This window comes from Gossypium hirsutum, chromosome A06 (genome assembly GCF_007990345.1).
Source record: "Gossypium hirsutum isolate 1008001.06 chromosome A06, Gossypium_hirsutum_v2.1, whole genome shotgun sequence".
Classification (NCBI taxonomy): domain Eukaryota; kingdom Viridiplantae; phylum Streptophyta; class Magnoliopsida; order Malvales; family Malvaceae; genus Gossypium; species Gossypium hirsutum.
This window is the reverse complement of record NC_053429.1, coordinates 84,607,275-84,679,363: the sequence shown is the minus strand read 5'-3', so window position 1 is coordinate 84,679,363 and position 72,089 is coordinate 84,607,275. Positions and strand designations below refer to the sequence as shown.

The window sequence follows — 72,089 nt, the reverse complement described above, 5'->3', positions numbered from 1 at the left end:
AAAGGTATGGATGATATGCGAATGAATGAAAAATATTTCAAAAAGACAAAAATCCTACACTGATTTAAAACAACGAGATATTGGGTACCAAGTAGGGGAGCAAGTGTTCTTAAAGGTTTGGGGAATAAGGGAAATTAAGGCCAAGATTTATCGGTCCATATGAAGGGGATGAAAGGATTGGTCTAGTGGTCTATCAACTTAAGCTACCACCAGAGCTTGATCGAATCCATGATGTTTTCCATGTGTCCATGTTAAGGAAATATCGTACAAAACCATCCCATGTAGTAATAGTAGATGAAATTGAGGTGCAACACGGCCTTACCTTGATTAATCGTAAATTATACATATTTTTACCCAATGTTTAATGCATTTTATGGATGATTTCTCATTAGAATTGGTGAATTCGATGCTCCTAATGCTTTAATTTCATGTTTTGTACATAGGAGAGCACTAAGAGTCAAAAGGAGCCAAAAACAAGCAAAAAAAAGGACAAAACGAACCAAATCGAGAAGATGACACGGCCTAAGCCTTACCACACGGGCAGCTCACACGCCCGTGTCATTTGAGGGTGTCGACCAAGGCTTTCACGATTCACACGGCCTAGCCATTGACCCACATGGCCGTGTGCAATTTAACGGATTGAACATGGCCTGACAATCAAGTCACACGGCCATGGCACACGGGCGTGTCCCTACCGAGCCCAAGTTGAGTCCAATTCAGAAAAGGCTAATTTTGAGGGCTTCTAGGCATTCCAAAGCCTGTAAATGCACCCTAAAGGAGGAAGAAAAAGGGGACGGAGAAGGGAGGTAAGAAATTACCCCAAAGAAGCCGATTGATCCATCTCAGAAGCTGGATTCATCATCAAGACTGAAGATCTCTCCTCAATTTCTCTTCAGGAGTTTTGGGTTTTCTTTATGTTTTGTATTATTTATTCTTCTGAGATGTTTTCTTATTTAGTTATGAACTAAATCCCCTAAATACCTAAGGGGAATGAAACCTAAGACGAATCTTGTTATTATTTTTTGAATCGTATGATAAATATTTAACTTGTTCTTAATTATGTGTTCCTAATTCTTGTTTTGATATCCCAGGATACTGATTCAAGACATGCTCTTATTCAGAGGAGGAATAGACCCTGTCTAAGAGTACTTTTATCATAATTAAGCGAAGTTGACTGCACACCTAGAAATAGGGCGACAAGATTTTACCGGATTAGGCTGAAACATAATAAGGGGATCCATAGATCGAGTTAATGCAACCCTAGAGTGTTAATTAGAGAAAAGCCTTAGTTATTCAATCTAGGGATTAGATGTTTTAGTCTTGAATAGGGATAATAACATAACTTAGGGATCTCTACGGAACAAGTTGAATGAATAAATCATCCGATTCGGAGCAAGAATAACAAGTAATGTCTAGATGGATTTTTCCTTAGGTATCGTCTTCACTCAATCGATTTTCCTGAAAGCAATTCCCCAATTCTTTTCTCTGTGTGTTCTTAGTCTAGTTAATTAGTTTAATAAACAACCCCTCTCTATTTCTAGGTTAGATAATAAAAAGATAGTTATTACTAGTACTTTTGGTTCCCTTGGGTACGTTATCTCGGTCTTGCCATTACTATACTATTGTTTGATAGGTGCATTGGCCTTTTCGTCGTGATAATAGTTAGTCTAGGTTTGATCTTCATTATAAATATTTATTACTTGTTACGAATCACGCGATCAAGTTTTTGGCACTGTTGTTGGGGAACTGAAATATTAGGAACGCTAAATTTTTATTACTTTAGCCATTTATTTTTCTTGCAATTTTATTTTATTTTATTATTTATTAATTTACTTTTTTTTCTCTCTTGGCAGGTTTTTATAGTTTATGACTAGAGGAAACCCATCGGGACCATTACTTTTTAACGAAGAAATCGATCCTACAATTCGTGAAAATCAAAGAGAAATAAAGCACAGCTTATGATACACGGAGAACGAGCGAGAAAACGATACTCGACCCCCAACCAACGAGATGGCTGAAAACCAAGGCAATCAGCTACCTCTCGCAATTGCGGCTAATCAAAATCCTTCTCCACGTACTATGTATGCTAAACCTTCTTTAACAGGAACTGAATCTAGCATAGTTAGACCTGTTGTAGCTGCAAATACTTTTGAATTAAAACCTAACACTATTCAGATGATACAGCAGTTTATTCAGTTTGATGGTTTACAGGATAAAGATCTCAACGCTCACTTAGCGAACTTTCTGGAATTTTGCGACACATTTAAAATCAATGGTGTTTTTGATGATGCCATACATCTTCGGTTGTTTCCCTTTTCACTGAGAAACAAAGCTAAATAGTGGTTGAACTCGTTACCACGAGGGTCTATCCCTACTTGGGAACAAATGACCAAGAAATTTTTACTAAAATATTTTTCGCCAGCTAAAATGGCTAAATTACGTAATGATATCTCTTCTTTTGTGCAGATAGATTTAGAAACACTTTACGATGCATGGGAGAGATACAAGGACTTACTGAGAAGGTGCCCTCACCATGGGTTACCGCTTTGGCTTCAAATACAAACATTCCACACTGCTCTGAATCCCTTGACTCGATAAATGGTTGACGCAGCTGCTGGCGTAACCATTAACAATAAAGCACCAGAAGATGCCTATGAATTTATAGAGGAGATGTCACTGAATAACTATCAGTGGTAAGTTATGAGGACAAAGCCAATGAAAAGAGCCGGTGCTTATAACATCGATTGAGTCACCATGCTCTCTAATCAGGTAGAACTTCTCAATAAAAAGATTGACGGTTTACTTGGTTCTACGCAGGTACATCCAGTAATGAGGTGTGACTCAAGTGGCGGAGGTGTGCATACAGAATACCAATCCTTTAATCCTACAACTGAAGAAGAACAAGTCAACTATATGGGTAACAATAACTTTTGATCTCAAAATAACCCATACAGTAATACTTATAATGCAGGTTGGAGGAACCACCCAAATTTCTCCTAGGGTGGTCAAGGAAATCAAAAGCCACAAAATCCTCAGGGTTTTCGATAGCCACCTTATCAATAAGAGAAGAAACCAAACCTTGAAGAGATGCTCTCTAAATTCATCTCGGTGTCAGAAATCCATTTCCAAAATACTGAGACAGCACTTAAGAATCAACAAGCATCTATCCAAGGACTCGAAACTCAGATAGGCCAGCTATCCAAACTAATCTCTGAATGAACACGAGGTAGCTTACCAAGTAATACTGAACCTAATCTAAGGGAACACTTCAATGCAATTAGTACTCAAAATAAGGAAGGATTCATTGTACCGGAGCCAGAATTACAGTAAGACAACGCAATGAACAAAGGTCAAGAAGAGGTAAACGATGATGATCCTAAACAGGTAAGTACAAATTATAAACCTCGTGTGCCATATCCTAAAGTGATGACGAAAGACAGAACAGAAGAACAATTCGGTAAGTTTGTCAAACTCTTAAAGAAATTACATATTAACTTAACCTTTATTGAAGTTCTGTCGCAGATGCCCAACTCAGCAAAATTCTTAAAGGAACTTCTGAGCAATAAAAGAAAATTAGACGCTACATCGCATGTGGAACTCAATGCAGTCTTCTCAGCTATTCTAAAGAATAAGCTATGTAACAAATTGAAAGATCCAGGGAGTTTTACAATTCCTTGCTTAATTGGTAGTCTATTTGTGAATAATGCTTTAGCTGATCTAGGGGCAAGTATAAATGTTATGCCTTATAAAATGTTTAAACGACTAGGTCTCGGTAAACCCAAACAGACTAGGATGAGCATACAATTGGCTGACAAAACAGTTAGATTTCCTAAAGATATTATTGAAGATGTACTCGTGAAAGTAGATAAGTTCATATTTCTCGTTCGTTTCGTTGTTCTAGACATAGAGGAGGATAATAACACCCCTTTGATTTTAGGAAGGCCCTTTTTAGCAACTGCTAAAACAATTATTGATGTTGGCACAGGTGAGCTTACACTTCGTGTGGGAGACGAAACGATCACCCTTTAAGCACGTAATTCTGGCATCACATCGAACATTGAAGGTAATAGTCCACACCAATCTTCTAAAACTGACAATATGACTTTGCAGAAGTTAAGCTTCAAAGAAGTTCATGAGACATGTTCCAAGGATGAAAGAGGACACATTCATGAAGAACGAAGACTACAGATAGAGGAGCTAGACGAATGGCGAGCACACAAACCAATAATACATGATAAACTGAAACTACGCTAAAAAAGCCCGATACCTCTCCTAATCAACTTAAGGTTGGTGATAAAGTCTTACAAGATGCCGCAGATCCCTACATTGTCACTACCACACAGAATGAGGAAATCCCTCTTACGGTACTCAGTATTTTTCCATTCGGTACAGTGGAGGTCAGTCACCCAAGGTTCAGCACTTTTGAGGTAAACAACACCCATTTAAAACGTTATTTTGATGAGATTGATAGCAGGAATGAGGAGTACGAGCTCCTCGAACCACCCTGACCATTCACTAGAGAGGTAAGTCGAGCTTAGACTAAATAATCACTTACCGGGAGGCAACTCGAGAACTAACATATTATGATTTCTTTATTTTTAATTTCTAACACTTTGAGTCATTAACTTTATCTTTGAATTGCAAAGTTTTGCAACGCACACGGCCAGGCATACGGGCGTGCGATACGGCCGTGTGAAAGTAGGACATGATTTACCCAAAACACGGGATGCGATAAATCCCCACGGCCGTGCGACATGGCCGTGGGTGAACTTGATAGGTGAACACGAGTGTGGGAATGGAAAAACACGGGTGTGCCAGGGGCAAGGCTCGATTTTGTTTCTTCGACACGGGCGTGAGACACGCCCGTGCCTTTAAGCCGTGGACAACAATACACGGGCGTGGTACCCTAACACATGGGCGTGGGAGAAGCGAACAAAGCTAGGCATGGCCATGTGACATGGCCGTGTGCCACACACGAACAAGACACACGAGCGTGGGATAGTAGCCAGGCATGACCTAAATCGCAAAATTTGAAAAATACGAGCTCACCCCCAGAGTACACGGGCGTGGCCCCAGGCCGTGTGACCCTCCCCTATATAAGCAAATCACTGTTCATTTTCTTCTTCCTTTCAAAACCCTAGCTGAAATGTCCCCTTCTCCACTCCCTAATCCCTATTCCGGCCACCATTCCCCAGGTTCTCATTTCCCTAACCCCCAAACCATCCTAAAATCCACTTCCCCTACATTAATCCTCACTTTTCCATCTCTTTTCCCTCTATTTTCTTTCCACACAACTGTACCCCCTGCCATGCCCGTGCGCAGCCTCCAATTTCATTTTTAAAGCTCAATCTCTCTCCCTTAGTGCCTTCAGTATCATCTTCAAGAGGAAAGAAAACCGTCATACCAACGTCGAAGAAGAGGAACGGAGCGTCATCTTCCGCCGATCCACACCTCATCGCGAACCATCAAGTGATGAAGATGTTTAGAAATATTTATTTTATTAATTCAAACTACTTTTTATTTTTTATTTTTTATTTTATTTTTTTTAGAAGATTTAAAATTTTATTATAAATTTCGGTTATTTCTTTTCGAGTACTTATTCTTTCTACTATCCCCTAAAAAGTTCCTGATTTTATCACAGTTATATAGAGCTCTTAAGCTCATCCTTACATAGGAATTAAAACTTCACCAGGAAAGGTTCTCCACGACTGCCATGTCCTACTCGACCACGACCATAACTACCACTAGATATAATATTCTTTTGGCGCAGGACTTATGGCATAATCATATAGGAAGTTTCACTTCTCTCCCTATCTTATTTTTATACTCTAATATCTATCTTTGTACATTGATGGCAATGTACATCTTAAGTGTGGGGGGTATTTATTTCATTATCAAAAAAATCCTTGAATAATCATCTTATTCTCTTGAAAAACCTCTCATATCATATTTAGGATAAATTTTAATTAATTCATGATTTTGATTGATATATCTTGAATTAAAACATAGGGATTTATGCATTGACTATTTAAAATTTAAGACAATAGAGAATCAAGCATGGTGAGTTGATTTTTGAGAATTCAAAATCTTAGGCTGTTTCCTCAAGTCTAGGTGTTACTTTGAATTGGAATTCACGAGTCTAAACAACAAAAAGCCATAATTTTTTTGAGATTTTTGGGCCTTTTGAGAATTTATTCATCATTTCATGCTCACTTTTATTATTGCTTTGAGTGCGTTAGTATTGAATTGTTATTCTAGAACTTGCTTGATTATGCATGTCGAGACCACACCATTTGATTTCATATATCAAAATGATTAAGGCACTTAGGATTAACCCACTCATGCCATGAAAAGCTACCTCCAAGATTAACCCCTAGTAAACCCCCTTGAGCCTAACAAACCATTTCTTGTATTACACTTAATATTAACCTTTAACCCATTATTGTTGAAATCCCCTAAATCAATCCCTATTTTTGTCGAGATTTGAGTTGAATGGATTGCCTAGCTATGTTTTGTTCTTGATATTTAGTCTATATTATTTAACTTGTTCTTTAAAAAAAACACACACACACACACATGCACAACTATGTATGCATATCTGTAATTTCATATTCTGAGAGAAGCTCTGTTGTACACAAGTAAAGATTAACTCTTTTTCTAGTTAAGGCAACTTTTCAAGTCAATCTCGATTCTAACCCTTTCTTTCAGCTTCTGACCACACCCCCTAACCAAGCCTTATTACAACCCTCTAAAGACCTTTTGATTGATGTATCATCTTAAATTATAGTGGTGGAGATTTGATTTTCATGCCAGCCTATGGTAATGACTTTTCATTATTGACTATTGAGTGCGTCATTTATTATCCCTAAACATCTCGAGTGATTTCAGTGAATCTTTAGTAAGGATGTGAAACACTGTGATATTCTGAATCAAAGGTAATTACTTAGATACGGAGAGACACCTATGTTTGCATGATTAAATACTCAACTTGGAATGTTTGAAACTCTTACGTTCTTTTAGTTGAATTCTCAATGTATGATTACCTATGGATTATTTTGAGATATTATCGATAAGAATTATAAGTTGGGGAGAATTTATTTTGATTATGAGTTGAGGATTTTGCTTGAGGACAAGCAAATTCTTAAGTGTGGGGGTATTTGATAAACCGTAAATTATACATATTTTTACCCCATGTTTAATGAATTTTATGGATGATTTCTCATTAGAATTGGTGAATTCGATGCTCCTAATGTTTTAATTTCATGTTTCGTACGCAGTAGAGCACCAAAAGTCAAAAGGAGCCAAAAACGAGCAAAAAAGGGACGAAACAGACCAAATCGAGAAGATGACACGACCTAAGCCTTGCAACATGGGCAGCTCACACACTCGTGCCTTTCGAGGGTGTCGACCAAGGCTTTCACAATTTACACGGTCTGGCCATTGACCCACACGGTCGTGTGCAATTCAATGGATCGAACACGGCCTGGCAATCAAGTCACACGGGCGTGTCCCTGTCGAGCCCAAGTTGAGTCCAATTCAAAAAAGGCTAATTTGAGGGCTTCTAGGCATTCCAAAGCCTATAAATACACCCTAGAGGAGGAAGAAAAAGGGGACGAAGAAGGGAGGTAAGAAATTACCCCAAGGAAGCTGATTGATCCATCTCAGAAGTCGGATTCATCATCAAGACTGAAGATCTCTCCTCAATTTCCCTTCTGGAGTTTTGGGTTTTCTTTACGTTTTGTATTCTGTATTCTTCTGAGATGTTTTCTTATTTAGTTATGAACTAAATCCCCTAAATACCTAAGGGGAATGAAACCTAAGACGAATCTTGTTATTATTTTCTGAATCGTATGATAAATATTTAACTTGTTCTTAATTATGTGTTCCTAATTCTTGTTTTGATATCCCAGGATACTGATTCAAGACATGCTCTTATTCAGAGGAGGAATAGAGCCTGTCTAAGAGTACTTTTGTCATAATTAAGCGGAGTGGATTGCACGCCTAGAAATAGGGTGACAAGATTTTGCCGGTTTAGGGTGAAACCTAATAAGGAGATCCTTAGATCGAGTTAATGCACCCCTAGAGTGTTAATTAGAGAAAAGTCTCGGTTATTCAATCTAGGGATTAGACGTTAGCAGTCTTGAATAGGGATAATAACATAACTTAGGGATTTCTACGGAACAAGTTGAATGAATAAATCGTCCGATTCGGAGCCAGAATAACAAGTAAAGTCTAGATGGATTTTTCCTTAGGCATTGTCTTCATTAAATCGATTTTCCCAAAAGCAATTCCCCAATTCTTGTCTCTGTGCGTTCTTAGTCTAGTTAATGAGTTTAATAAACAACTCCTCTCTATTTCTAGGTTAGATAATAAAAAGATAGTTATTACTAGGACTTTTGGTTCCCTTGGGTACGATATTCCCGTCTTGCCATTACTATACTATTGTTCAATAGGTGTGCTTGCCTTTTCGTCGTGATAATAGTTAGTCTTGGTTTGATCTTCATTATAAATATTTATTACTTGTTACAAATCACGCGATCATACCTGTGATAAAGAATCAATTGAACTTATAGCTCACGTGAAGAAAGTCTTGCGAAATAAGAGAATTTCTTTAGCTAAAGTGTTGTGATTAAACCACAAAACAATATCCTCATTTATTCTGACAGAGGTCATTTCCAGGACAAACTTTCTTAATAAGGGGAGAGTTGTAACATCTCAAAATAGCGCTTAGGAGTTTGAGGCCTAGCGAGCTGGGGTTCACTAGTAGGCTTGGCGAGCTAGGGTAGCCAGTGGACTTTGCGACTTTCAATAATTGGTTTGATCCTAGTGAACTGAGGTCGCAAGTGGGCCTGGCAAGTTATAATCATTATTTTTGTAATGCCGCTTACCCGTGTTCTACGCTGGAATGGGGTACGAGACATATCAATGGTCATATACAGAATGAGCTATCAAATATTGAAGGCCAACATTTTAGGCCAAATTAATTATGACATAAAACAAAATAACCAAGTCCTCTATACATGCCATAATCCAAAATATTGTTTTCAAAATACCAACAATTATTGATAGTGTGGATGGATCTCCGACGATCTCCGAATCTGGAGCTGGCTTGGTGATACGATAAGACAAAGGAAATAAAAAAGAGTAAGTATAATACATAGTAAGTAAGTACGTAAATAATAAAGGATTTATCAACATATTACAATCATAATAGTATATATACACATGTTCAGGTCAAGCTATTTTCTTGAGTCATAGCAACTAAATTATTTATATCTGGAGGTACAGAACTCCAAATTAAGATCCTCTAATTTTCCCAGAAACTATACTCATATATCTTCTTACCATAAAATGTTTATAATTTTTTTCTAGCCAATAACTACACTTTATTATTTAAAGTCACCCCTATTTTACTGTCCAACAGTTCTGACCCCTCTACACTAAAAATTAATTATCTCTTCGTACAAGATTTGGATAATGTTCCAGTTTATTTCTTTTTAAAATAGACTCATTAAGGATTTTAAAAATACAAATTATAACCAATAATTATATTTTTAAAATTTTTAATGATTTTTCCAAGTCAAAACATGAGATTCTGAAATCATTCAGACCCCATCTCACAAAAATTTAAATATCTCATAATATGAAATTCATTTGCTTACACTGTTTCCTTTATATGAAAATAGACTCAATAAGATTTAATTTCATATCTTACTCAATCTCTAATTCAATTTCCACCATTTTTGGTGATTTGTCAAATTTAAACAACTGCTGCTGTCCAAAACTATTTTATTACAAATTTCACTCTTACATAATTTCACTTACTCCATTCAATCTTACCGAAAGTTCGCTCAACTATCAAGCACATTGCTCATAAATTTACACAAACATATATCTGCACTTATTCATCACATGGTCATGTTCACATGTATTTTCACTTCGTCGATTTCTCGTTGAACTCGTTGGAATAATAACAGATACACGGTTGCCTGCACATATTACCACCCTTGTAACCGAAGCTATCTGGTACCCATAGTATCCTGCACTTAGTACTACACATGTGACCAACAATCTAGTACACGTAGTAGCGTGCACTTAGTACTACACATGTGACCTAACCATCTGATTCACATAGTAGCTTGCACTTAGTACTACACACGTGATTGAAGTTCTCGGGTACATATAGTAGCCTGCACTTAGTAATACACATGCGACCTAACTATCTGGTACACGTAGTAGCCTACACTTAGTACTACACACGTGACCTAAAACCATCTTAAACATATAGTAGCCTGCACATAGTACTACACATGTGTTCTTACAGTGTATCATTCGTATCATTTCTATTCTGAAGGTTCAACCAGGAAATTCCTCACTTTTCAACATTTAACAAATTCATTCATAGTCTATTTCGATTCGTAATTTGCATCAAATGACCATTCTATAGGCAGAAACATCTCATATAATAATGAAATATAATAACATAAAAAGAATCGATATATTATTTACATATAAAGTTACCTCGGTGCAAAATATAGTAATTTTGCAATTTAGTCCAATATCTTTTCCTTTCCCCAATCAAGGTCGATTCCATGTCTTTCTTCATCTATAATAACACATTTGGCTTATTAATGGATCACATTATTCAAATTAGCCCAAAAACATCCTATGGCAAAATTTGCGATTTTACCCCTAAAGTTTCACAAAATTTTGATTTTCCCCCTAGGCTTGGAAAATAATTTTTACTAAATTTCCTTGTATTTTAGGCCTAGCCAAACAATTTTCATAATTATGGAAGTCTCCAATTTTCACTAAATCACACACTTATACACATTTTACAACTTTTACTAACTAGTCCTTTTATGCAATGTCATCAAAAATCACTTAGTAAAAGTTGTTTATCACACTCCAAACATTCATATTCATCCATAAAACATCAAAATACGTGCATGTCATCCAAGGGTAAATTTTAAAATATAAACCCTAGCTCAAAATATTAGTAGAAATAGGTAAACCGAGCTGCGAGGATCTCAAAAATGTAAAGAACATTAAAAATGGGGCTAGGATACACTTAGTATTGAGCTTGAAAGTTGGCAAAACCCTAGCTATGGTGTTTATGAGAGTTTCGGCCAAGCTTGGTGAAGATGATACCAATTTTGGCTTTGTTTTCCCATTTTATTATTTTTTTACCAAATGACTAAATTGCCCTTCATTAAAAACTATGGTGTTATATCCTCCTTTAGGTATTTTTGTCCAATCTAGTATAATGGTCTAATTAATATACAAGGACCTCCACTTTAAAAACCCATTACTCACAAGTACTTAGTACCTTTGTGAACTAGAATACACATTTTTCAACTTTTGCAATCTAGTCCTAAATATCAAATTGGACCCTCTATCGATAAAATTTCTAAACGAAATTTTCGCACAATCATGCAATCATGCCATAGACCTTAGAATGATAGAAAATAATTTTTTTTACTTCAGATTTGTTGTTTCAAAACCACTATTCTGTTTAGGCCCTAAATCGAGTTGTTACCGTTTTGGGTTGAGAGTCAACAGTAAGGGTAGCCAAATGGAAATTATACCAAAGTTAGGAAGTCAACTTGTTCTCCTCTTCACAACACCATTCATACACGTAACTCTTTCCTACTTTTATTGTGACTAGGGCATCCTAAGAACATCAAAACACTTAGTGCCTATAAATTAAGCCTTTTTCATTAAAAATTCCATATTCTTTTGAACAACAAAACTCTTTCAAATTTCTTCATCAATTATCTTGTTGTCAAGTTTCTACGAAAAAAGAACCCAAGGCCTAACTTTTAGGACTTCAAAATCGTCTACAAGCAAAGACAAGGGAAAAGTAAAGCTTTTTTAAAGCTTTCAACAAATTGGTGAATGTTCAAGGATCACCACATGTATGTGTGAACCATAGTGCTAACCAGGAGCTTAGGGTTTTATCCTATGTTCCAAGAGTAAGTATTCTTTATATTCCTATTTTGTTATTGTGATTATATAAGTGTTTTTATGAATAGTGATGTGCGAGCTAATTATGAACAGGGTTTTGCGAGCTCATCATAACCCATGAGCTCTATGCTTAAGTAAATGTTTTGACTATAATCTTCTGAAACCGTTGGATATAATGGCATGTCATATGATTTTGAGTACTCATTTTTGTGTTTTGTGTTTTGGGTGAAAGGCCCTGGGACAGGTTAGGAGGAATAAGGGAATGTCAAGCTAAGCTCTATTCAATAGGATATGTTGGTGTGTTTGGAGACTGCTTAGCTTTATTCTACACTTATGGGACATGTTATGTAACACCATAACCACTTTTGTCGCTGGATTAGGGTGACAGAGTATCACTAAACATTTCAGAAAATTTAGTAACAATAGCATCCAATTCACTAGAATAATTAACAATATTTTTTAAATAATTCAGATTGAAGTAAACATACACTTATGGACCCTAAATCGGCCCTATAAGGCCTTAAAAGTAGTTTAAGAATAATCAGGGACCATTTCGAGGAAAATCAAAAGTTTAGGAAATTAAAATGAAAATTTTTCAAAATAGGGGTCACACGGCCGTGTGGCCAGGCCGAATGGTGCAGGAGCACGCCTGTGTGGCCAACCTGTGGTGGACCATGTACCTTTCGAGATAATTCTACATGGTCGTGTAGCAAGCCATGTGCTAACCCGTGTACAATGTTGGGTCACACGTCGTGTCGCAAGCCGTGTCTTAAACCATGTGGATACTACACTTAAATATGCTAAGGGCACATAGCCTGTGTCCTAGGCTGTTTGTACCCAAAATTGATCGAAATTATGCTCATTTTTCATCCAAAAACTTAGGTACCTAAAACATATTCATAGATATCGCTTACAAGCCATCAACACCTTCAATAACATTCAAATCATGTATACACAATCAACCTAAGTGCCTAACCAATGTGCTAGCATTGACACCGCAATATATTTCATAGCATTTCATTTCCATAGTTGTATATATAAGTCACAAATTACACATCAAAATCTACATCCATTTCATTTCATGTTCATCCATTTACTATAGCTTGAGACTAACATGCATACCACATTAGTTACTCATACCACAACATCAAAACACATCACATACTCATTACAAAATACTTATGTACCATTTCAAACATGACTAAATGTTCCTATTACAAGCCATATAAGCCAAGATGTATTCAAAATTTACCAATTGATCTTCGGATAGTGTGATTTCTTCATGTTGATCCGATCTCCCAATCTATAAACATATCTATAAGAAATAAAACAATTAATACGAGTAAGCTTTTGTAAAACTTAGTAAGTCTTTCGATTGAATGGTAAAGCTTATCAAATCAAAAATAAATAACAATTCAAATAAAGATTAGTGAAGATAGTTCCTATCAATCACAACTTTCAATAAACGAATATTGATCAAAATATTATTTCAGTATTTACTTTCAAGTCATCAGTATAGTGAGATCTTATTCAATATAATCAGTGGATAATGCTCGTTTAAGCAAACATTTAGTATAATTAGTGGATATCACTCATTTGAGCATACATTCAATAGAATCAGTAGGTATGGCTCGAGCGAGCATACATTCAGTAGAATCAGTAGGTATGACTCAATTGAGCATACATTCAATAAAATCAGTAGGTGTGGCGTGATAGAGCATACTTTCAGTAGAATTAGTAGGTATGGCTCAATTGAGCAGATTTCAGTAGAATAAGTAGGTATGGCTCGATTGAGCATACTTTAACTAGAATCAGTAGGTATGGCACGATTGAGCATACTTTAAGTAGAATCAGTAGGTATGGCTCAATAGAGCATACTTTTAGTAGAATCGGTAGGTATGGCTCGATAGAGCATACTTTTAGTAGAGTCAATAGGTATGGCTCGATTGAGCATACTTTCAGTAGAATCACTAGGTATGGCTCGATAGAGCATACTTTTAGTATAATTAGTAGGTATGGCTCGATTAAGCATACTTTTAGTAGAATCAGTAGGTATGGCTCAATTAAGCATGGCTCAGTTGAGCATACTTTCAATAGAAACAATAAGTATGGCTCGAGTGAGCATACTTTCAGTAGAATCAGTAGGTATGGCTCAATTAAGCATGGCTCAGTTGAGCATACTTTCAATAGAAACAATAAGTATGGCTCGAGTGAGCATACTTTCAGTAGAATCAGTAGGTATGGCTTGAGAGAGCATACTTTCAGTAGAATTATTAGGTATGGCTCGATAGAGAATACTTTCAGTAGAATCAGTAGATATGGCTCGAGTGAGCTTACTTTCAGTAGAATCAGTAGGTATGACTCGATTGAGCATACTTTCAGTAGAATCAATAAGTATCGCTCGATTGAGCATACTTTCAGTTGAATTAGTAGGCATGGCTCAATTCAGCATACCTTTAATAGATTCAATAGGTATAGCTCAATAAAGAATACTTTCGGTAGAATTAGTAGGTATGGCTCGATTGAGCATATTTTCAGTAGAATCAATAGGTATGGCTCGATAGAGCATACTTTCAGTAGAATCAGTATCCCATTTTTCTTCAATATCATACTACTATACAATATAACATTTAATAAAATTATATCAACATAGAATATAAAAATCTTTAGAGGTATAAATAATAGTACGAACTTGCAGGATTGATTTGCAATAACGACTCAAAGTATCTTAATCAATGATCGAGGTTATTTCAACTCATTATTTCCATTTTCAATTACAGACATCAATATAATCCAACATTTTGCAATTAAGTTCATATAATACATTCATAAATGTACTAAAATTAAACTGAATGAACTTACCTGACCAAATTGCAACAATGACAAAGGTACAGGGACTATTCAGTAATTTTCTCTTTCCTTGATTTTCCACTCGTTGTTGATCTAAAATAATACCTTCATTCAATTAAGTAATTCCAATAATAAAATTAACTTATTTTATGCAAATAAGTTATTTTAGGTCGTTTACAAAATTGCCCCCAATATTTCACTTTTATGCAATTTAGTCCTTAAGCTCTAACTTGCAATTTAACCTATATTAAATAAAACCCAACCTTGTTGAATCATGAAGAACCATATTACAGCCCATTTTTATAGTTAATTTACATTAATTCCTTGAAATTTTATCACTTTAACAATTTAATCTTTAAACATTACAATCATCAAAAACTACTTTACAAAATAGTTCTATCTAGCAACCGAACTCAATAATCTTTCATGAAATTTCAAGAATAACTCAAATTCATTAGCGGCATAATCCCAAATATTTTAAATTTTTCCAAATTAGTCCTCGGATTAGCTAGATTAAGCTAATACGAGCTCAAAAACATAAAAATCACTAAAAATGGCGAGGTTTACTCTCCAATGAAAATTTCAGACTTAGCCAAAAGCTTCCTCACTTCTCCCATGGCTATTCGAGTTGCACCAAGAATAAGAAAAGGAAAAAAATGATAATATTATCTTTTAACCTTTTTAATTTAACTTACCATTTAATTGTTTACCAAATTAACCTTTAATTAATGGCTTATAAAATTATTAAACATGCCCATAAATGTTCATAATATAAATATATGGCATAATTACCATCTAAGGAAGGTTTACGTGCACAATTGGTCCGTCAATCAGTTCACATTATTAGTTAATTAAGGTTTATTTCAATTAACCCTAAACTAATTAGGACTAAATGAGAAAATAGCCCAAAATTTAGTGGATTAATCATATCCACCACTGCTTGGACTTTTTAACCATGGTTTATGTAACACCCCTTACCCGTATCCAAAGTCGGGACAGGGTTCGAGGCGTTACCGAACTTAAACATTCACAAACATGCAAAACATGGCAATTAAATTTCATCCAAATTAAAAATTTTCAAACACATGTAGATCGCCCCTTATACAGGCCTTCGAGGCCTAAAACATACATCGGGATGGTTCGGGACTAAACCGAGGACTTTTTCATGAAACAAGGTCACACGCCCGTGTGGACACAGGGACACACTCATGTGTCTTCAATACGCCCATGTCCTTAGGCCATGTATCTCTCTGTTTATGACGTCAACAAAACAAATTGATCCACACGGCCAAGCCACACGCCCGTGTGCTAGGCTGTGTCCTCCACACGACTGAGGCACATGGCATGTCTCTGCTCGTGTAGCCAACACTTAGGCTATTTTCCAAGCCTAATTGATCGTGATTTTCGTGATGACAGGTTTTAAATATTTATAAAGAATCATTCTTGAAACTAACTATTATCACGATGTAGGCAAGTGTACCCATCGAACAGTAGTATAGTTTTAGCAAGATCGGATTGTCGAACCCAAAGGAACTAAAAGTACTAGTAATGACTGTCTTTCTATTATCTAGCCTAAGAATAAGGGGGTTTTGTTTTAACTAACTAATTTTCTAACCAAGAATTCACAGAAAATAGAATTGGGGAATGACTTTTAGAAAAATGATTGAATTAAGGCAATACTTAAGGAAGAATCCACCTAGACTTCACTTGTTATTCTGACTTCGAATCGGACGATTTATTCATTTAACTTGTTCCGTAGAGATCCCTAAGTTATGCTATTATTCCTATTCAAGACTAATAACGTCTAATCCCTAGATTGAATAATTAAGGCTTTTCTCTAATTAACACCCTAGGTTTGCATTAACTCGATCTATGGATCCCCTTATTAGGTTTCACCCTAATTCGACAAAATCTTGTCACCCTATCTCTAGGCGCGCAATCAACTCCGTTTAATTATGAAAAATGCACTCTTAGACAGGGTCTATTCCTCCTCTGAATAAGATCTTATCTTGAATCAGTATCCTGTGATATCAAAACAAGAATTAAGAACACATAATTAAGAACAAGTTAAATATTTATCATACAATTCAGAAAATAATAACGAGATTCATCTTAGGTTTCATTCCCTTTAGGTATTTAGGAGATTTAGTTCATAACTAAAAAGGAAAACATCTCAGAAGAATAATATATACAAAACATAAAGAAAACCCAAAACTCCTGAAGGGAAATTGAGGGGAGATTTCAGTCTTGATAGTGAATCCGACTTCTAAGATGGATCAATCGGCTTCCCTTGAGCAGTTCCCTACCTCATTTTCTTTGTGTCCTCCTATTTCTTCCTCCTCTTGGTTGTGTTTATAGGCTTTGGATTGCTTGAAAGCCCTCAAAATTAGCCTTTTCCGAATTAGACTTAACTTGGGCTCGGTAGGGACACACCCGTGTGACACGCCTGTATCCAATTATTTCAAACTATGCTTGAACCTGTTAGAATGGCATGGGCGTGTGTTCTATCCATTTGAGTCGTGCTTCGATTCTGCCAAATTGACACGACCGTCTGGTCTGCCCGTGTGAGGAAGTCTAGGCCGTGTTGATTTTGTACTTTGGCCCATTTTCTTTGTTTTTGGCCCGTTTTTTGTTCCTTTCGCTCTCCCATGCTCGCCGAAGTATAAAACATGAAACTAAAGCATTAAGAGCATCGAATTCACCAATTATAAGGAAAAATATTCATAAAATGTGTTAAGCATGGGGTAAAAATATGGATAAATTACGGTTTATCAAATACCCCCACACTTAAGCATTTGCTTGCCCTCAAGAAAAATTCTCAACTCATAATCATAATAAATTCTTCTCAACTTTTAATCTCTATCGAAATGTCTAAAAATAATCCATAAGTAGTCATACATTTAGAATTCAAATGAAAGAGCATTAAAGTTTCAAACATTCCAAGTTGAGGATTTTATCCTGAAAACATAGGTGTCTTCCCTCATCTAAGTAATTACCTTTGATTCAAAATGTCACAGAGTTTCAAATCCTCACTAAATATTCACTCAAACCACTCAAAGTGTTTAAGGACAATGAAAGTAGCACTCATTAGTCAATATGAAAAGTTATTACCATAGGCTTGCATGAAAATCACATCTTCACCACTATAAATTGAGATGGTACATCAATCAAAAGGTCTTTAGAGGGTTGTAACATAGCTTTGGTTAGGGGGTGTGGTCACAAGCTGAAAGAAACGGTTAGAATCGAGATTGAATTGAAAAATCACTTAACTAGAAAAAGATTTAATCATCACTTGCATACACCAGAGCTTTTCTCAGAATATGGAATTTAACTTCTTTGGCTCAAAAGATTACTACTACTAATATGTATACATGTTTTTTTAAGCACAAGTTAAATAACATAGACTAACTATTAAGAACAAGACATAGCTGAGCAACTATTTCAATTCAAATCTTGACAAAAATAGGGATCAAATTTAATTTAGGGGATTTCAACAATAATAGGTTAAGGGTTAATATTAAAGATAATACAAGAAATGGCTTGTTAACTTAACAGGGTTTACTAAGGGTTAATCATGGAGGTAGGCTTTTCATGGCATGAGTGGGTTAATGTAATATCCCGAATTAGGGCCTAATCGGAATAGTGGTTTCGTGACCACAAATCCGAGATAGAAATAATTATTTTATAATTATTTTGAGGTTTATGATATGATTGCATGATTGTGTGAAAATTTCGTAATGAAATTCTATGCCTAAAGTGCTTAAATTGAAAGTAGGGACTAAATCGAATAAGTTGCAAAACTTGCATTCTAGAAGTTTTTAGTATGAAATTGTTTTGGAATATTAATGAGGAGGTCTTAAATAGCAATTTGACCAATTTTAAGTTCATGGACAAAATTAGGACATGGAAGGAATTTTTGGAAAGTTTAGTAGTAAGGGTATTTTGGTCATTTAGTTATTAAAATGAATTAAAAACAAAATTAAAAGCCAATTTTTTTCCATCTTCTTCATTAGGCCGAAATTTCAAGGGTTCTCCATATCTAGGGTTTGTTTCAAGCTTCCAAGCTCCATAGTAAGTGATTCCAAGCCCCGTTTTTTAATGATTTTTACGTTTTTGAGATCCCGGTAGCTCGATTAAGCTTATGCTAACAATAATTCAACTTAGGGTTCATATTTGGAAAAATACCCATAGGTGAAATTTGTGTATTTTGATGTTTTATGATAGAATATGGGGTTTTAAATTATGTTAGACAACTTGTGCTACTCGGTTTTGAGTAAAAACGAGTAAAAGGGCTTAATCGGTAAAAATACCTAATAGTCATAAGTACATGTTAGAGTGAGAATTTGATGTTGCCATAGAAGGGAAAAGTGATCAGCATGTTGTAAAACATAAGAATAAGGAATAAAGTTTAATCCCAAGCCTAGGGGCAAAAATGTAAATATGCAAAAGTTTAGGGGTAAAATTGTAATTTTGCCAAAATTTGAGTTAAGGATTAATTTGATAATGTGAGTATTAAATAAGCTAAATGTGTTATTTTAGATCAAGAAAGACGTGGAATCGACCTCAATCGAGGAAAAGAAAAGATTGTGGACTAAATTGCAAAATCTTTGTATTTTGGTACCAAGGTAAGTTCATCTGTAAATAATGTAGCATAATGGTTATTTTTAAGTTATTGATGTTAATTATATGTTATGCTAAATTTTATTATGAAATGTATGCTTTGTGGTTAATTTCAAATAATATGTAAATTATGTGAACTACTTGTTAAATATAATTGTTACCGAGTATTGATTTCGGCATTCTACGGAAAACGGCAAGGATAAGTGTTCGAGGAAAAAGCCCGTTTGAACCTTAGGAATAGATTAGGATACAAGTGACATGTCACTAGGATGGTTGAGCATCCGAACTCGTTGAGTTGAGTCCGAGTTCACTTATGGATGCGAATGTCCGAACTCGTTGAGTTGAGTCCGAGTTCGTGAGATGTAACTAGGCATCCGAACTCGTTGAGTTGAGTCCGAGTTCACTCATGGATGCGAACGCCCGAGCTCGTTGAGTTGAGTCCGAGTTCGCTTATGGGCGGGTTACATGATTGCTTGATTGAATATGTGGCACTTATATGCAAATTATCCATGTATCTGAATTATATTCCGATGTGTTCAACGGGTAAAGTTCTACTCAATGGAGGAATATTCGAGATGTAAAGAGAAGTATTGGTGAGTGATGTGAAATGGATATTTTGGACAGGTATGTATTTAACCCTCGGGTTGAGTATTGATACAACCACTATAAGGTAATAAGATGATGAAAAATGATCAGAAATGTGATATGTGTTTTAGTGATGTATGCTAATGTTGATTGGTATAACTGTTTGTTATGTTACTTATTATTTGCATATGAACTTACTAAGCATTTATGCTTACTCCCTCCTTCTTACTTATTGTAGTTTTGGACAAGCCAGCTCAGGAGTCGGGATAGGTCGAAGGCTCAGTCACACTATCCGGAAGACTTTTGGTAAATGGCTTGTAAATTTAAGTATGGCATGTATAGCAATATACCTATTTTGTGTAAATGATCTTATGGTATGGTTGTGGAATGGTTGAGGAAATGCTTGATAATGATAAATTATGAAAATGGTTAGTGTATATTATGTTTGATGTTAAGGAAAACTATTAAGATACTTAGTGCATAAAAACTCATAAAAAGGATGAAATTTGCCATAAACAGAATACTACAGCAACACTGATGCGAGTTTGAAAATTTATTAAAAATCATAGAAATTGAATTTAGTGATGGAATACATATCAAATTTAAGCTTATTATGTCTAGTTTCACATGAAACAAATGAAATAGGTAAAGGAATTATATGTTAGAAGATATTTGAATTTTAGTGAAACAGGGTCATAGCAGTTTTTGAATCCCCTGTTCTAACTTTAGAAATTCATTATAAATTATAAAGATATAATTAGGTGGTATATTTTATATCTTCAGAATCCTTATGGAGTCTAGTTTTAGTAGAAACAAATCCCATAGTCATATGAATTTTTTACAGAGAGAAATGTTGTTCGTAGTAAACAGAGGTCAGATGAGTCGAGTCCTGAAACAGGGGTAAGTTTAACTAATAAACTGTACTAATTTACCCAACCAAAAATTCTAGAAAAAATTTAGTAGATAGTTATATGAGTCTAGATTCAGGGAAAATTTACGGATCTTGATTTCAAGTTTCGTAACTCGAGATATGATTTTTATTGTGACTATGACGCAAGTAGCTTAAAAGCTGTGAATGTAGAAACAATAATCCAAAGTTCTAAAAATGTTAAACTAAGCTTAGTAACACCTCATACTCGACTCCGGCGATGGTCTCGGGCGTGGGGGCGTTATAGTTAATCCTAAGTGCCTTTCTCATTTTGACATATCAAATCAAATAGTGTGGTCTTGACATGCATAATCAAGCAAGTTCTAGAATAATAGTTCAATACTGACGAACTCAAAGCAATAATAAAAGTGAGCATGAAAGAATTAATAGATGCTCAAAAGGCTCAAAAATCTCACAAGAATTATGGCTTTTTAATGTTTAAAATTTCTGAATTCCAACTCAAAGTAATACCTAATCTTTGGGGAAACAATCTAAAATTTTAAATTCTTAAAAATCAACTTATCATGCTTGATTCTCTAATGTCTTAACGTTTAAACAATCAATGCATAAATGCCTAATTTTTAATTCAAGATATATCAATCAAAATCATAAGTCAATCAAAATTTATCCTAAATATGATATGAGAGCTTTTCAAGAGAACAAGGCAGTCATTCAGGGATTTTTCTAATAATGAAATAAATACCCCCTACACTTAAGATGTACATTGTCCTCAATGTACAAAGATAGATATAGAGAAAAGAATGTGAAAATAAGATAGGGAGAGAAGTGAAACTTCCTGAGTGATGAATGAATTTCCTTGAACTGGAGTTTCAGAGAATAATCGGTGTGAGGGTGGAGGAGGATGCTCCGAAGGTGGTAGAGGTTCATTAGTCCATAAGTCCTGCGCCAAAAGAATATTATATCTAAAGTTGGTTATGGTCGTGGTCGAGTAGGACATGAAAGTCGTGAAGAACCTTTCCTAGTGGAGTTTCGAGTTCCTGAGTAATAGTGAGCTTTAGAGCTTTTTATAACTGTGATAGTATCAGGAACTCTTTTAGAAAGTATATAAGGAAGAATGATTACTCGGTAGAAAATAGCCAGAATTCAAAATTGTTAAATAAAAATTATAAATCCTAATAAAAATATGATAAAAGAAAAATAAAAAGTAGTCTTAAAATAAAAGAAAAGTAAAAACATAAAATAATAAATAAAAGTTTTTAAACATCTTCATCGCTAGATGGTTCACGAGGTAGGGGTGGCGATGAGATGTGGAGGTCCTGATAGATCTGCTGTAGAGTAGAATCAATGTTGTCAAATCGTTGAAAACACTGCTGCCCGAATTGAGTGTGGCGCTCAGAAATGTCAGCATATGAAGCCGCTGCATGAACTGGATGAGAGGGTGGTAGTGGCTGAGACGGTGGGTCCTCATGCTGTGGAGGGACATCATCAGTAATGTCCTCGGGGGCCTCTTCCTCGGTAGATTGGACGAGACGATATTGAGGAGGGTAGGTTCCTCAGCACTTTTCGATCATCCTCATGCTTGAGATGCCTTGTGGAGACATCTGGCCAATGAGGGTCAAGGATGATTCTTGGGCCACAGTGTTGAGGAGCCCGAAGTGTCGAGCCAACCGAGTAACATAGGGGCCAATGGAGATGACCCCCTTCCTATGCCACTTCTTCTGGTGTTGAGTGGTGAGGGCAATAAAATAGGCAAGGTCGATGACGTGTCCGTGCGACATACACCATAGAAAGTAGGCGTCGTGAGTGTTGACGACGCCAGTGCTCTCTCGCCTTCCCGTTATCGTGTGAGACAAAATGGCGTGTAGGTACCTCAGGGATGGAGGGAGAACCGATGCCTTAGAGTGGCTAGGATTGTAGGAGGCAGCGCTAGGGGCCAAGGCATCCCAGCACTTCGAGGGAGGACGATGGATGTGGCGGTTGAGAGCATCTAAGTCATTCTACTCCTTAAACTCCTCCGTATATAAGCCCAATGCAGTACCGAATTCTGGGACGCTTAGCTGGCGGACTAATCTACCCAAGTGAAATTGGACCGTGCTGGGATCATCGTAGTTCGTCATTACGATCTGAAGATGAAACATTGAGAATAGTTCCATCGTGAGTATGAGATATGTTGGCTCGATGATCCCAAAGAAAAGCTCCCAAGGGCCGGTGGTTAGGGGGGCCCGAATTGCATCAGCCAACTAAACTTGTTCTACTACAGCCCAGTCGATGCAGCGGCCCATAATTAAAGGTCAAGCCCAGAGTAGTTGGAAAAGCTCTTCTTGGGGCTCGATGGGGGAACCTTAGGAAAGGGTGACGAATTTTCGCGGTAGGATTCGAGGAAGATAACGTTCCCTTCCTTTTCTTTGAAGCAAGGATAGCGACCTTTTTACCACCTGCAATTGGAATCATCAATTTGTCTTGATGAGTAGACAAGGTAAAATGCGACTAATTTCGAGGAGGAAAATCCATAAATATGTTCAGCCACAACTACTAAGTTTAACTAAAACAGTAAGTTCAATTGCATACTTTTGTGGCATGAGTGTGGTGATATAAGTAAAAATGGCAAAGAATGGAATGCAACATACTATATGAATGAACAGAAATGTCAACACAAGAGCCATGAATATTTCAACTATCTTAACCATGAATATTCACTTCTAACTAATCAAATGGAGTAGGGAAATCATGAACCATGAATATTCACTTCTAACTAATCAAATGGAATAGGGAAATCATGTAATGAGTAAGAATTTGAACATGAAAAAGATAATAACTTGTTCTATAAATGAAATTTGAGTGATAGAAAGATGAAAATAACATGAAAAATACAGATTACTATATTAATCTTAATAATAAACATATAAAATCATATAATGGATGTCCATTAATGTCCATTAACACTTAAAATGGTATAATTATCATTCAAGGCCAATATATTTAAAAGCCAAAGCTAGTAGAATACAACTTTTGCATTTTACGCGATTTAGTCTTTTTTCTCAAATTGAGCAATTAAACAATAAAATTAGCTCACGAAATTTTCACACATATTAAATAACACGTTGTAAACACATAAAATAATATCAAAACAATTTTCCAATATCAAATTTGTGGTTCTGAAACCACTGTTCCAATTTAGTTAAAACCGAGCTATTACAACGATCATTGGAATACTTCCAAGTATTTCGTTGTACAAACTATATCACAATTTGACTCATACACTTATAGACACCATCAGTTTTAATTCTTATATTTTTTGTGTTATATTTAAACTATAAATGATAATGCGTTAGGCGGTTAGTAATACTGCTTACTATACTTGACTCAGTTCCTGTTAAAGTAGGTTTAGCATAATCATACATAGTATGAGGAGCAGGATTTTGATTTGCTAGTTCAACGGGTATCGAAGGAGGTAGCTGATTGTCTTGGTTTTCAGCCATCTCCTCGATTGGGGTTTGAATATCGTTCTCTTGCTCGTTCTCTATGTATCTTAAGCTTCACCTTATTTCTCTTTGGTTTCTGCGAACTATGCGATCGATTTCTTCATCAAAAAGTAGTGGTCTTGACGGGTTTATTCTAGTCATAAACTATAAAAACTTGTCAAGATAAAGAAAAGGTAAATTAATAAATAATAATAATAAAATAGAATTAACTTGCAGGAAAAATAAATGGCTAAAGTAATAAAAATTGAGTGTTCCTAATTCTTAGTTCCCCGGTAACGACGATGAAAACTTGATCGTGATTTTCGTGATGAAAGGCTTTAAATATTTATAAAGAATCATTCTTGAAACTAACTATTATCACGATGTAGGCAAGTGTACCTATCGAACAGTAGTATAGTTTTAGCAAGACCAGATTGTCAAACCCAAAAGAACTAAAAGTACTAGTAATGACTGTCTTTTTATTATCTAGCCTAAGAATAAGGGGGTTTTATTTTAACTAACAAATTATCTAACTAAGAATTCACAGAAAATAAAATTGGGGAATTACTTTTGGAAAAACGATTGAATAAGACAATACCTAAGGAAGAATCCACCTAGACTTCACTTGTTATTCTGACTCCGAATCAGACGATTTATTCATTTAACTTGTTCCGTAGATTATGCTATTATTCCTATTCAAGACTAATAACGTCTAATCCCTAGATTGAATAATTGAGAAATTTCTCTAATTAACACCCTAAGGTTGCATTAACTAGATCTATGGATCCCTTTATTAGGTTTCACCCTAATTCGGCAAAATCTTGTCACCCTATCTCTAGGCACGCAATCAACTCCGCTTAATTATGACAAACGTACTCTTAGATAGGGTCTATTCCTCCTCTGAATAAGAGCTTATCTTGAATCAGTATCCTAGGATATCAAAACAAGAATTAAGAACACATAATTAAGAACAAGTTAAATATTTATCATACAATTCAGAAAATAATAACAAGATTTGTCTTAGGTTTCATTCCCCTTAGGTATTTAGGGGATTTAGTTCATAACTAAAAAGGAAAACATCTCAGAGGAATAATGAATACAAAAATAAAGAAACCTCAAAACTCCTGAAGGGAAATTAAGGGGTGATCTTCAGTCTTGATGGTGAATCCGGCTTCTGAGATGGATAAATCGGCTTCCCTTAAGCAGTTCCCTGCCTCTTTTTCTTCGTGTCCCCCTTTTTCGTCCTCCTCTCGGGTGTATTTATAGGCTTTGGAATCCCTAAAAGCCCTCAAAATTAGCCTTGTCCGAATTAGACTCAACTTGGGCTAGGCAGGGACACACCTGTGTGACACGCCCGTGTGCGATTATTTCAGACCATGCTTGAACCTGTTAGAATGGCACAAGCATGTGTTCTACCCATGTGAGTCGTGCTTTGATTCTGCCAAATTGACACAGCCTTGTGGTCTTCCCTTGTGAGGAAGTCCAGGCCGTGTTGATTTCGTACTTTGGCCCATTTTCTCTGTTTTTGGCCCGTTTCTTGTTCCTTTCGCTCTCATATGCTCGCCTAAGTATAAAACATGAAATTAAAGCATTAAGAGCATCGAATTAACCAACTCTAAGAAAAAATCATCTATAAAATGTGTTAAGCATGGGGTAAAAATTTGTATAAATTACAGTTTAAAACTTATGTTGTCCTTAATTCTCTCTCATACTTATACACATTATAGACACACCTTATAACATCAATTTAATGGTTAATCATCATTTAGTAAAATTTCGTTAAAGCATTTACATGATGTCATACATGTGTTTATTACCATACTCATGTTACACCAAATTAGACATTCCAATTCACATTCTACAAATTTCCATGTTCAATCATTATCAACTTACTACCATGCCACACATTTATTCCATGGCCACGAGCACCTCAAATGGTCTTAAAGCATTCATCACGTACATGTGTTATACTAATCATTCATAACAACCAATTATAAACACATCACAAACATTAACACATAGCAAGAATAATTAGGCTTACAAGCCATAACCATTTAAGTCACATCTCATGGCTATATACAATAAATCAATATAAGCCGATACATTTGGCTAATCATAACAACATCTAACATAAAAACTAGTCCTTATACATGCCACTCACTTGAAAGTATTTAATACACATATGACAATACTCCGGAGTTGTCGGCTTGATAGTGTGATGCTGCCTCCGACGGTCTCCAACCTCTAGCTGACCTGAGAACACTAAGGAAATGGAGAGGAGGGAGTAAGCTTAAAGCTTAGTAAGTCCATATGAAAATAATAAGCAAATTATCAACATGATTCCATGAAAATGTTATCATAATTACACTTTTCCTGATTTTCTGGTCATGCTTAAAGCTTAGTAAGTCCATATGAAAATAATAAGCAAATTATCAACATGATTCCATGAAAATGTTATCATAATTACACTTTTGCTGATATTTTGGTCATGCTGTTTTCTTGAGCCATAGTTACTAATTTATTTATATCCGGAGCTACGAAACTCTAAATTAAGATCCATTAATTTTATATGAAACTAGAGTCATATGTGTTCTTACATAAATTTTTTAGAATTTTTGGTCTATCCAATAAGTACAGTTTATTCATTAAATATACCCCTGTTTCACTGTTTGACAATTCTGACCTCTCTTCACTAAAAATTATTTATATCATTGTACGAGACTGCAAATTGCGAACCATTAATTTTACTAGAAACTAAACTCATTAAGGATTTTAGCTTGCAAATTATGACCCATAATTATGTTTGTAAAATTTTCAATGATTTTCGAAAATCAGAATAGGGGATTCCAAAATCATTTTGACCCTGTCTCACAAAAATCCAATTACCATAGAATATGAAATTCTTTTGCCTTCACCGTTTATTTTATGAGAAAATAGACTCATTAAGATTTAATTTCATATCTTATTCAACCTCTAACTCAATTTCTACCATTTTTGGTGATTTTTCAAATTCACACAACTGCTGCTGTCCAAAATTGTTTCATTACAAAATTTCACTTACTCCATTCTATCTTACCAAAAGATTCGCTCAACTATCGAGCACATTGCTTACAATTTTTCGCATAGATATACTTGCACTTTTTCATCACATAGTCATGTACATATGTATTTTCACTTAGTAAATTACCCGTTGAACTCATTGGAATAATAACATATACCCGGTGGCCTGTGCATATACCACCCTTGTAACTAAAGCTCTTTGGTACACATAGTAGCCGAACTTAGTACTACACATGCGACCTATCAATCTGGTACATGTAATAGCCTGCACTTAGTACTACACACATGACTTAACAATCTGATACACATAGGAGCCTGCACTTACTACTACACACGTGACTTAACAATCTGATACACATAGTAGCCTGCACTTAGTACTACACACGTGATCGAAGTTAACGGGTACACATAGCAGCCTGCACTTAGTACTACAAATGCGACCTATCAATCTGGTACACGTAGTAGCCTGCACTTAGTACTACACACGTGATCGAAATGGATCATTTGTATCTCTTCTATTCTGAAGGTTTAATCAGGAAATTCTTCACTTTTCAACATTTTACTAACTTGTTCATAGTCAATTCCGATTCGTAGTTTACATTAATTAATCATTCTATAGGCAGCCACATCTCATATAATAACAAAAGATAATAACATAAAAAGAATCGAAATATTATTTACATACAAATGTACTCATTTCAAAGAAACATCATATTCCATCAAACTTCCAAACCTTTACTGGACGTACTCGAATTGTGGCTTCATTCACATAGCAATATCTCATAATCACATGGAATTGCAACATTTTCATCATAATAGCAACACATCAAGAACATGTTATATCATCAAATAATCACATAATATCAAATTATTCACATATATATACTTACAACTCATGTAATACCGAAGCATTAGCATTCAAATCCAATATTGCATTCTTAAAATCACATGAACTTACCTCGGGCTCGAGTACGACTATATATTCTAATTTAGTCCAAAATCTCATTCATTTCCAATCTATGGCCGAATCTCATTTTCCTTGATCCATAATACCACATTTAGCTTACTAATTAGTCACATTATTCATATGGGTCCAAAAGTCATACTTTTACAAATTTGCATTTTAACCCCTAAACTTTCTCATATTTGCACTTTGGTCCCTAGGCTCGTAAAATGATTTTTATTCAATTACCCTAAATTTGAAGCCTAGGCGAATCAATTTCATAACTGTAGCAGCCCTTAATTTCCACTAAATCACACTTTTATGACAAATTCTGTAACTTTTACAAAACAGTCCTTTTTGACAATTTCACTGAAAATCACTTAGTAAAAGTCGTTTATTACACACTGAGCATTCATATTCTACCATTAGACATAAAAACACATGCATGTCATCCATGGGTAAATTTTTAAACACAAAACCTAGCTAAAAATATGGGTAGAAATGTGTAGATCTTGTCACGAGGATTTCAAAAACGTAAAAATCATTAAAAAACGAAGCTAGAACGGACTTACAATCGTGCTTGGAAACTTGAAAAACCCTAGCTATGTCTTCTTCATGCAAGTTTCGACCATGACAATACTTTGGAGTTATTGGCTTGATAGTGTGATGCTGCCTCTGACGGTCTCCAACCCCGAGTTGACCTGAGGACACTAAGGAAATGGAGAGGAAGGAATAAACTTAAAGCTTAGTAAGTCCATATGAAAATAATAAGCTAATTATCAACATGATTACATGAAAATGTTATCATAATTACACTTTTGCTGATTTTCTAGTCATGCTATTTTCTCGAGTCATAGTTACTAATTTATTTATATCCGGAGTTACGAAACTCCAAATTAAGATCCGTTAATTTTCTATGAAACTAGACTCGTATATCTTCTTACCTTAAAATTTTCAAAACTTTGGTCTAGCCAATAAGTATAGTTTATCATTAAATATACCCTTGTTTCACTGTCTGACAGTTCTGACCTCTCTTCACTAAAAAATATTTATCTCATGGTATGGGACTCCAAATTGAGAACCGCTAATTTTCCCAGAAACTAGACTCATTAAGGATTTTATGAAAATTATGAACCATAATTATTTTTTTACAATTTTCAATGATTTTCCCAAATTAGAACAGGGGATTCCAAAATCGTTCTGACCCTGTCTCACAAAAATCCAATTATCACAGAATATGAAATTCTTTTGCCTTCACCGGTTCTTTTATGAGAAAATAGACTCATTACGATTTAATTTCATATCTTATTAAACTCTAATTCAATTTCTACTATTTTTGGTGATTTTTCAAAGTCACACAACTGCTGCTTTCCAAAATTGTTTTATTACAAAATTTCACTTTTACATAATTTCACTTACTCCATTCTATCTTACCAAAAGATTCGCTCAACTATCGAGCAAATTATTCACAACTTTTCACATAGATATACTTTCACTTATTCATCACATAGTCATGTACATATGTATTTTTACTTAGTAAATTACCCGTTGAACTCATTGGCATAATAACATATACCCGGTGGCCTGTGCATATACCACCCTTGTAAATGAAGCTCTCTGGTACTCATAGTAGCCTGCAATTAGTACTACACATGCGTCCTATCAATCTAGTACACACAGTAGCCTGCACTTAGTACTACACACGTGACTTAACCATCTGATACATGTAATAGCCTGCACTTAGTACTACACACGTGATCAAAGTTAACGGGTACGCATAGTAGCCTGCACTTAGTACTAAACATGCAACCTATCAATTTGGTACACGTAGTAGCCTGCACTTAGTACTACACATGTGATTGAAGTTAACGGGTACACATAGTAGCCTGCACTTAGTACTACACATGTGACCTATCAATTTGGTACACGTAGTAGTCTGCACTTAGTACTACACACGTGACTCACAACGGATCATTTGTATCTCTTCTATTTTGAAGGTTCAATCAGGAAATTCTTCACTTTTCAACATTTTACTAACTTGTTCTTAGTCAATTCCGATTTGTAGTTTACATTAATTGATTATTTTATAGGCAGCCACATCTCATATAATAACAAACGATAATAACATAAAAAAATCAAAATATTATTTACATACAAACGTACTCATTTCAAAGAAACTTCATATTCTATCAAACCTCCAAACCTTTACTGGACGTATTCGAATTGTGGCTTCATTCACATAGCAATATCTCATAATCACATGGCATTACAACATTTTCATCATAATAGCAAAATATCAAGAACATGTTATATCATCAAAATAATCACATAATATCAAATTATTCACATATATATACTTACAACTCCTGTAATACCGAAGCATTAGCATTCAAATACAATATTGCATTATTAAAATCACATGAACTTACCTCGAGTTCGAGTACGACTATATATTCTGATTTAGTTCATAATCTCATTCATTTCCAATCTATGGCCGAATCTCATTTTCCTTGATCCATAATACCACATTTAGCTTACTAATTAGTCATATTATTCATATGGGTCCAAAAATCATACTTTTACAAATTTACATTTTGACCCCTAAACTTTGACATATTTGCACTTTGCCCCCTAGGCTCATAAAATGATTTTTATTCAATTTCCTTGCATTTTAAGCCTAGCCAAATCATTTTCATAACTGTAGCAGCCCCTAATTTCCACTAAATCACACTTTTATGACAAATTCTGTAACTTTTACAAAATAGTCCTATTGACAATTTCACCGAAAATCACTTAGTAAAAGTCATTTATTACACGCCGATCATTCATATTCTACCATTAGACATAAAAACACATGCATGTCATCCATGGGTAAATTTTTAAACCCAAACCCTAGCTCAAAATATGGGTAGAAATGAGTAGATCTTGTTACGATGATTTCAAAAACGTAAAAATTATTAAAAACGGGGCTAGAATGGACTTACAATCGACTTGAAAAACCCTAGCTATGTCTTCTCCATGCAATTTCAGGCATGGGGCAGAAGATGGACAAAAATTGGCTTTTAATTTTGTTTTTATTCATTTTAATTACTAGATTACCAAAATGCCCCTAACTTAAAAATATTTTATTTCACCAATTTCATGTCTATTTTTGTCCAACAAATTATCCAATGGTCGAATTACCATTTAAGGGCCTCCAATTTAAAATTTCATAACAATTAGACACCACTAACATGTAAAACTCAACTTTTTCACTTTTTACAATTTAGTCCTTTTGACCAAATTGGGTGCTCAAATGTCAAAATTTTTGAACGAAATTTTCACGAATCACCCCGTGAAATTGTATACCATAAAAATATAATAAAAAAAGTTTATTGTCTCGAATTTGTGGTCCCGAAATCACTGTTCCAGCTAGGCTCTAATTCGGGATGTTACAGTTTAATTACAATTTTGGTCGCTTTACTATTTTAATTCAAAATCAATTAACTTTTACCTCTTTTACAATTTAGTGCTTTTATTGTAATTAAGCAATAATTCATAAAAGTTATTGGACCAAACTTAAATTAACATATAATACAACTCTGTAAATATTTAATAAAATTATTTATGACTTTAAATTATGGAAATGAGGTCCTAATACCTCATCCTCAGTAACCACTTACCTTTTGAACCGAACCACTTAAATTCATCAAATCAAAATTCATTATTAAAATTATTATTAACTTGTATAATTTGAATAGTAACTATACAAATTTACTCGTCGAATTTGTGGTCTGAAACCACTGTTTCCGAGACCACTGAAAAATGGGTTCTTACATATTAAGACTAAGTTCGCCAAAGTTCTTGCATATCTTCTAAAACCGTTGGATATAATGGCCCTAGGACAAGTTAGGAGGAATAAGGGAATGTCGAACTAAGCTCTAATCAATGGAATATGTTGGTGTGTTTGGAGAGTGTTTAGCTTTATGCTGGACATGTTAAGACTAACTTATATAAAGTTCACCAAAGTTGTTGCGTAGTTACAAGGTTGTTCAATTGTGTAAAGTGCGAACCCTAACTATTTCCAAGTTACTACTTGTGAAACCATAATTATTTTTTACACACGAACTAGGAGACACCCTGTAAAACGTGTTTGTAGAATCTAAACACATAGGTTCATTTGTGAAACTTACCTTGTTCCGCGGGGTGTATTGTTCTACATGCCTTACTATTTGTATGTTCATAATTCTTTTTATCAAATATTTATGTCTTCAAGGAATGAGAAGTTAAGTTTTTGCAAGTGATGTAAGTTCACATGTTATTATTGTTGAGTACCATGAAGCAAGCAATATGAGTTCGTGAACTTGTATTTTCTTAAATTTAAACATATTTTTGGTGGTGTGTTGGAGGTTTGGTTGGTGTTTAGCCAGAGAGTCTCTTAGGTGGATAATGTGGCGTTCTGTAGCTCAGTTTCAGCAATAAAACTAGATATAAGGTTTACGCATACCATTATTATTTGATTAGATCAAGGGAGATCTATCTAGATTCGTTATCGTTAGAGTGTGGGGTGGAAATCTAGTTACAAGGCTTATTTTTAGGTGTGAGTTTAATAAAAAAAAGATGTGTATGATTATTTATTAAATGTTATTTAGTTATGATTAATATTCATTATCTACTCCAAAATGTGTTTACTCAAATACACTAAGTATTCTTGGTGATGGATAAATCCTTTAATAGGATTGTTTCCAAGTAAGTGACTCTGATTTGTTAAATCTATGATGCCACAAATATATATGCATGTATGCTGTATTATGATTTGTTGATATTCATATAATATATGTTATTGAAGCATGCTGCAAATCTGTTATTGATATTGATGTTATGATAAACCATGCACACCATCATTGAAATTATAGTCACATGTTATAAATGTGGTTTCTGATATTGATAATTCTAAAAGCATCCTCAAATTTTCTTACTATATTATTTTATTTTCGATTGCTGATAATTCATGCCTCTATTTCTGACACCAAACGCATGATAAAACCATGCCTACTAATTTTGCCTCTAATTAATTGTCTTGATCATGCTTAATGTGTTGTTTTGAAATAGGGACTAAATTGTAAAAATGTGAAATGTTAGGGGCTAAAGTGTAAAATGCCCATTAATGTATTTTTGGGTGAAATTGAATGAATATGTGATTAAATAAGTTAAATTTGAATTTATTTAGATTAAGAAAGAGAGAAATCGGATTTGGATTGGGGGAAGTCGAAAGTTGTTGAATAGTTGTTTCGATCCGTTTGTTTCCGTACGAGGTAAATTCATATGCAAATAAATGTTTTTAAATTTAAATGCATATTTATATATGTTTCCAAATTGAATTGAGCATTGGAGGACTTGTTTCGAGCATGAATTGATTGAGTTACGATGTTGAAAGCCCCATATGAACCTTAGGAATAGTATAGGATGCTGATGTCAAGACATTAGGACTTTTGAGGTGTGATTTCATGTAAGACCATGTCTGGGACATTGGCATTGATATGAGATTACATGTAAGACACTGTCTAAGATAGAGACATCGATATGTGATAACATGTAAGACCATATCTAGGATATGGCATTGTATGTGATATATGTGTTTTAGAGTATCCTTAACGATTTCGAATGGCTCAACGGGCAATGTCAAAATGAGATTGAATGTGAATTTGAGCTAAATGATTCAGGTACGTATGAAGTTTATATGTTCATTGAAAAAAGTAAGGTAAGCTTAACATGGTAATATGGATTATATGAGAAAAGTGATTGTATATGTGTATGAGATTAGTTAAATGTAGGCTATTCGAATTGAATTATTTATGTTCTTATGATGATTTATTTGTTTATGGCTTACTAAGCTTTCAAAGCTTACCTTGTGTGTTCTTTTATTGTTTTATAGATATATAAATCTAGCTCGAGCTCGGAGATCATCAAGCATCATCGTCACACTATCAATCACTATTTTGGTACTTTGAAAGCTTGTACTTATGACATATGGCATGTATAGGCTAGTTTTGATATGATTAGTTTTGAATTGTGTATAAATAGCCTTGCGAAAATGGCTTGATAATGATGTTAATGTTTGTGAATAATTGGCCTTGTTAATTAGGTCATTTTGGGAATTTGTTTCATGGCGTAGTTTGCATTTGTGGATAGCTATGAATCAGTTTGTGTGATGTTAATGTAGTGATGGATGTGGTTTTGGTTGTGGCAAGTTTATATAAGCTATGTTATGAATATATTATTGCTTGTGTAATTGGTCTTTTTGGTACGGTCTGTGATAGCAAAAGATGACTATGTTCTATGGATGATGAGTCGGTCATTTGAGCAAGTATAATGTATCTAGTTAATGATGTTAATTAGCTACGAAATGGTATACCTAGTTGAGATTTCATTGTGGTAATGGTATATCTATTAAGGTTAAATTTGATGACCGAATATATGGCTAAATGATTGGTTGTGTACAAGTTTTTTGGGTATGAAAAATTAGCATGCAATTTAGGTGTACTTTGATTTGTTATTTGTGTTAAAAAATGTTAATGTTGCTATATCTGATAATTATATTTGACCATTTGGTGATGTTTGATAATGACTCTTATATGGATAATTAATAAGTTGTATAATATGGCTTGTTTTCATTTAATATGTGAATGCTATTAATGTAATGGATATATGGTTTAAAATTTTTATTTATGGAGCGTGTGAACATGGCTTTGATGTATGCAAGTTTGGTTCAAATATTTGTATAGGTTGATGATATTGATGTGATTGAAATTTGAAGCATGGATTGTTTATGAATTATAAGTAATAAAGCATGATTGATTTTAGTTGATTAAGTGGTCCATATGTGCGAATTTGACTTATATGAACGAATAGATGGTTGTTATTCGATTTAAAATTATTGTAAAGTAGTTGACATAACTTTGATCATGAAATGAACTATATGAACGTGCTGAATTGTGTTTTGTCAGGTAATGCCTCGTAACCCTAGTTCAGTGTTGGTTATGGGTTAGAGGTGTTACATTTAAAAACCTCTAGGGGACACACGGCTGTGTCACATAGTCGTGTGTCACACAAGGCTAAGACACACACCTGTGTCTTAGGCCGTGTGGACAAGAAAATAACCAAAATCAAGTCATTTTTATCACTCTTTAAAACACGAACCTACAAGCCACTTACACATATTCACAAAGCCTTAAAACATACCTAAAACATGCATAATAAGACCAATTCAAATAACCAAATTTCATTCAACGAATATGGCATATAAAGCACCTAAAAAGCAAGCACTCAACTTAACTACACATACGCATAATTGGTCACCTTGTAACCATTTTTAAACATACCATACTTGACTTATACCATGTCATTATAACTTATCATTTGAACCATTGTTTTCATGCATCTAAAATACATATATACGTAACTTATATATATTTAACCATAATTCATTCGTATATTTTTAGCTTAACTCCATACCAAGTTATACTATACTTACTACTTGCCAAAATCACATTCAAACATACCAAATGGTTTATTAAAAACATGCATCTACTTGACCATTTCAATATCAACCATTTAAGCACCAAAATGCCAAAATGTCATCAATCATAAAACCCCATATATACATACCAACATGACAACTAGTTCATCAACCAAAATACCATATTTACAAGCCAAACACAATGGCTATTTCTTCAAGCACAAATCACCTATACATGCCATTATAACCATGACTCAAAAACATCAAAATCTACTGATTTGGCCGATGGATAGTGTGATAGATCTTTGGAATGACGAAAATGTGCAAGTGTACACAATCGCAACAAGTAATAAAGTGACAAGTAATCAAATCCGGTGTTTTCTCTGTGGCTTGACTAGTTTGCTCCACTCCTTCTTCTTTGCTTATTCTTGTTGACTCAAGGCTTTTACGAACACTTGAATTCTGCTCCAAATGGTGGTTGATTGAATCTTTTTCAATAGGTGAAATCGGCAAGGGAATAAGGGAAGAAAACGAAGAACAATGGAAGGGAATGAAGAGAGAAAAATGAGAGAGAAGTGAAGAGATGAAAAGGGTTGAGATGTGTTTGAAGTGAGCAGCCAAGGGGGGTATTTATAGGTTGAGAAGGCTAGTAAAAATAGCCAAAATTAGTAGCCAAAGACTCCCTCCATTTCCGGCCACACATGTGGCATGTTTGAAGATTTCAAACATGCTATTTTAAGGTAGGGCCAAATCTAGAAAGGCATAAATAGTGGAGGGGTTTGAATGCAATTTGAAGAAGTCTTCAAGGGCCATTTTGCAAGCCAAATAATCAGCCATTTTAGGCTAAAAAGTTAATTCGCCTTGATGCTTCAAAATTGCTTTTCAGTTTTGCACTTCTAGTAGTGCCTGTTGAGCCATTTTTCACCCTTTGCACAAATATATCAAAAATAATCATAAATAATAAAAAAATTGATATAAAATTAATTAAAATTCAACATGTTCATAATTCGAGTGTAATTTAACTATTTTATCATAATTATATATTTTTCGATAATAATTTTATCGAAACTACATGAATTTGAGTTAAAAATGGCATGAAAAAGTGTGTATATTTTTGTGTTTCCACACCCCCAAACTTAATTCATTTCTCACCCCGAGTAATGCACAAATTTGACAAGAATTTCTCAAAAACACCTTTGAAAATTTTCTTTAGAACAACATTTTTCCCAAAATTATGATTTTAGTATACTTATGCTCAAAAACAAGAAATTTGATATTTATGCTACTTATGTATAAATATCATTCAAATTAATCTTAATTATTCTTATGATAGAAAAAAAACGAAATGCTTCATCAATAAAGACATGCTAGACTCCTACCAATTTGATTTTATTCCCTTATTCAATATGAAGTTTCAATCATTAAGTTTAACTTATGCCTTCATCTGTTGAACATAGCAATTTCTCTCTACTAATGTAGGTAGCATAGAAACTCGAATAGGTCTTTAAAAAGGTTGTAACATGGCTAGCCTAGTGGGCAAACGACAAGAAAAGTTAGGCTAAAAACCCTAGACTCAGCTTGAATCGGACCTTCAAAAGAATTACCTTTAATACACCAACTTATTTCGCTTTCACATGCTCTTTTATACATCTATTTCTTGCGAGTACATATGCTCTCTTTTTTTTCATTTCACAAGCATTTTGCTGTATGTATTACAATTTTTTGAGCATTTGATACTTCTTTTCAACTCCCCCAAACTTGTCTCAAAGAATATTATGAATAGTACTGAGTCTAGTTTTGGGGACAATTTAAAGATAATTGAGAGAAAAGTGATGGCTAAATATTGCAAAGGTTCAAATAAAATTAGGCCATATAGTCTCAAATTTAGGTTTCAAAGGATAAAAATTCATCAAAGTAAGCTTAAAAGGCTCAAATAAACCAAGCAAAACTTGCCTAAATCATTTTTAACATTCCATGCTTCATAGGATTTCGCCTCAAGAAACTACAAGTCAATTCTAGAGGCTTAAAACTTTCATGCATGCCTAACTTTGCTAAGGAACTAAAAATTTTATGGTATGATTTGTATGCTTTATTAAAAATACATTTATGTCATATTTCAATTAACATAACAATTACTGAAATGATCGAACTTTATTCATACTGAAGTTTAGCAAACTTAACAAAATTTCAAATTTTTAAACAATATATAACCTAATCATAACTAAAAGAAAAATTTATTTTGAAAGGAAATAATTTCAATTTTTTGGTCCCCCTACCTAAGATGAACAGTGTCCTCATTATTATATGTGAATAGATACTATACACCAGGTAGGATTCTAGAAAAGAGGATGTGAGTCAATTTGACTGCTTAAGTACCAAGCTCTCTCTAGATCCAATCCTAGACATGTATATATCTATTTCCACACTTTGTAATTTACAACTTGTTCATTTTTATTTATGATTTCCACATCTTGTTTTATTATACGAAAATAAATATTCCTAATAAAACCTAATCCTATTAAATAACCTAAGAATGTAAATAAAATAAAGTCAAGATCCTCCTTTTTTATTTATTTATAGATCCCTCCGAATTCGAGTCATCTTTTGCTCCATCTTCTTTGTTTTTGCATGAATTACTTCACTTCCTCTTCGATAGTGGACTCCATGGTTCAAATACGAAATTTGGAAACTCAGGCACCAAAATAAATGGGTCATTGTATATTTTTGTAAGAGCGTTTCTCATTGAGTTATCTCATATTTTTGAATATCTCCAGTAAGCTTGTTACTGCCACTGCATATGTTGCATGATGTCCACCAATTTTGACAACTCATCTCAAAGATCTGGGCGAGGCGGTTGAGTCTTGAACATTGAAGTTGTACCATCCCGAATTAGGGCCCAGTCGGAACAGTGGTTTCGAGACCAAAAATTTGAGATAGAAATAATTATTATATGATTCTTATGAGGTCTATGATATGAATTCATGCTTATGAGAAAGTTTCATGAAGAAATTCTATGCATAAAATGTCTAATTGAATTTTAGGGGCCAAATTGAATAAGATGCAAAACTTGCATTCTAGAAGCTTTAAGCATGAAATTGCTTTAGATTATGAATTAGAGGGTCTTAATTAGAAATTTAACCAATTTCTATTATTTTGGAAAAAATGGACATGCATAGGAAAAATTTGAAAGAAAGACCCTAAGGGCATTTTAGTCATTTGGTAATTAAAAGAATAAAAAGGGAAAATCAAAGAAAAAATGTGTCCATCTTCTCCATGTGCTAGCCAAATTTCTCAATAGCCATAGCTAAGGTTTTGTTCAACATTTCCAAGCTTGATTGTAAGTACTCCCTAACCTCGTTTTTAATGTTCTTTGTATTTTTGAAGTTTTTAAAGCATGATCTACCCATTTCTAGCCATATTTTGAGCTAAGGTTCATGTATGAAATTTAACCCATGCATAACATGCATGTATTTAGTTGATTAGTGGTGGAATATGTATGTTTGATGCATGATAAACATCTTTTACTCAGTGATTTTTAGTGAAAACACCTAAAAAGGGACTTATTTGTAATAGTGTAAAAGTGAGTAGTAATAATGTGAAATAAAGGAAAATATGGGTTGACATGAGCATAGTAAAGGTTCGGCTAGGCTTGGTAACCAAGAAAATGCATGCATTTCATTTTACGAGCCTAGGGACTAAATCGTAAATAAGTGGAACGATAGGGGTAAAAAGGTAATTTTAGCAAAGTATGAATTGTGGATCAGTTTGAGTAATGTGATTAATAAACAAGTTAAATTTGGCATTATAGATCAAGAAAAACTTGAATCGGGTCTTGATCGAGGGAAGAATAAAGTATACGATGATTAGGCTCGATTATCATCATTTTTGTACCAAGGTAAGTACATGTGTAAATAATGTGACAATGTGGTATGCTATGTTGTGTTAACATTATGTGATGATTATTTTATTGCTTACTACGTATGTTATGTCTAATGGTACTATTGTAAGCATGAATGATATTATGGTCGCTATCCATGACGTCACGAGCAAGTGCAATAGATGTAACAGCCCGATTTAGAACCTATTCAGAATGGTGGTTTCGGGACTACAAATTTGAGTCAAAAAAATAATTTAACATTATTTTATGTGTTTATTATGTGTGAATTGATATCTGTAAAATTTTCGTGTGTTATTTTTGATGTTTGAGTGCTCGATTATTAAAAAGGATTTAATTGCATCAAATGAAAAATAAGAATGCTACTTTGTAAAATGCCTAATTGTTATGTCTTTTCAATGTGGAGGTTGCATGTTGTAATTAAGCCAAAAGAATTAGTGATGGACAACATTGAGCTTTTAATATAATGGTTTCATATTTTATTTATAGGGTTAAATTTGTAAAATAGAAATTTTTATATGTTATAATTAATAAAACATGACAAAATGTTTTGCATGTTCATATTTTTTTCACCGAAACTAAAAGAATAGAAAAAAAGGAAAGAGTTTTAGTATTCGGCCTAGTACAAGCTTGATTAACATATGTATTTATTTCGGTTTTTGATAATTTTTATGTTTTTGATATCGTTCCTTTGAATACTATCCGACATATGCTTGAATTTTTTATTTTGATGAATATTTTGAGTTATTCCATTGATGAATAATTGTGTTTTGTGATGTTTGATGATGAATTATGAAAGATATGTTTTGGATTAATGTGTTGTATTGGAATTTTTGATGAATTTGAGTAATTAGGGCTAAATTGAAAAAATTAGAAATTTAGGGACTAAAATGTGAAATAAATAAAATATATGGATTTATATGAATAAGATGAACATTCGGCCTAAGCATGTTGTATTGAAATTTTGTGTATTTTGTGTTTTATACAAATTGGATTAATTTGTAAAAGTGTGAAATATTAGGGGTAAAATGGTAATTTGCCTATTTATGTGTTTTTTTATTTAAATTGAATGAAATTGTGTTTGAATGAGCTTAATTTGAAATTGTATAGATCAAGAAAAAAAGAAATTCGACTTAGATCGGAGGAAAACAAAAATAATTGAATAGTCGATTTACATCGTTCATCGATATTCGAGGTAAGTCTGTAGGCTGGTAAACGTTGTTAATTATTACTATATGTAAAATTAACATGCTGATTTGAATTTCTATGAGTTTATAATGCAATTTACGAATGTGAATATGCTTGGGAATAATATGTTCAATTTCAATTCAATCGAATTACAACGTCTGAAAGCCCGCACGAACCTTAGGAATAGTTAGGATACATATGTCACGACATAGGATTTTGATATGTGATGTGGGAGTAAGACCATGGCATCGATATATGTGTGCGAGTAAGACCGCATTTTATACGTTGGCATCGATATGTGATTACATATAAGACCACGATATATTAAGCCATGCGAAAATGGCTAAGTCGATTTATGAATTTATGCTATCTCGGGTATAATTTTTAAGTATACTATGCATGAACGATGATGGAGTGAATTGAATATGACGTTGGTGATTTGGTTATCTGATTAATTTAGGTGATTGAAATATAGGTGCTAAAGGTGATGAAGTCCAGTCAAGATATATATATGAATGGTATATATGATATGAGGTGAACTTGTGGTTTGATTTATGTGTGGTATTTATGGTTAATGGATGTGAGTATTTGGTTGTGGCATAATCATGTTCGGTAGTGAAGTGTATATTATGTATATAAATCATATTTGAGTTATGTTTATTATTGGTTTTGGGAATATGACTTGGTAGTTATGCTACGATTCAATTATGCTTGATCATTGTTTAAATTCTTGTTGGTAAAAATGTTACATGTTATGCTTGAATGGTATTTTATTTATATTTAGTATAAATATGCTTAGCATGAATCCGCTGTGTAAGGTTATTAGTTAGTTCATTTTTTTTTAAAAAAAGGTTGTTTTATATATGTTTAAATCGGTGATGATTAAATTTGGATAAAGGGTCGAATATATATATAAGCATATGTTTAAAACAAGTTAGTTGAGTTATATACGTGAAATTTGGTTGGTCGTATTCAGCATATTAAATATTAATTAGATGATGGTTATGTTTGGTTATTGATTAAAACAACTAAGTTGGTTTAAATTGTTTGATATGCTGATTAAGATGTGAAACTATGTTTTGGAATTGGCTAAAATTAGATTATATGTTTAATATGATATTTAGCCGAATATATGGTTATTGAAGTAAATATTTAAATGGTATGAGTAGTAAGCATGAATATATATATTCGGTTAAGGCTTGTAGAATTATCAAATTAATAGTAACTTTTACTATTAGCCATGAATAATATTCAATTTCATGTGTTTTAATCATGTTATGAGTAGCATGTTTTGACATGTATAATTTGGTTTATAAGTTTGACTAAGGTATTTATTCATGTATAAATTTTAAATTTAGGATGGTAATTGTAGTAGTAGTTGAATATACATATGCATATATTTGTATAAAGTGATGAATGGAAATCATTTTGTTTTAAATGATTTGTACCTTGAAACGATTACTTTTATATGACACATGTTTGAATAATGGAATGAAATATTTATATAAACTTTGGTATGTGTATATGATATGTATATTTTCGATATGTTGAATATCTTTGCTTATGAGATATGTGGCTATATATATATAAATATATATACATATATACATATTTGTTAAGTGATATGAAATGAGATGTGCTTAACTATATTAATTGTATCTTTTAAACATTTGATTGATTAAAGACTTGAATATGTGTATATATATTTATAATTATTCGGATAATGTGTATTTTCTGGTAATGCCTCTTAACCCTAATCCGGCGATGGATACGGGTTAGGGGTGTTACATTTGATTGGTATCAGAGCTACGATTTAGTCGATTTTAGGACTAATGTAGCACGTGTGAGTCTAGCTATACATGCCATATTATATGCTGCGATAGTGTGATGACTTCTGACATTTGAAAATATGTTTTCGTACAGTAAATAGATCCCGACAGAGCTATAGTTGATGATAATGAAAGTGTAGCGCCTGCTCCCTTGCATGGGACATCGCTAGTTGATTCTCGACTAACCTCGAGTAACCAAGAGGGAGAGGGTAAGCAAGCCTTTTACCAAATGATGAACGACTGGTTTACTCAATATATCCGAACTAATCCGGCTGTACAACAACCTCTACCCCTGATGAATCCTCCTCCGATACGTGTTGTACCTTAAGTGAGTGATCTGTTGATAAAATCAGGAAACACGAGGCCGAAGAGTTCAAAGCTACTGATGATGATGGTGCTGAGCGAGCTGAATTTTGGCTTGATAATACTATTTGTGTGTTCGATGAGCTATCTTGTGCACTGGATGAATGTTTAAAATGTGCCATATCTTTGTTATGAGACACTACATATCATTGGTGGAATACACTAGTATCGGTGGTTTCGAAAGAGCGAGTGACCTGGGAGTTCTTTCAGACTGAGTTTCGTAAGAAATACATCAGCCAGAGATTTATCGACCAGAAACACAAAAAATTTCTAGAATTGAAACAGGGTCGTATGACATAACAGAGTATGAACAAAAATTCATGAGACTCAGTCGGCATTTAACTACTAGTTGGCATACTTGAGATAAAAGAGTTCGTAGTACTGGTTGAGCGAGCTTGCAAAGCTGAAGAGCTCAGGAAAGAGAAAAGAAAAGTTGACTTTGAAGCTAGAGATGCACGTAACAGATCATCAGTAAGTCATTTCAGTCGGCACCAAAGAAGTTCTGAGAGGATTTAAGCCGTTCTAAGGTACTTCAGGTTATTCACGATGGGATAGAGACAAACCACCTGTGAGCTCGAGAGCTACCCCAGTAGCTAGTGTTGGAAATGTCAAATTAAATGAACCTGAGTGTAAACATTGAAGTAAACGACATCCCAGCAGTTGTAGATTGCATGATCGGGCCTGTTTTAAATGTGGATCGATGGATCATTATATTTGTGATTGCCCAGTGTTAGCTGAAGAAAATCCAATGCAGAATACGAGATCGGGTAATACTGCAGCTTGAGGTAGACCAGCCAGAAATACGCATAATGTAAGTGGCAGTCAGAGAGGGAGTAAAGATACAACAATTAGATCCGAGGCTCGTGCACCTACTAGAGCCTTTGCTATTCGCCCACATAAGGAGGCTTCATCCCTAGATGTTATTACTGGTACATTTACTCTCTATGATGCTAGTGTAAATGCATTGATTGATCTTGGTTCGACTCATTCCTCTGTGTGTGAGACATTAGTATTCAATAACACTTTACCTGTTGATTCTATTGAGTTTGTGATTAGAGTGTCAAACCCCTTGGGCTGTTGTGTTATGGTTGTCAAAGTGTGTAAGAATTGCCCCTTGGTGGTTCGAGATTCATGCTTTCTGGCTGATTTGATGCTATTGCCATTTGATGAGTTTGACATAATTTTAGGTATAGACTAGTTGACTTTGCATGATGCTGTTGTGAACTGCAAGAGAAAGACTATTGATTTATGGTGCCAGAATGATGAGATTACTCGGATTGGATATAATGATCTGAATGGGTTACTAGAAATGATTTCTTTGATGTTAGCTTAGAAATATGTATGAAAAGGCTGCGAAGTTTACTTTGCATATGTGCTTGATAGTAAAGCGGCCAAAAGAAGCATTGAATTAGTACCTGTTGTGTGCGAGGATTCGAATGTGGTTCCTGAAGAATTATCGGGTTTGCCACCTATTTGGGAGGTAGAGTTTGGTATTGAGTTAATGCCTGGGATGACTCTCATATCCATAGCTCTATACAGAATGGCACCCACAGAATTAAAAGAATTGAAAGCTCAATTGCAAAAGCTGACAGATAGAGGTTTCGCGCGACTGAGTTTCTCTCCTTAGGGTGCACCATTTTATTTGTGAAAAAGGAAGATGGAACTATGAGAATGTGCATCGATTATAGACAGCTCAATAAGGTGACTATAAAAAATAAGTATTCGTTGCCACAGATTGATGATTTGTTTGATCAACTAAAAGGGGATACAGTGTTTTCGAAGATAGATTTGAGATCAGGCTACTATCAGTTGCAAGTTAAAGATTCTGATGTGCTAAATACTGCTTTTTGATCAAGGTATGGACACTATGAGTTTTGGTTATGCCTTTCGGACTTACTAATGAACCTGCTGTTTTTATGGATTTTATGAATCAGATCTTCAAACAGTACTTGGATCGGTTTGTGGTTGTGTTTATAGATGACATTTTGATCTACTCCCGTGATGAAACCGAACATGCCGAACTTTTGAGACTTGTGTTACAGACTTTACAATATAAACAGTTGTATGCGAAGTTCAGTAAATGTGAGTTCTGGTTAAGCGAAGTCAGTTTCCTAGGCCATGTTGTTTCAGAATTGGGTATTCGAGTGGATCCGAGCACAATTTCAGCTATACTTGATTGGAAGCCTTCGAGGAATGTTTCTGAAGTTTGAAGTTTTCTAGGACTTGCTAGTTATTATAGATGGTTCGTGAAAGGTTTCTCTATGATTGCAGCCCCAATGACGAAGCTATTGCAAAAAGATGTTAAGTTCGAGTGGTCAGAAAAGTGCTAGAAAAGTTTTGATCAGTTGAAAGCCCTTTTGACTGAAGCTCCAGTACTAGTTTAGCCAGAACCAGGTAAAGAATTTGTTATTTATAGTGATGCTTCTTTAAATGGTTTGGACTGTGTTTTGATGCAGGAAGGAAAAGTTATAGCTTCTGCCTCAAGACAATTAAAGCCAAATGAAAAGAACTATCTGACACACGGCCTAGAATTGACAGCTATTGTGTTTGCATTGAAGATATGGTGTCACTACTTATTCAGAGAGAAATGTCATGTTTATTCTGATCACAAAAACCAGAAATACTTGATGACTCAGAAAGATCTGAATTTGAGACAACGCTGATGGTTAGAATAGCTAAAAGACTACGAACTTGTGATTGATTATCACCCGGGAAAGGCTAATGTTGTTGCAGATGCTCTAAGCCGAAAATCACTTTTTGCTTTGCGTGCAATGAATGTGCATATGGCTATGTCTAACGATGGTTTAATAATAACTAAATTAAAAGCAAAACCATTATTTGTTTAGCAAATTTATGATGCCCAGAAGGTTGATAATGATTTATTAGCAAAATGAGCTCAATGTGATTAAAATGCTGATTCAGAGTTTCGAGTTGATACTGATGGTTGTTTGAGATTCAAAAATCAAATTTGTTTCCCGAGAAGTCTAGAGTTGATTCAGATGATTTTGAATAAAGCTCACAACAGTCGATTATTTGTTCATCCAGGTAGTACAAAGATGTATAATGATCTGAAACAACTTTACTAGTGGCATGGTATGAAACGAGATATTTCTGACTTTGTTTCGAAATGCTTAATTTGTCAACAAGTAAAAGCTGAACATTAGGTACCTTCTGGATTACTTTAGCCTATCATGATACCTGAGTGGAAATGGGACAGAGTTACTATGGATTTTGTATCTGGTTTACCGTTGATGCCGAACAAGAAAGATGCAATCTGGGTTGTTGTGGATAGATTGACTAAATCGGCTCACTTTGTTCCGATACGTACAGATTACTCGCCTGATAAGCTGGTTGAATTGTATGTTTCTCAGATTGTGAAGTTACATGGCGTGCCTGTATCTATTGTTTTGGATAGAGATCCGAGGTTTACATCGTGGTTTTGGAAGAAGCTGCAAGACGCACTAGGTACGAAATTACATTTTAGCACTGCTTTCCATCCACAAACAGATGGTCAGTCTGAGCAAATCATTCAGATACTTGAGGATATGTTGAGATGTTGCATTCTCGAGTTTGAAGCTACATAGGAACGATATCTACCTCTGATTGAATTTGTGTATAATAACAACTTTCAATTGAGTATCAAAATGGCACCTTACGAGGCTTTGTATACTCGTAAATGCCGTACACCATTGTATTGGACTAAGCTTAGTGAAATTAAGATACACGGGGTTAATTTAATTAAAAAGATTGAACAGAAAGTAAAAGTGATCCGCGAAAGTTTGAAAGCAGCGTCAGATCGTCAGAAATCATATGTAGATTTGAAACGTAAAGATATAGAATTTCAGATTGGAGACAAGGTGTTTTTGAAAGTCTCGCCAGGGAAGAAAACACTCAGATTCGGTCGTAAAGGAAAATTGAGTCCGAGATTTATTGGGTCGTATGAGATTATAGAGCGGATTGGCCTGATTTCGTATAGACTGTTGTTGCCACCTGAGTTAGAAAAGATCCATAATGTATTCCATGTTTCGATGCTTCGTAGATATTGATCTGATCCCTCACATGTGATTAGTCCGTTCGAGATTGAGATTAAGTCCGCTATGACGTACGAGGAAGAACCAATTTGCATTTTGGCTCATGAGATTAAAGAGTTGCAAAATAAGAAAATTTCATTGGTTAAAGTACTTTGGCATAAACACGGAGTTGAGGAAGAAACGTGGGAGCCAGAAAATGCAATGAGAGAACACTATCTGAACCTATTCACTGGTAAGATTTTCAGGGACGAAAATCTGTAAGGGAGAGAGTTGTAACAGCCCGATTTAAACCCTATTCAAAATAGTTGTTTTGGGACCACGAATCCGAATCAAAAAAATATTTTAACATTTTTTAAGTGTTTATTATGTGTGAATTGATATTCGTAAAATTTTCGTGTGTTAATTTTGATGTTTGAGTGCTCAATTATGAAAAAGGATTTCGTTGCTTCAAATGAAAAATAAGCATGCTACTTTGTAAAATGCCTAATTGTTATGTCTTTTCAATGTGGAGGTCATATGTTGTAATTAAGCCAAAAGAATTAGTGATGGGCAGCATTGACCTTTTAATATAATGGTTTCATATTTTATTTATAAGGCTAAATTTCTAAAATAGAAATTTTTATCTGTTATAATTAATAAAACATGACAAAATGGTTTGCATGTTCATATTTTTATCACCGAAACTAAAAGAATAGAAAAAAAAGAAAGAGTTTAAGTATTCGGCCTTGTACAAGCTTGATTAAGGTATGTATTTATTTCGGTTTTTGATAATTTTTACGTTTTTGATATCGTTGCTTTGAACACTATCCGACCCATGCTTGAATTTTTTATTTTGATGAATATTTTGAGTTATTCCATTGATGAATAATTGTGTTTTGTGATGTTTGATGATGAATTATGAAAGATATGTTTTGGATTAATATGTGTTGTATTGGAATTTTTGATGAATTTGAGTAATTAGGGCTAAATTGCAAAAATTATAAATTTAGGGACTAAAATGTGAAATAAATGAAATGTATGGCTTTATATGAACAAGATGAACATTCAGCCTAAGCATGTTGTATTGAAATTTTGTATATTTTGTGTTTTATACAAATTGGATTAATTTGTAAAAGTGTGAAATATTAGGGGTAAAATGGTAATTTTTCCAATTATGTGTTGTTTTATTTAAATTGAATGAATTGTGTTTGAATGAGGTTAATTTGAAATTGTATAGATCAAGAACAAAAGAAATCAGACTTATATCGAGGGAAAACAAAAATAATTGAGTAGTTGATTTACATCGTTTGTCGATATTCGAGTTAAGTCTGTAGGCAAGTAAACGTTGTTAATTATTACTATATGTAAAATTAACATGCTGATTAGAATTTCTATGAGTTCATAATGCAATTTCCAAATGTGAATAAGCTTGGGAATAATATGTTCAAGTTCAATTCAATCAAGTTACAACGTCCGAAAGCCCCGTACGAACCTTAGGAATAGCTAGGATACATATGTCATGACATAGGATTTTGATATGTGATGTGCGAGTAAGACCATGGCATCGGTATATGTGTGTGATTAAGACCGCATTTTATACGTTTGCATCGATATTTGACTCCGATTTATGTGTGCGAGTAAGACCCTGTTTGGGACAGTGGCATCAATATGTGATTACATGTAAGACCACGTCTGGGACGTTGGGATTGTATGATATATGTGATTATTCGAGTATCCTATACAATTACGAATGGTTCAACGGGAAATGATAAGTTACGAATGAATGTGAAATCAGGTTAAAGTCAACAGGTACGTGAAAATTATTTTGCCTACTTGAAAGTAAGGTAAGTTTGTTATTGATATGTGATATAAGTTATAAGGATGCTAATGGTGATGTTTGTGTATATAAGAAGCTATATGTGGTTTAATGAATAAGTATGTGATGTTGAAATTTGATTCATGAATATATATATTCGGTTATGTAATGATATTGTGGCTTTGAATTAAAGATTCTTCATGATGGATATATGTATTTATATTCGGCCAAGATAAGGTTATATAGGAAAGTATATAATGTTTATGAAATAACAAGTTTGATATTAAATGGAATTATGAAATAATGTATTAATTTAGTTAAATTGAGTTCATAACGCTTTTGAGTTGTTTATTTGCTTAAGGCTTACTAAGCTAAGTTAGCTTACTTTGTGTGTATATATTTGTCTTTCTTTTATAGATTTTGGAGATCGTTACGTGCTCGGGGATCGTCAGTAAAGTCAATTGCACTATCGTTTATTTTTAGTACTTCTAAAAAGTTTGAATTCGAACCTATGGCATGTATAGGCTATTTTATACTATGTCCGATTTTGGGATATGTATATATTAAGCCATGACAAAATGGCTAAGTCGATTTATGAATTTATGCTATCTCGGGTATAATTTTTAAGTGTGCTATGCTTGAATGATGATGGAGTGAATTAAATATGACCATGGTGATTTGGTTATGTGATTAATTTAGGTGATAGAAATATAAGTGCTAAAGGTGATGAAGTTCAGTCAAGATATATATATGAATGGTATAAATGATATGAGGTGAACTTGTGGTTTGATTTATGTGTGGTATTTATGGTTAATGGATGTGAGTATTTGGTTGTGGCATAATCATGTTTGGTAGTGAAGTGTATATTATGTATATAAGTCATAATTGAGTTATGTTTATTATTGGTTTTGGGAATATGGCTTGGTAGTTATGCAAGGAATCAATTACGTTTGATCTGGTTTAAATTCTTGTTGGTGAAAATGTTACATGTTATGCTTGAATGGTATTTTATTTATATTTAGTATAAATATGCTTAGCATGAATCCGTTGTGTAAGGTTATTAGTTAGTTCATCTTTTTTTAAAAGGTTGTTTTATGATGTGAAACTATGTTTTGGAATTGGTTAAAATTGGATTATATGTTTAATATGATATTTAGTCGAATATATGGTTATTGAAGTAAATATTGAAACGGTATGGGTAGTAAGCATGAATATATATATTCGGTTAAGGCTTGTAGAATTATCAAATTAATAGTAACTTTTACTATTAGCCAAGAATAATATTCAATTTCATATGTTTTAATCATGTTACGAGTAGCATGTTTTGACATCATAATCAGAGAGTTACATGGCTGGAGGACACGAGCGTATCCCTTGTCTCACACGGGCGTGTGGCTCTGTATTAGGGAAAATTTCTCGAACTTTTCTCTAAGTTCCCAATTTAGTCCTGATCCTTTTTCGATGGTTGTTTTGGGCCTTGTAAGCCCATATTACGAAAAATTGTGTATGTATGAATGAAGTTGTTTTAAAGAAAAATTTTATAGCCCGACTTTTTCATGAATGTATGCGTACAAGTTTGGTAATGCCTCGTACCCTATCTCGACGTCGGATACAAGTAAGGGGTGTTACAGAAGTTGCGACGTCAGGTTTAGTTACCCATTCCATTGGTTCTACCTTATCAGGGATTTCAGCTGACTACATTGGTTTGATCTCTGTGGGATCTTCTTCTTCTTCTTCTTCTTCAGGATCCTCGCTCCCTTCAACTCGTTGCTGTAGAACAGAATCTCCAGCTATTCAGTAGAGGTCCCAATCTGTGATTGTACCCTGGCTATAACCTGTCTTCTTGACGTTTGCAAGAGTTTTAGTTTTCAAGCACAAAACTGTTATCGTAAAGGGAACGTAAGCTGGGCCAGAACGTCTAGCGGCACAATTCCACATTTCTCTCATGATGATTTTTCCCACATCACTGGTCTTTCAAGTTAAAATCAAGTATAATAATACCATTTGCTCTAATGAAATTGTAATCCCATGTGAAATGGGCATAAGGGTGAATCGAATGAAATAGAACCATACCTTTGCCAGTGGTGTCAAATATTCTCTACGACAAGTGTGAATTCCATGGTTTGACACAGTCCACTTAGAACCTAAAACTGTAAGTTCCTCGAGAATTTCTTGCAGATTTTCATACTCAATACTTCTTATCAAGGAAGAATATTCTTCGTCTTCGAAATCAGGTAATTCAAAGAATTCATTAATAGCGTTTGAGGTTATTGGTACCTTGATTTCGCGAATAGAAACTTGCATCAATTCGCTTGACGTCGAATTCGCATAAAATTCATGAACTAACTCCTCATCTACACTAGGAATTTTCTAACAAAATAACTCCCAATTAAGAGCTTCAGCAATTTTTCGAATGTGCACCATGAAATCAATATAGTTGCTTTCTTTCAACGTAAAGCCTTTTTCTGGGCATATCTGCTGATTCTTGAAAACACTTTCGTATCTTGCTTTGGTATTTTCACTGTGGAATTTATTTTGTGATTCGTCAATTTAGGCAGAGACATGAGTTCTCTTGCGAGGCATGATTAACCTGAACATAAGATGGAAACAAATATTTTCTCAAAAATTTAATTAGTATAAAATATTAATAATTTAATAAATTGGAAAATTAAATAATTAAATAAAATAAAAATTTAGGAGAAAAATTTATCTTACCACCTTTTTATAAAAATTAAGAACTCAAAGAAAAAAAATATAAAGCAAAAGGGGTTGGCTTAGTGATGGTTGTAAGGTGTCTTGATGGTGTAGTGCAATAGGCAAGGATGTTGGTGTGACCAGATGCGCGGGCAGCAGGGCATGCGTGTGCCGCGCAAATGCGAGGAAGTGGGTAGCAAGTAGGTGCGTTGAGAAGGCCTGATAAGCTACTGGAGCTGGACGTGCGACAAGTATGGCAACAAGGAGCAGGCTGCTGGTTCACACGGTGTGTGTAGGGGCTACTGGGTGCTATCTTGAGCTGCTGGCCGAATGGGACCACTACTAGGAGTGATGGTGATGTGCGGAGCTGGGCGGTGTTATGGCTAGAGAGTTTGGCACTAGGTGATTTGGTAGTTGGTGGGTTTTAGATGCTAGGATTGATGGAGCGGTGAGTGAAAAAAAGGGGAAAGGTGGGTGAAATTTATAATGAAAGGAGTAAGAGTTTAATTAGAATTCTTAGAACAGACTAATAATTAATATATTCCAAGTTCAAATTCTACATAGAGTTAATAACAATTAATAATTAATATAATGTATATTAATTTATTAAAAATAAATATTTATAAAATAAAATATGATCAAATTTAAACCAATCCTAATTCTATGCAAAGTTCATCATAATTCATATATATTATAATAGATATAATTATATGTTAATGATTATCGTCTTATTAAATTAAATTAAAAACATTTATTCTATATGCCTTTTGAAATTATTTACAAGAAGAGACATCTAATTTTTTGCATTTACAAAAAAAAAAAACCAAATTTTGAAAATAGTTCAATTAACTACCTAGACTTAAAGAAAATTTGAAATTGAGCTGCAATTTAAAACTTGGTTCAAAATCGACCCTTTATTTGAAAACATAAAAATTTATTTTGCGATTTAAGGAATAATTCCTCAGAAGATTATGTTAAAATCATTCCCAAGAAAGATTGGAGGGGTCAGAAGCAGTCCCGAATAAGTTCCAATCTCCTAGACAAAATTTATTTAAACATGCTAATCCCGAAAATATACCCTAAATCATTTATTAAAAAATAAAAAAAGAAAAATTAAATATCTGATAAAATGAATGAGATTTGATCCCATTCAATTTTATCTCCTCAGTAATCTTTTAAGTGCTGAGCATTGACTCAAAAATTACCTCCCTTACTTTGAAGTTCGACAACTCCATATGGATAAACTTGGTGAATCGTAAATGGACCGGACCAACATAGTTTTAACTTACCTGGAAAGAACCTTAATCTGGAATTGAATAACAAGACCTGCTGACCTACTTCTGTAACAACTCAATTTATGGCCTAGTCGGAATAGTGGTCTTGGGACCACAAATCCTGTGTCGAATAAATTATTTTATTTTTATTTTGATGTTATAGTATGTTTTTAGGAATGCATGAAAAATTTGGTAATTTAACTTTGACGTTTGTGAGCTCAATTGCGAAAAAGGACTAAATCACTACAGTGCAAAAGTCCTAATTTGATAGATAAAGATGTTAAATAGCTAGAAAACCAAAATTGAGGGTCTTTAAAGGGCAATTAGACCCTTAGACAATAGCTTGACCGGCCATGGGAGACAAATTGGAGAAGGTCAAAATTAGGTGAAGCTTAGGTCACCAATTTTGACTAGTTGTATTTTTAATAAAACAAAAAGGAAAAGCTATCATCTTTTCTCTTTTCTTAGCTGAAAATATCAGCCAATGTAGGGGTTTGAAAGCTTCAAAAATTTCAGTAACTTTGAGCCCTCTCAAGTAAGTGATTTTGATACTTTCTCTTAATGATTTTTACATTTTTGAGACCTTAGATGCATGAGCTTTCAAATGAGGGGTCTATTTTGCAAAATGGTTAAGGATTTGGAGTTTTTCCATGAAAGGATTCGTGATGTTTGCTGCATTTTTTTGGAAGAATATGGGTTTTAGTAGTGTAGTAGACAACTTTTGTGAAAGGTGTTAGCATGAAAACACCTAAAGGGACTATTTTGCACAAGTTGTAAAATAGTTGATAAATGTGTGAAATATAATGAATTTGGAGTTTCTATAAGAGTAAAAAAGAGTTTAGGTAGGCTTGAAATGCAAAGAAATTCGATAAAAATTGATTTTCGAGCATAGGGGTAAAATAGTCATTTTTGCCAAAGTTTAGGGGCAAAATGGTCATTTTACCGAAGATGTGAATTTTGATTTGCCTAATTGAATTTAGGGACTAAATGAGTGTATTTTACTAATATAGATCAAGAATTGTCAAATCCGAACCTAGACCGAGGGAAAGCCAAGCAAATCGACTAAACTGACTAGTCGTATACATTTTGTAATCCGAGGTAAGTTGTATGTAAATAATACAACTACATTGCTACTATATATGTTTAAATTGTCATTGTATAGATATGGCATGGATTGCTTGGTTGTGGAATTGAGAATGTGTAATGATTGTTGAGATAGTATTATTCCCATTGGAACCTTAGGAAGTAAATCGAATATTCTTGCCATGACATTTGGGTCATTGGTGTGAGTCAGTGTAAGACCATGCCTGGGACATGGCATTGGCATTGAGACAAGTGCTAGTGTAAGACATGTCTGGACATGCATCGGCCTTGAGACGTAAGTTGTGTAAGACATGTCTGTGACATGCATCGGCTACAAGATGTGTAAGACATGTCTGCTACCATGTCTAAGACATGGCATCGGCGCGGATATGTGAGAGCTAGTATAAGACCATGTCTGAGACATGGCATTGGCAACTTGCCCCATGTTTGAGGCTTATGGAATATCCAATAGTGTTCCGAATGGTTCAATGGCGAGAGTCATGATTTAGGTTAATGAAGAAAAGTATAATCTTGAGGTGAGTGGTACAAGTACCTATTTGGTACGTTTGAGATATGAGCTCATTACATGATATGTGACTTGTATGGATGGTAACGAGTAAGTTGTGCTTATGCCCACCCTTGTGTTATGAACATGTCGATTATTGATAAATTTTTGTTGTATAATTATTTATGTGTAACCTACTAAGCTTTTATGCTTACTCCCTTTTATTTCCATTTTTCTTATAGTGCCACCTAACTAGCCAAAGGATCACCAGGAGTTAGAGATATCAATCACACTATCGACCGAAGCATTCGGCATAGTTGGATTTATAGTTTTGAATATGGCATGTATAGGGTTTAGACTTTATTATTTTGTGACTTTGAGAATTGGCCAAATGTGTTGGCTTGGGTTGGAAACCCTTCATTTTGTGTTAAGCTTTGATTGATGGCTAATATTCATTTTGAGTTTTATAAAAAACACATTTTCATAGTTGAATGAATGTCTATTGTAATTGATCTGGTTGTATGAATTGTGCTCGTTTTGGTATTGGTTGGTATTTGCATGGAACTAGGTATGCAAAGGTGGCAATGAGGCTTGGTAAATAGCCTTATATTGTCCACATGGGTAGACACATGGGCGTGTGTCTAGGCCGTGTGCAACACACGGTCTGCCCTATGGACGTGTAGTCCGGTCGTGTGTCCCCTACACGTAAAAATTTCAAGTTAGTATGCATGGTAATAAACACACGGGCAGAGACACGACTCTGTGTCTCAGCCGTGTGGAGGACACGGCCTAGTACACGGGTGTATGCCATGGCCATGTGTCATTTTGGGAATGCTGACATCAGAAATAGAATACCCAGATTTTTGCACACAGGCTAACACACGGGCGTGTCCTGACCGTGTAAGGGACACGGGCTATCAATACGTGTGCGTGTCTGGCGGTGTGAAAACCCCTGTAGGTGTGAATTAGAAATTAATTTCACATGGGTAAAGGACACGGGTGTGTCCCTAGGTGTGTAGGCCGTGTGAGTCACATGGGTCATCAGCTCGACCATGTCGAGTTGGTCACACGGGCGTGTTGCCTTGTTTTAAGGACAAAAGTTTCATAGTTGGTTTAAGGACCCGGTATAGTCTCGATTAGTTTCCAATGGTCGATTTGGGGCTCGTAGGCCCATAATAAGAAGATTAAAGTAGAAATTGAAAAAGATTTAAATTGGACTGAGTCTAGGTGACTCGAGATTGTTTGTGTGCATGAGATCACGTTAGGTTATACCTTGTACTCTGCCCTAGCGTAGGTTACGGGTATGGAGTGTTACAACTTCAAATTCTCGAACCCGAATGTGTTTGTCATGCCATCTCTTAAGTCTTTCATTGAGTAATTTGGCTTTCTCGTATGAGAACATTTAGAACTCTTCTAACACATTGAGTTGGAGCATCCATTTCTCTTGAGCAAGCTTAAGATCCAAGTTGAGTTGTTGGAGAGCCCAGTAAGCTTTGTGTTCTAACTCCAAGGGCAGATGATAGGCTTTCCCAAAGACCAACTTATAGGGTGACATCCCTAAAGGTGTCTTGTATGTTGTCCAGTAGTCCCATAAAGCATTGTCCAATCTTTTGGACCAATCTCGTCTGTTTGGGCAAACTACCTTCTCGAGTATATCTTTGATCTCTTTGTTTGCCAGTGCAACTTACCCATTTGTTTGTGGGTGGTAAGCTGTGGCAACCTTGTGCTTCACTCCATGCTTTTCAATTAACCATTTCAACCACTTGCTTACAAAATGGGACCCTTCATCACTGATGATGGCTTTTGGGGTTCCAAATCTTATGAACAAATGCTTCTATAAAAACTTCATCACAACCTTAGCATTGTTCGTTGGATATGCTTCAGCCTCAACCCAATTAGACACGTAGTCTACTGCTACCATTATGTACTTGTGACCAAAAGATAGAGGGAAGGAACTGAGAAAGTCAATACCCCAAAGATCGAATAATTTTACCTCAATGATGTTTTCTCGAGGCATCTCAAACCAATTTCATACTAGAAACTTCTAGAATGCAAGTTTTGCAACTTATTTAACTTAGTCCCTAACTTCAAATTAAGTACTTTATGCATAGAATTTTTTCACGAAATTTTCACACAATAATGCAATCATATCATAGACCTCAAAATAATCATAAAATAATTATTTATATATCGGATTTGTGGTCACAAAACCACTATTCCAATTAGGCCCTAATTCGGGATATTACAACTTCACATCATGAAGAAACTTTTTCTTTTGATCATACGTCTTATCAATTGGCATCAAACCACAAGCTAAATAGTTAGGAATATCAGCAAACCAAGGGGCATTATGGACATGATTTACCTTCAGTATGTGTTCATCTAGAAATGTCTCCTGAATAGGTATAAGTGGAGAATTCCCTTCTTGCGGATCCAATCTGGACAAGTGGTCTGCTACTTGGTTTTCTACTCCCTTTTGATCTTGAAATTCTAGATCGAACTCTTGATGTAGAAGTACCCATCGAATCAATATCGGCTTAGCATTTATCTTGGCAAGTAAATACTTAATTGTTGAGTGGTTCGTATAGACAGTCACTTTGGTACCTACAAGATAGCTTGTCAAAAGTAAACACAATAGCAAGTAACTCTTTCTGTGTTACGGTATAATTCAGTTGAGCTACTGTCAGAGTCCAAATTTCGTAGTAGATGGGATGAAAAACTTTGTTCCTTCGCTAGCCCATGATAACTCCTATCACGAAGCCACTTGCATCACACATCAATTCAAATGGCAAATCCCATTTTGGTGTGATGATTATTTGTACCGAAACTATCCGACTCTTTAAATCATTGAAAGTTATTAAGCACTCCTCATCAAATTTGAACGCCATGTTCTTCTCCAATAATTTGCATAAGGGTTTAACAATTTTGGAGAAGTCCTTCATAAATCTTCAATAGAAACCAGTGTGGCCCAAAAAGCAACACTTTTTACAGATTTTGGAGGTGGGAGTTTCTTAATAACATCTACCTTTGCTTTATTTACCTTGATTCCATGTCTCGTTATCCGATGCCCTAGAACAAAACCTTCTCGTACCATGAAATGGAACCTTTCGTAGTTTGAGTGCGAGGTTTGTTTCTTCGCATCGCCTTAGTACCTTGGCTAGATTGGCTAGACAATCATCATATGTATCTCCGAATACTGAAAAATCATCCATAAAGACTCCCAAGTATTTCTCAACCATATTAGTAAAAATAGACATCATACATCTTTGAAATGTACCAAGTGCATTACATAAATCAAATGGCATGCATCTAAATGCAAATGTACCATACGGGCAGGTGAATGTTGTCCAGTGTTGATCTTTCAGTGCTACTGTAATCTGATTATACCCTGAGCATCCATCGAGGAAATAGTAATAGTCTCACCCTAGGAGTCTATCCAGCATCTAGTCCAAAAATGGAAAAGGAAAGTGATCTTTCCTAGTTGCCTTGTTCAGCTTCTGGTAATTAATGCAAATTCTCCATCCTGTAATCATTCTAGTCTGTATCAACTCGTTATTCGCATTTTCAATGACTTTGATACCTCCTTTCTTTGGCACACACTGGACTGGACTTACCCATGAACTGTCTGAGATGGGGTAAATTATACCCGTGTCTAACCACTTGATGATTTCTTTCTTTACCATATCCTTCATGATGGGGTTTAGTCTTTGTTGTCCATCAATCATCCCTTTTTCACCATCTTCCAGGATGATCTTATATGTGCATACAGATAGACTAATGCCGCGAATATTAGGCTATGGTCCATCCAATAGCCTTCTTGAATTGTTTCAATACTAAGATGAGTTTCTTTTCTTGCTCAATGGTTAATTCCGCTGAAACAATCACAACCAAAGAAGAAGTGTTACCTAAATAAACAAATTTTAAATGTGAGAGAAGTACCTTCAGTTCTAATTTATGTGGCTCCTCGATTGACGCTTTTAGTTGGGCATAATCCCTATTATCTAACTCTAAATATTCAAAACGGGATTGCGGATTAAATCCCCTTTGATTAGCTCTAGCAAAGCTAAGTATTCATCCTCTTCTTCATCATTTGGAGGGTCTGATGTCAAAATTTGTTCCAATGGGTTCTCAACATAGTTAAGTTCCTTTTCCATGATTAATCCCTTTAAATCGGACACTACAAAACTATCATCAATTGTGTCAGGAAATAGCATAGACTTAAAAATATTAAATGTTACTTGATCGTCATGAACATGCATAGTAACCTCGCCCTTCTACACATCAAGAAGGGTCTTTTCAGTTTCTAGGAAAGGCCTTCCTAGGATGATTAGCACTTCTTTGTCTGCTTCAAATTCTAGAATAACAAAGTCAGCAGGAAAAATAAATTTGTCTACACATACCAATACGTCCTCGATTTTTCCTTCTGGATGTGATAAGGATCGATCTGCTAATTGAAGTGTAACTGTAGTAGGTCTAACTTCACTTGTCCCCAACTTCCTCAATATTGACATGGGCATCAAGTTGATACTCGCACCCAAATCACATAGTGCTTTACCACAATTTATTGCTCCAATGTTGCAAGGTATGGTAAAACATCTAGGATCCTTCAACTTTGGGGGTAGTTTGTCATAAAGATCTGCACTGCATTCCTTTGTCAGGGTTACTGTCTCAAATTCTCCAAGTCTTCTTTTTTTTTGACAGGATATCCTTTATGAATTTGATGTAGTTTAGCATTTGTTGAAGAGCTTCAACCAATGGGATGTTGATATGAAGTTGCTTCAGTACGTCTAGGAACTTCGTGAATTGAACTTCCTGCTTTTGTTTTTGAAGTGTTTGAGGGTAGGGTGGTGGAGTCTTCTTTGCTGGAATTGCTTGATTTGTCTTCTATGGCAATTCTGCATGTAACGAAGTTGTTAGTTTATCAGAATTGATCGGTTCAAAAGTTACCTTATTGGGTTTTACAGATTCTAGTTCTGGTGAAACTAAAATTTCAACACTCGGTTGAACTTCCTTTGAGTCTTGAGCATCAGTTGGCTCCTTTTCAACTTCGACTGTGTTGGGCTCTAATGTCTTTCCGCTCCTCAATGTCAATGCTTTACAATGCTCTTTTCTTGGATTCCTCAAATTCTCTGTATCACTAGGTAAAGCACCTTGTGGTCGATTTCTGAGTTCAGTTGCAAGCTAGCCCATTTGGTTTTCCAGGTTTTTCAATGTAGCTGATTGGCTTTGGATGAAGGCATCATTCTTGGCTATGCATGCCGTCAACAAGCTTTCTAAGCCATTGGGTAGTTCAACTTGAGGTTGTTTCTAAACTTGTTGTGTAAAAATAGGTGACTGAGTTGGTCTAGGTTGGACGTATGTGTTACTGGGTCCAGCCCCTTGGTTACTACAGGAGAAATTAGAGTGGTTTCGCTACGATGGGTCATAGGAATTGGATTGTAATCGTTGCCTTACTCAATTTTGGTTCTGGTTACCAATGTAATACACAGATTCTATATCAAACATTTTGCAAATAGATGTCCTTCCCCGCAATAGACAGAGGCTACATTTTGAAATTGATTTTGTGGCTGTGCTGCAAAGCTATTAAACCCATTAGTGGTAAAAATTTTAAGCATTGAAGATACCTGAGATGCGAGTGAAGTAAGAGCGTCTACGTCATGTATTCCAGTTGCTCATATTCCTAATGCTGCTCGATTGGTTGGCCATTGATAATTGTTACTGGCAATCCTTTCGATGATTTCATAAGCCTCATTGTAAGACTTAGAAAGGAGAGCACTGTTAGAAGAAGTGTCCACTACCATCCTCATGTGAGCATTGAGACCATTATAAAATGTGTCAAGTTGGATGCAATGTGGGATTCCGTGATGAAGGCACTTCTGTAATAATTCTTTGTACCTTTCGCATGCCTCATACAAGGACTCATCATCCATTTTTTGGAAAGCAGAGATCTAATTGCTCAACTTAGCAATCTTGCTTGGCGAGAAATACTTCATGAGGAATCTTTCTGCTAACTCTTGCCATGTGGAAATTGAATTTGGTGGCAATGAGTTCAACTAGGCTCGAGGTCTGTCCCTTAGTGAATATGGGAACAACTTTAATCGTAGTGCATCTTCGGGTACTCCGGCTGACTTGCAAGAATCGCTCACCTCCATGACCAATCTTAAATGCAGGTGAGAATCTTTGGTAGGCATTCCATTGAATTGGCCCACTGTCTGAAGCATCTAGAACATGACTGGCTTCAGCTCGAACTGTTGTGCCTCGATTTTGGTTCTCCTAATACCAAGATTAAGATCATGAAACACTAGCACAACATACTATCTTAGAGCTCTATCCCTATCATCAGCAACAAGGATAGGATTTTGAGCAAGGTTTTCTCCGTTTACTTGATTCGAATTTTCGAAGATCATCTCTTCGATCATTCTCTAACTTGTTTGTCTTCTTCGCTGTCGAAAGTTCTTTCTATCTCAAGGTCTACAGGGAGTAAATCTATAATTCGGTCAATACTCATAATCACCTGAAATAAAAACAGAAAAATGAATTAAGTTAAAATTGAACAGAAAAATAAACCACAATGCAAAATTAACAAATTCACAAATAATGACTTTTTTAAAACAATCATCGGCAACAGCGCCAGAAACTTAGAACGAAGGAAATGTGCAAGTGTACACAATCGCAACAAGTACCCACAGGGACTGTGAAACGAATTATTTATGAATGCAATTTTAAAAACACTTTGGTGAAGAAAAATATTTTGATTTGAAGAAGTGATTAAAAATTAAGATTTAACAAAGTAAAATAAATAAAAATTCCAATACACGATTTCAAAATATGACTTTAATCAAGATGACATAATTGTGTTAGATTCATTACATTTCTTAACTTAGAACTATTAAACTCATGTTCATGTTGTTACGAATAAATTCATGGCAACTCGGTAATTTGCTAACTTATGAACATACTTACCTACCAAAATCCATTTATCCCTTAACTATATCTCTATGTCAATTCAATCGATTAAACAAATTCTAATAAGCAAATGTGTTAATGCACATACATACTTATGAAATTAAAATAATCTCTTGTACATATCTCTATGCCAATTCAAACAATTAATTCAATCTCATAAGCACATAAAAGATTTCGTGAGGTAACAATGTATTTCTACCTTAAAACAATTTAATCACAATAATCTTACAAATTATGCAAGGCTAATGTATCGCTAGATACCATTGCTAATTTAACCCTCACCTAGCTTAGATGATTAAACATGCACTGATTAAGTATCCTGTCAATTAATTACAATTTCAATCCGTTTAAATAATTACTTCATTAGTTACCTTACAATTGTAATGCAAGAATATCTTAGTCATGGTTTTACTTAATCAAACATCTCACCGTGGCCTATAACAACACAAACACAATTTTGATAAATTAAGTAGACGAAATGCAATCAACCCAACATGAATTAAATTTAAGCCATATTAATTAAATTAAACATATCAATATCACAAATATTCATAGACATGTTCATCATAACAACAACAAAATTAAAAGGATAGGGAACAAGAATCAAATCTGGTGTTTTCTCCATAGTTTGACTAGTTTGCTCCACTCCTTCTTCTCCCCTTGTTTTTTTCGAATCGAGGATTCTACAAACACTTGAATGCTGCTCCAAGTGGTGGTTGATTGAATCTTTTTCAAGAGGTGAAATCGACAAGGGAATAGGGGAAGAAAATGAAGAACAATAGAAGGGAATGATGCGAGAAAATGATAGAGAAATGAGCAGCCGAAGGGGTTATTTGTAGGTTGAGAAGGCTTCTGAAAATAGCCAAAATCAGTAGCCAAAGACTCCCCCCATGGCCAGCCACACATGTGGCATGTTTGAATATTTCAAACATGCTATTCTAAGGTATGGGAAAATCTAGAAAGGCATAAATAGTGGAGGGGTTTGAATGCAATTCGAAGGAGTCTTCAAGGGACATTTTGCAAGCCAAATAATCAGCCAATCAAGCTGATTGGGTTAGCATGTGGGACAATTTTGGGCTGCCCAATGTTTGGTTGGATCGGTTGGATCGATTTAGCTCAACTAGGCCACTTTTCATAATTAATTAATAATCATTTATTTAACCCAAATTAAATTGGACTAAAATTAAAATTAATTATATTATGAATTAATACACATAATTTGGGCCGTCTTAGGTTGCAAAATTAATTCACCTTGACGCTTCAAAATAGCTTCTCAATTTTGCGCTTCTAGCAATGTCTGCCGAGCCATTTTTCACCCTTTATGCAAATTTGTCGAAAATAATAAAAAATAATCAAAATTTGTTATACTATTAATTAAAATTCAACATGTTCATAATTTGAGTGTAATTTAATTATTTTATAATAATTATATATTTTTCGACAAGAATTTTATCAAAACTACATGAATTTGAGTTAAAAAGGGCATGAAAAAGTGTGTATAATTTTGTGTTCCAAGTCTTCGACAAGCTTCCAACCTAATCGAGCTTCCGATAATCTATAAAACATAGGAAAGAACACAAAGTATTTATATAATGCCTACTAAGTTCGTATGGCATAAAACTTAACTTACCATTTCATCACATAACATTACAATTTAGCTTGCCATAATCCAATCAATAGCTAGGCCAAAGCCTAAGCATCAACACTAGAACACCCCTAACCCGTAACCGTCACCGGAATAGGTTAAGAGGCATTACCGAACTTATAACTCAATTCAGAACAATCATTTATCAAAATGTCATCTCATTTCAGTAACTATCATTCATTCATATTCAATATTTACCTAAATCAAGCATACAAAGCATTAATCATGTATTCGGAACTAAATCGATAACATATTAAAACTTTGGAAACTTAGAAAAAATTCAACATTTCAAATGTCACACGCCCATGTGAACAGGCCGTGTACCTCACATGGTTACCAGACACTCCCGTGCCACAGGCCGTGTGAAAACAGGGCCTACATACTGACTTGCACCATACAGCCAAGGACACGCTCGTGTGCCAGGCCGTGGGAAAATTAGAGAGGTTATTGACTTGGACCACATGGCCGGCCACACACCCATGTGCCAGCCCGTGTACCTAACAGGGCCAGTAGACACGCCCGTGTGTCTAGGCCGTGTCAAACCTGTAGGGTATACTAACTTTAATTCGAAAGGGTACCCTAGGGGACACACGGCCGAGCAGCGTGACCATGTGTCAGACACGGTTGAGACACACGCTCGTGTCTCTGCCCGTGTGGAAAAAAATAGGTCATTTGTAAAGCCATTTTGCCACCCTTAAAACACAAGCATTTGCAGGCATAAATGACCACATTTTACAATTCAATTGGCAACCAAAATAACCATTTCAATACACATTATATACCAATTCAACTTGTTATTCAATTACCTATTTAATACCATGCATTATCTATTCATCTAACAAATACATATCAATACCTCACTTGCATATTTTTATTCAAACATTACCTTACCAAAACATACCATAATTCAACCAAAACAAAGTGCCAAAATAAGCCAAATCACATGGCCTAACTTATACACAAAACATACCAAAGCCATGATATCAAGTAACATAACTAACATCATTTAAACTATCCTATAGATGCCATATTTACAATATCCACAAGTTCAAAAATACCAATTGGAATTTGGATAGTATGATGTGCAACTCCGACTTGTCCGAAATGACCGAGCTAACGAGCCTCTGTAAAACATAGAAAATGAAACAGAGTAAGCTTTATAGCTTAGTAAGCCCGTATAATGCAGAATTAAACTTACCATTTATACATAATCAAAGCAACATTAAAAATTCCAACAATTCAATTAACCAACACCTAATCACCAATATCGATCACATGTTAGTCATTTGGAAAATACATAAAAATCGTCCATTAATACAATACTTTGCATCATTACAAAATTCACATGTCATATATATAGCATTAGTAACATTTATAATCCATAATTTATCCGTATAAACAATATTTAGGCCTGTTGAATCTATTAGAACTTCAAAGCATACTCAAGTGAACAATGTCAGTAATCTGTCAATTCATTATCATATACGCTCTTTCGAGCCATGATCGGTAAGCTCCTCCTGAGCTGATGAACAGTAAGCTCTATCGAGCTGAACAGTAAGCTTATACGAGCTGAAACGATAAGCTCCAATGAGCTAAAAACAGTAAGCTCTTACGAGCTGATATATCGGTAAGCTCATACAAGTTGTGGTGAGTCCGCAACAAATGTAGGAGCTCGACCAAAACGGTAATCCCAGTAACATGTCACTCGTACCCAATGAATCTATACAGTTCAAACGGGGCTCAGTAATAAATACATTATAATACATATCAACAATACATTTTTAATTCAAGTATATCCAATTCTCAATTACAATATTCATTTCAAATATTGTCAAATATATATAGAAGTTCGATTCTAATTATATAAACTTACCTTGAGTTGCTCGGATGAAAACTATCGTCTATTCGCCAACCATTCTTTTCCCCGATCTAGTTCCAGTATTTGCTTATCCTGATTTGTTTAATATCAAATTAACTTATTCAAATTTTCATTCAATTCAATTTAGCCTAAAACATTCGTTTTGGCTAATTTACAATTTTACCCTAGACTTTTGACTACTTTGCAATTTAGTCCTTAACACATAAAAATGCAAAATTGCATAATTAAGCCATAACCCATGATAGTCAAATTTCGTAGGGACTCCTAGAAGCCCATATCTTTCATTATTTCACACTTTTAACCACATATTTTTACATTTTCTCAATTTAATCCCTAATTGACATTTTTATCAAAAAATCACTTAACAAAACTTATATATCAATCATTAAACCTTCATAATCTATCATTAAACATTTAAACGACCAAGCATTCAACAATGGCATAATTCAAAATCTATAGCAGTTTTGAAAATGAAGGTAAGGGCTAGTTAGATTAAGCTGCAACGAGCTCAAAAACGTAGAAATCATTAAAAATCGAGTCAAAATCGTACCTTAATTGAAAAAAGAATCTTGGCCGAATGCCTAGCCCCAAAAATGGCTATTTTCCTTCTAAATTTTAGGCAAGAAGATGAATGGAAAGAAAATTTTGTTTCTTTTTTTATTGATTTTAACTTTAATTACCAATTTACTAATTTAAACTTTAAAAATATTTAAAACTACACCATTTTCCATGCTATCAACATCCACTAACCATAATTGGCCTATTTATCACTTAAGAACCTTTAATTTAAAGTTCCATAGCTATTTGACCTTTTAGCTAATAGAACACAAGTTTTACGCTTTACGCGATTTAGTCATTTTTACTGAATTAAGCATTTAAACTGTAAAATTCCTTAACGAAACTTTCACATAATAATTATATCATGCTGTAAACCTTATTAAAATAATAAAATAAATATTTTGACTTCATATTTGTGGTCCCGAAACCACTGTTCTAATTTGACCTAAAAACGGGCTGTTACAAACACAAACATGTTAGCATATTTGAACACAATTCATAGGCAATTAGACATGGATGGCCATTAAACTTAAACAAGATTCATTTGGATTTGTCATCCATCTCAACATAGCATATTTTCCATTTAGCTCACCATTTAAAAGTATTTCATACATTCATGTTTTTGGTTCATGTAGAACACTTACCATATCTTTGTAAATTCATGCCCATTAAACCGATAGAATACTGTTGGATATACGGGATAGCTCACACGAAGTGTCCCAAACATATAACCATGGTATCTCCTTTCCTTTACATATATGCTCACACGAGCTATGAAAAGAGTATGCTCACATGAGCCGTGAAATGGGCCTGCTTACAAGAGCTATGAGTCGAAACATAGCTACACGGTGCTGCTCCACAAACTATTGAGTATTCGCAACAAATGTCAGAACTCAGCCACTAGGGCATTCAAGACCAGCACCCGAAACATGTAAACCCTAATGACATGTCATTTGTATCCTACGAATTCCTAAGGTTCAAACGGGGTTCGATAGTAGACGTAACATCGTTGGATATGCAGTAATTATTTACATAACAATCCACAATATATATAGCTCAATAGAAAGGATATAAACACTATGCAATTACACGAACTTACCTCGATGATAAAAACGTAGAAACAGAATCGATTAGTTTGAAGCTTTATCTTTACCCCGATCTAAGTCGTACGAGGTCTATCTTGATCTAAACAAATAAATCCAATCCATTTAATATCTATTCTATACAATTCAATCCAAAATTAATATTTTCACAAAATTACATTTTCCCCTATTATTTTGATTTCTTTACAATTTAGTCCTTAAGCTGATAAAGTGAAATTCATGCAAAGTCATCTTTAATCCAAGCTAGCCGAATTTCATATAGGCTCATAGCAGCTCATACATTTCATTATTTCTCAAATTCACCCATATTTTACACATTTTCCAAATAAGTTCTTGTTTGACATTTTCAACAAAATTCACTTTACAAAAGTTGTTTATGTAATAACAAAGATTCATTTTCTTCCATCAAACATCAAAAACAATATGAATACATTCACGGTAAAACTTTAATCTTTTAATACTTTTGTAAATTAGTCTCTAGGCTAGCTAGATTAAGCTACAACAAATCTAAAAACATAGAAATCATAAAAATGAGATGAAAATACACATACATGCACAAATAAATGTTGGTCGAACCTTCAACCTCCTCCCACGGAGTTTTTAGGTTTGATTTTTGGTGGTAGAAGGGAAGAAACAAAGATGATGGCTTTGTTTTAACCATTTTACTATTGTAATTATTAATTTACTAAATTAATCTTAATTAATAACCTTTAAAATCACTTAAATGATGTCCATAAAAGTCCACTCAATATATCAATGGTTTAATTACAACATAAGCTGATAAACCGTAAATTATACATATTTTTACCCCATGTTTAATGCATTTAATGGATGATTTTCTATTAGAATTGGTGAATTTGATGCTCCTAATGCTTTAATTTCATGTTTTAAACTTAGAAGAGCATAGAAGAGCGAAAGGAACGAGAAATGAGCCAAAAATGAAGAAAATGGGCCAAAGTACGAAATCAACACGGTCTAGACCTCCTTACATGGGCAGACCACACGGCCGTGTCAATTTGGCAGGCTCGAGCACGGCTTGAAGTAATCACACACGGGCGTGTCCCTGCCGAGCCCAAGTTGAGTCCAATGCGGAAAAGGCTAGTTTTGAGGGCTTTTAGGCATTCCAAGGCTTATAAATACACCCTAGAGAAGGAAGAAAAGAGAGGACAGAGTAGGGGGTAAGGAATTACTCCAAGAAAGCCGATTGATTCATCTCAAAAGCCGGATTCATCATCAAGATTAAAGATCTCTCCTCAATTCCCTTCAGGAGTTTTGGGTTTTCTTTATGTTTTGTATGTTTTCTTATTCTGAGATGTTTTCTTATTTAGTTCTGAACTAAATCCCCTAAGACGAATCTTGTTATTATATTCTGAATTTTATGATAAATATTTGACTTGTTCTTAATAATATGTTCTTAATTCTTGTTTTGATATCCAAGGATACTGATTCAAGATAAGCTCTTATTCAGAGGAGTAATAGACCCTGTTTAAGAGTACATTTGTCATAATTAAGCAGAGTTGATTGCGCGCCTAGACATAGGGTGACAAGATTTTGTCGAATTAGGGTGAAACCTAATAAGGGGATCCATAGATCGAGTTAATGCAACCCTAGAGTGTTAATTAGAGAAAAGTCTTGGTTATTCAATCTAGGGATTAGACATTATTAGTCTTGAATAGGGATAATAACATAACTTAAAGATCTCTACGGAACAATTTAAATGAATAAATTGTTCGATTCAGAGCCAGAATAACAAGTACAGTCTAGGTGGATTTTTCTTTAGGTATTGTCTTCATTCAATCGATTTTTCCAAAAGCAATTCCCCAATTCCATTCTCTATGAGTTCTTAGTTTAGATAATTAGTTAGTTAAAATAAAAACCTCTTTATTCTTAGGCTAGATAATAAAAAGACAGTCATTACTAGTACTTTTAGTTCCTTTGGGTTCGAGAATCCGGTCTTGCTAAAACTATACTACTGATAGGTACACTTTCCTACATCGCGATAATAGTTAGTTCAAGAACGAGTAATTATAAATATTTAAAACCTATCACAAAATCACGCGATCAAGTTTTTAGTGTGGTTGCCGGGGAGCTGAAATATTAGGAACCCTCAATTTTATTACTTTAGCCATTTATTTTTCGTGCACTTTAATTTATTATTATTATTTCTTAATTTACTTTTTCCTTCTCTTGGCAGGTTTTTATAGTTTATGACTAGAAGAAATCCGTCACGACCATTACTCTTTGACGAAGAAATCGATCGTACAGTTCGTAGAAATCAAAGAGAAATAAGGCGAAGCTTAAGATACATAGTGAACGAGCAAGAAGACGATACTCAACCCCCATTCAAGGACATGGCTGAAAACCAAGGCAATCAGCTACCTCCTGCAATTGCGGTTAATCAAAATCCTGCTCCACGCACTATGTATGATTATGCTAAACCTACTTTATCAGGAACTGAATCGAGTATAGTTAGACTTGCTATAGCTGAAAATACTTTTGAATTAAAACCTAACACTATTCAAATGATACAGCAATTTGCTCAGTTTGATCGATTACAGGATGAGGATCCCAACGCTCATTTAGCCAACTTCTTAGAACTATGTGATACATTTAAAATTAATGGTGTCTCTGATGATGCCATTCGTCTTCGGTTATGTAACGCCCCCATGCCCGAAACCGTCGCCGAAGTCGAGCTTGAGGGGTTACCGAACATAATTTATCAAATTAAGAACTTCAAATCATTTGTTTCTACATTCACAGCTTTCTAGCTACCCGCGTCACAGTTACAAGAAAAATCATATCTCGAGTTACGAAACTCAAAATCAAGATCCGTAAATTTTCCCTAAATCTAGACTCATATATATATTTACTAATTTTTTCTAGAATTTTTGGTTGGGCCAATTAGTACAGTTTATTAGTTAAAGTATCCCCTGTTTCAGGGTTTGACTGCTCTGACATCTATGTATTACGAATCAGATATCTCCCTATACAGAATTTAAATGACTACGAGGTTTGTTTATCTTAAAACTATACTCAATCATGAATCTTTACATATAAATAATGACTTCTAATTATTTTTTTACAATTTATTATGAATTTTTAAATTCATAACAGAGGATCCAGAAATCACTCTGGCCCTGTTTCACAAGGTTTCAAATATCTCATAAAGTATAATTTATATGCCTGTTTTTTTTATCCATATAAAAAATAGACTCATTAAGCTTCAATTTCATAACTTTCTCATCATTTAATTCCATTTATACTATTTTTAGTGATTTTTCAAATTCATCTCATTGCTGCAGCAATATTCTGTTTTAAGGCAAATTTCATCTTTTCATGAGTTGTTATGAACTAGATAACCTATTAAACTTCCATGATATCAAACATGATATAAGTTTAACCATCACCATGACTTATCAATATCAAACATTTTCTCAACCAATCATGGCCATATCATAAAATTATTTACACCAAATAAGTATATTGCTATACATGCCATACTTAAGTTTTACAAGCCATTTACCCAGATGAAAGTCCTTTGGATAGTGTGATCGAACCTTCGACCCGTCCCGATTCCCAAGCTGGCTTGTTCAAAACTATAGTAAATAAAGAGGAGGGAGTAAGCATAAATGCTTAGTAAGTTCATATGTAAATAACAAGTAACATAACAATACAAATATACCAAACAACTTTAGCATGGTATCACCAAAACATATATCACATTTCTAAACATCATTCATCATCTTACCACCTTATCGTTGTTGTATCTATTTTCAACCCGAGGTTTAAGAACATACCTGTCCAAAGTGTCCATTTCACAACACTTACCAAAACGTCGCTTGCATCTTAAGTTTTCTTCCATTTCACTAGAAATTTCACCCGTTGAACACATCGGAATACAACTCGGATACACGGATAATTTGCACATAAGTGCCTCATATGTAATCAAGAAATCATGTAACCCGCCCCTAAGTGAACTCGGACTCAACTCAACGAGCTCGGGCATTCACATCCATAAGTGAACTCGGACTCAACTCAACGAGTTTGGATGCCTAGTTACATTTCATGAACTCGGACTCAACTCAACGAGTTCAGACATTCGCATCCATAAGTGAACTCGGACTCAACTCAACGAGTTCGGATGCTCAACCATCCTAGTGACATGTCACTTGTATCCTAATCTATTCCTAAGGTTCAAACGGGATTTTCCTCGAACACATATCCTTGCCATCTTCCGTAAAATACCAAAACCAATACTCGGTAGTACTTTATATTTAACAATTAATACACATAATTTTTATTTTATTCGAAAATAACCACAAAGCATATATTTCATAATAAAAATCAGCATATCATATAATTAACATCAATAACTTAAAAATAACAATTATGCTACATTATTTACACATGAACTTACCTTGGTACCAAAATATAAAGATTTTGCAATTTAGTCCATAATCTTTTCTTTTCCTCGATCGCGACTTGAATCTCGTTTCTCTTGATCTATAATGCCAAATTAATCTTATTTAATCCATACATTCATCAAAACAACATTTAATACGAACTTTGGAAAATTACACATTTGCCCCTAAACTTTTGCATAATTACACTTTTTCCCCTAGGCTCGGGAATTAAACTTTATTCCTTATTCTTATGTTTTATAACATGCTGATCATTTTTCCCTTCTATGGCAACATCAATTTCTTACTCTAACATATACTTGTGACTATTAGGTATTTTTGCCGATTAAGCCCTTTTACTCGTTTTCACTCAAAACCGAGTAGCACAAGTTGTCTAACATAATTTAAAACCCTATATTCTATCATAAAACATCAAAATACACAAATTTCACCTATGGGTATTTTTCCAAATATAAACCCTAGGTTGAATTATTGCTAACATAAGCTTAATCGAGCTACCGGGATTCCAAAAACGTAAAGAACATTAAAAATGGGGCTTGGAATCACTTACTATGGAGCTTGGAAGCTAGAAACAAACCCTAACTATGGAGAACCCTTGAAATTTCGGCCTAATGAAGAAGATGGACAAAAATTGGCTTTTAATTTTGTTTTTAATTCATTTTAATAACTAAATGACCAAAATGCCCTTACTACTAAACTTTCCAAAAATTCCATCCATGTCCAATTTTTGTCCATAGACTTAGAAATTGGTAAAATTTTTATTTAAGACCTCCTAATTAATATTTCAATGCAATTTCATACTAAAAACTTCTAGAATGCAAATTTTGCTACTTATTCGATTTAGTCCCTACTTTCAATTTAAGCACTTTAGGCATAGAATTTCATCACGAAATTTTCACACAATCATGCAATCATATCATATTCATCAAAATAATTATAAAATAATTATTTCTATCTCGGATTTGTGGTCACGAAACCACTATTCCA

General features: G+C 34.5%; 2 non-coding genes across 2 annotated transcripts; one reads left to right on the top strand and one right to left on the bottom strand.

Moving 5' to 3' along the window:
• Positions 1–2,433: 2,433 nt before the first annotated feature.
• Positions 2,434–2,540, bottom strand: LOC121231584 (small nucleolar RNA R71). The gene has a single exon (XR_005929641.1). It is a non-coding gene; the product is annotated as a small nucleolar RNA R71 (small nucleolar RNA).
• Positions 2,541–60,386: 57,846 nt separating this feature from the next.
• On the top strand, positions 60,387–60,493 carry LOC121231663 (small nucleolar RNA R71). Its single transcript, XR_005929719.1, has one exon. It is a non-coding gene; the product is annotated as a small nucleolar RNA R71 (small nucleolar RNA).
• The last annotated feature ends 11,596 nt before the right edge of the window (positions 60,494–72,089 follow it).